General features: G+C 38.4%; 5 protein-coding genes across 5 annotated transcripts; 3 read left to right on the top strand and 2 right to left on the bottom strand.

Moving 5' to 3' along the window:
• The first annotated feature begins 34672 nt into the window (after window positions 1–34672).
• On the top strand, window positions 34673–40919 carry LOC110885769. The gene is made up of 14 exons (XM_022133477.2): window positions 34673–35098; window positions 35356–35758; window positions 36140–36317; window positions 36413–37339; window positions 37433–37533; window positions 37633–37777; window positions 37862–37930; window positions 38288–38333; window positions 38427–38851; window positions 39707–39786; window positions 39869–40004; window positions 40081–40267; window positions 40348–40430; window positions 40519–40919. The coding sequence occupies exons 1-14, from the start codon at window positions 34999–35001 to the stop codon at window positions 40639–40641; spliced, it is 3003 nt and encodes a 1000-aa protein (XP_021989169.1). The 5' UTR covers window positions 34673–34998; the 3' UTR covers window positions 40642–40919.
• Window positions 40920–41589: 670 nt separating this feature from the next.
• Window positions 41590–42993, top strand: LOC110882640 (leucine-rich repeat extensin-like protein 4). The gene has a single exon (XM_022130614.1). The coding sequence runs from the start codon at window positions 41590–41592 to the stop codon at window positions 42991–42993; it is 1404 nt and encodes a 467-aa protein (XP_021986306.1).
• Window positions 42994–43384: 391 nt separating this feature from the next.
• On the bottom strand, window positions 43385–44601 carry LOC110882641 (probable inactive receptor kinase RLK902). Its single transcript, XM_022130615.2, has 2 exons — window positions 44112–44601; window positions 43385–43988 (listed from the first exon to the last, which is right to left on the bottom strand). Exons 1-2 carry the CDS (start codon window positions 44599–44601, stop codon window positions 43432–43434), a joined length of 1047 nt encoding a protein of 348 aa, XP_021986307.1. The 3' UTR covers window positions 43385–43431.
• A 1591-nt stretch (window positions 44602–46192) lies between these two features.
• LOC110885770 lies at window positions 46193–51258 on the top strand. Its single transcript, XM_022133478.2, has 9 exons — window positions 46193–46520; window positions 47597–47791; window positions 48182–48279; window positions 48364–48418; window positions 48505–48708; window positions 49268–49500; window positions 49590–49680; window positions 49759–49987; window positions 50849–51258. The coding sequence occupies exons 1-9, from the start codon at window positions 46329–46331 to the stop codon at window positions 51058–51060; spliced, it is 1509 nt and encodes a 502-aa protein (XP_021989170.1). The 5' UTR covers window positions 46193–46328; the 3' UTR covers window positions 51061–51258.
• Window positions 51259–65196: 13938 nt separating this feature from the next.
• LOC110885771 (la-related protein 6C) lies at window positions 65197–68880 on the bottom strand. The gene is made up of 10 exons (XM_022133479.2): window positions 68260–68880; window positions 68044–68125; window positions 67859–67953; window positions 67714–67785; window positions 67562–67641; window positions 67392–67476; window positions 67252–67299; window positions 66485–66553; window positions 66077–66205; window positions 65197–65575 (listed from the first exon to the last, which is right to left on the bottom strand). The coding sequence occupies exons 1-10, from the start codon at window positions 68602–68604 to the stop codon at window positions 65351–65353; spliced, it is 1230 nt and encodes a 409-aa protein (XP_021989171.1). The 5' UTR covers window positions 68605–68880; the 3' UTR covers window positions 65197–65350.
• Window positions 68881–72089: the final 3209 nt, after the last annotated feature.

Genomic DNA, 72089 nt, shown 5'->3' with positions numbered 1-72089 from the left:
TTAAATTAAGTATTATCTTATTTAAATGCTTAAGTATATAATTACTAAATATTTACACAATAATAATACCAAAATATAATGAAGTATATAATTACTAAATATTTATAATAATAATAATAATAATAACCCAATTTTAAGCAGTGTTTAAGATAGATCGGGTTAGATTGCGTTTTCCAAAAGAGCCCCGGGAACATTGGTTGCATTGCGTTCACCAAAACCACTGGGCTATCCCCAAATGGATTAAATATGTACATACTTTAAGCCTTAAACTTTAAGGTAGGTATGGTTAGATTGGCTCACACGGGCTAACAAACCGGTTACTATTGATCACAATGAAATGGTATAAAGAGCAAGTGTTAATACTGAAGTGTTTTTGCATAATTTTATACTATTGTGAATTTGTGATGTATAGTTATAAGTAGTGTTAACAACGAAAACGATCTAAAATATAAAAGTAAAGTTGAATCATAAAATGTTTTGTTAAATGCCATGTTACTAACACATCAACAACACCAAATCCAATTCAGTAAGTCATTATGCCATGTCCATGTCATGTGTTTGCCATCTCACCCACACATGTTACATTTAAAATCATCTGACTTTTCCTATATGTATTATTATATTATAAAAATAAAAACAAAATTGTAAGTCGTAAAGATAAAAACGTTGGTACAACGAAAACATGAGGATGAAGGGGGTTCAAACTCTTCCTTGAATCATACATATACCGGTAAACAATGTTTGGCTTAATTTTAGGCTTTTACATGAATCGAATATGTAGTAAATTGTTCGTGAATACATGTTCATCTTCGTTTCTTTATGTTTGTTTAGGTTTTTTATTTACTTTGTTCGTTTATATTCATTTACATAATCTTTCAAATATATTTATTAGTTATTGGTAATATTAAATTGGCCCAACATACCCATTAGCCCATTCAAATTCAGAACCAAACAATGGTTAAGTACTAATGAATACATTCATTTTCTTTGTAAATTTATTTTCGTTAGTGTTTGGTATACAGGAATAAGAGATGAAATGGAATAGACCATTGTGAGGGAGTAAAGAAAAAAGTGTGTGGTTGATCGATGGAATGAAATCATTCATTCCAAAATACATTCCATTCATTCAAAATCATTTCATCCGTCCCCTCAGTTTTTTCCATTCCATTCCCTCTTCACACTTCATTATCAACACCACAACCCACCACCGTTGCTACCACCTACCACCACCGTCATCCGTCGCTGTCACCTACCTCCGATCACCGCCACCTGCCACCACCGCTGCCACCACCTACCGCCACCACTCACCTCCGTCTCCACCACCCACTGTCGTTGCTGCCACCTCCGATCACCGCCACCACCCACCTTCGATCATCGCCACCTCCGATCACCGCCACCACCCACCTTCGATCATCGCTGCCACCCACCTCCGCCACTGCAATCAACCGCCACCACCGCTACCACCTGCGACCACCGTCGCCACCGCTACCACCTCTTACCATTGCCGCCGTCAACCACCACTGTCACCACCCACCATCGCCACTGCTACAATTGCCACCAATCACCATGCACCATCACCGCCCATCACTGACCACTGCCATCAAATTTTATTCCTTCGTCTTTTCTCGCATACCAAACAACAAAAAGTAATGGTTCATTCCATTCTCACATGGTAACAAAAATAAGACATAGAATGGTAATGATCAATTATGTTACCTCGTCCATTCCATTACCTTGTCAATTACATTCCCCTGTTCATTCTATTACCTCATATCAAACAAACCCTAAGGAGCTGTTTGTTTACCTCTAAACGAGTCTCTTAATGGTTCAGACCTCTTACTGGTTCAACACTTAATGGTTCAGACTGTTTGTTTCACGAGCAGATATCTGAATGGTTCAGACATTTGCCTCTGAATGGTTAAGCATTATACAGAGTCTGAATGGTTAAGACCTCTAATCTTAATTGTTCAGACATTTGCCTCTGAATGGTTAAGCATTATACAGGCTCTTAATGGTTCAGACCTCTTACTGGTTCAACACTTAATGGTTCAGACCTCTTACTGGTTCAACACTTAACCATTCAGATGTTGACAAACAGCCCCTAAGTTGTAACAACCCGACTTTCCAGGTCATTACTTGTCACTGACATTTCTCGCTTAATTGCTTGTACTCCCGAGATTTCGATTATCGCAAAGGGTTTAAACTATGTTTTACAATGCACTATTAAACGCTTATTACTACGCTTATTCAAAACGTGGTTATTGCATTTAAACACTATTTATAACGCTTACTATTTAAACGCATTATAACGCATATTATCGCATCGTTGTTTAGACTAAACGTTATCTCAACGCAATCTCAACACAAACTTGAAACGCGGATTTACTTTTATGCATCTTAGTTATTATGTGATTACTTGTTTAATGATTATGTGGTTATCTCAACGCAACGCTTACACGCTCAAACGCTTACTCGCAACTCGATTAAACGCAACGCAACGCTTAACACACGAAACGAAATTGGAAAACTAACTCGCACAACTTGGCTGATCGAATGGACACCCGATCGAATGGACATCCGCTCGGATGACCATCCGACCGGATGACCATTCGACCGAAAGGCTATCCGATCGCAACACATCGCGCACCGCCTTAACCCTTCTTTCACCCTTTATAAATACCTTCGTACACCTCCCTTTCACTAATTTGACACCTCCATCCGACCACACGTACTCAAGTCGCTCTCAGTCACTTCTTATCAAGATTCAAGGCTATTTCATAAGTATTTCTCCTCAAATCTTGTACAATCATCATCACTAATCACTTCTACATCATCTTCTCCATAAAAATCACGCATAAACACTTACTTTTTCTCTGAAATCACTGGTTTGGACCTCTTGAAGGTGGTTTCCACTGTTTTGCTCCGGCGAACGGTTAAGGAACACCATTTGATCTAGAATGGTTCTAGATCTGAAAGATTTCACACGATTTAACTCGAATCTCAACAAGATCTCAACACTTTTCATCTATTTTTAACTTTTCTTCAAACTTTCTTCACAATACCGATGGATCTGGGTTTATAAAGACTCTCTACCGACGGACAAGATTGTCCAGATTCGAGACCGTCTCAAGGCTGCCCGAAATAGGCAGAAGAGTTACGCGGATCCAAAGCGTAAAGATTTTCACTTCGAAGTAGGTGAAAAAGTGTTACTTAAAGTATCACCCTGGAAAGGGGTGATGCGTTTCGGTAAGAAAGGCAAACTAAGCCCGAGATACATAGGACCTTTCGAGGTTATCGAACGTGTCGGGTCAGTTGCCTACAAGTTAAACTTACCGGAGGAGCTCAATGGAATTCACAATGTGTTCCACATCTGCAATCTAAAGAAGTGCTTCGCTGATGAATCATTGGTGATACCACATACAGATGTGCATATAGATGAGAGCTTGAAATTTGTGGAAAAACCTTTGTCGATTGAAGATCGACAGGTAAAGAAGCTTCGAAGGAAGCATGTACCTATAGTAAAGGTCAAATGGGACGCCCGTAGAGGTCCCGAATTCACGTGGGAGGTTGAATCCACGATGAAAGAAAAATACCCTTATTTATTTCAGTAAATCTCGGGTCGAGATTTATTTTAAGGGGGTGAAGATGTAACACCTCGAAATTTTGGGTCCAATAATGTGTTAACACGTGTCATGAGTTTACACGTGGCATTAAATATTAAATAAAAGACTAAAGTTGACAAACCTTGAAAGTATGTAAATTCGAGGGTTATAAATGTCAACGAAGGGTAAATATACTATATAGTAACCCTAAACGATGCTCGTACCTTTAAACGAATAAATCAAGGATCGTACGGAGCGAAACGCGGAAGAAAGTGAGAGATTACAAGCTACAAGGGTTAACTGTGTCAACATGTTTAATTATACCTCTGAGTGACCCTTTTACGAACCCGAGGATTTGTAACAATAAAATACGCTCACTAGAATATACGATATAAATTTCGCGAAGTTCCGTTTTAAAACGAGAAAGTTATGATCAAATTCGTATGAGAGGGGTTAAAAGCGTCAACAATAAAAGTTAAGGCTTTTCGGACAGTAATTAAACTAACAGAGGACTTAACAATACGGGTAAAAGGCACGAGGCCCTTCATTGTAAATAATCGAGGGCTAAATCGCAAAGTTACCCCTTCGAAACCGAAAGGTCAAGTTAATCATTACAAAAGATTTGAAAATCTTGAAATTCAGGCCTCAGGCGGCCCGCCTGAGTGAAACAAGCAATTGAAGCGGGCCGCGAGCCACCTGTGGATACGTTTCCTGACATGAAGATTCAGGCGGCCCGCGTGCATGTAGCCTGAATCTAATGCGGGCCGCGTACGAGTCCCAGATGCAGAATTCTTGGACAGACTTGCTGTTTGAGGTTGTGAACGATCATTTGAGCAATTAATGAAGCATGAGCGCCCTCTACATGACCCCTAGCACCCAGGGCCACCTGCTGAACATCCATGATGCCTTGTAGGTTGATGTGTAATGATCTTATGCATGAAATGTTACTATAAAAGGCCATGCATTGTGCACAAGTAAATCACACCTCAAACCTGCTCTCTTGGCCATCTCTGGAGCTCTCAAGCACTCTTCTAACATCCTAGGACGTGCACCAAGCTTCTGAAAGTATGCCAACCCTTTTATGGCTTAGTTTTTGCTTAGTTTAGCTTAAAAGTCAATCCGTCGTAATTAACGATTGACTTTGCGATAAATCACAAATGGTCCAGTGGTTTGTCGAATCAAAGATAGTTATATGTTGGTAATCATGTGGGCTTTAAACCCCTAAAAGGGCACCCTCTGATTCCCACTCTAACTAGTCCAAATGTCGAGTCAAACGTGCTTAGAAAAAGTCAACAGAAATGCTATTTTGCGATTTCTTGCATAATCAGTAATATGGATGATATGTAACCTGTTTAAACACTCATAAAATATGATAATAAGTATATTAACTAGTCTAAGCTTGTTTGATCCGACCATTTATTGTTTTGACCCGGTTCGGAGCCGAATGTCACAAAAGTTTGACTTTTGCTTTGACTTCAGTTCTGACCCGTTAAAGTAAGATTTAGATATGCCTTAGGACTCTCTTAGGACCAGGTTACATGATGGTATAACCCTCTGTGACCGGTTCGTTTGTTGTCCGAGTCTTTTACACATTTCCGTTAAATGCTTAAAAGTTGACCGTAACGCCCTTTTTGATTTAAAACGAGAGATTCGGACGTGTGAAAGAATCATAACCTTAGTTACTGATTTCTAAGCATGTCCCTAAAATTTCATGTCAATCCGAGGTCCAGAATAGGAGTTATGCTAAATAGCGTAAATTGCGAAACTTTAGTAATTTAATAGCGCAATTAGCATAACGCCTATCTAAACCCGGATTTCGACACCAAACCTTTTACTCACTGATGTAAAATAATATTTTGGGATTTTTAAGGATTTTTAATTATTTTTAACCTGCTCATAACCTGCGGTTATGGCAACGGTTCGGTAAATACCGAATATACCCTTTTCGGCCATAACTTGAGTTCTACAAGGTCTTTTGACCCGATTCCAGTTGCTACTGCTTTTAATTAATAAATAAAGTATTTTAGACCTTGTAAACTGTTCGGGAAACTCAGATTTCCTGTAGAACTCTGAAACCTCTTTTAAAATCTTTAAAAAGACCGAAATACCCCTACGGGGCATAACATGAACTTAAACTCGTTACGGGCATTATGGAAGGTATCCTACTGATACCACAACCTCTTTAAAGCATATTGACTTAGGAAAACAGTGTAGGACTCTTACGGTTACCCGTTGCGCCTTTTGCGCGCACGGTTCGGCTTATGTAACTAGTTTACATAAATTAGCCGAAACGGGTCAAACCATATTGTTTTGACCCCAAAATCCAGAGTATGATTATTATACCCATATAAAACAAGTCTTCAAACTTTTTGGGTCAAGATCACACTCCATTCACGGTTTTCGCCTTTCACGCGATTAAAGCGTAACTATCCATTGAAACTGACCGGTCTAAGCTACGGCTAAATTAAAGACCCGTTAGGATTCTAATAGGTTAATTTAAACCTTTGTTCCAGAATAGGGGACCAGTAAAAGCTATCTGCAATTTATTTCAATTAAGGAATTATACTTGCAAAGGTAAATACTTTTAACTTATTTTCTGTTATACGGGCTTGGGTTACGGTATTTAAAATACCGCTTGGTCGGGAAATTGACCCCAACTCATTAGTAGTTGGGTATTATCAATGTGACCCGTTTAAAAATTTGTTTTGTTGGCTTTACGCCTTTGGGGGCTTAATGACCATGTCCCGGATATCCTCGACAGCATTTTACGAAATGGCCACGACCTTGACATCCGGGTGTAGGCGTACACCCGGCATTATGTCCATAATTATAAAAGTATAGCCGTTGGTTACCCGCCACGGTTTTATGCTATGTGGCGTGTCTATTAAACTTTAACCCGGCACGACCCGGGCGACCGAACGCATAGTAAACATGTAATTCTTTACAAGATTTAATTATAAATTATCCCAAGTTATAAAGAGTTTGTGCCTTGTGCATTTAAACCAATTTAAGTGTCAGTTGAATGTATTTACCAGTGTAAACTGGCGTATTTTCCCAAAAAGACTAAATGCAGGTACTATGCGTAATTGGCTGGGATTTCTCCTTAGCATCATTAGAAGTCTCGCAAGCTTAAGATGCCTGAAGTCTGTTGAACAATACTTTTGTTATTATTATTGATCCCCTGTGGATTTTATTTCAACAATGGTGATACCTTGATATTACACTTAATGTTGAAATATATTTATCTTTATGTTTCCGCTGTGCATTCATTTATATTGTGTGGTTTGACTATATTGTTGCCAACTACGTCACGGTAATCCCCCACCGGGCCCACCGGAGACACGTGGAAATCGGGGTGTGACAGGTTGGTATCAGAGCCAACACTGAGTGAATTAAACACTAGCCTTTGTGTTTAATCTCAGTTACACAATTGCACATACTTGAGTCTAGACAAGAACATTGGACAAATTCGAATTGTTATTCCAGTTTGTCTTTTTATTGTTTATTGTTATTTAAAGTTTTGAAAGCAGGAAATATGCCGCCTGCAATCAGACGAGGAAGAGGAGGAAGAGGAAAAGGGAGGATCATTACTCACAATGATCACGAGGCTGGACCTTCGAACATGCGAGCTCCTTCCAGTACAAGGAGTGAAGAACCACAGAGACGAAGAAGAAACCTCTTTGAACCTGCGAGACATTCTACCTCGCATAGCTCGACACCCTCATACCGTCATTCGTTTGGACCAGATTCGGAAAACAATCCCAATAACCCTCAACCATCCTTTATACCTCTCCAGCGATCTGCTTCGCACCGTTCTTATGGCGATCCTTCACCTTTCTTCATAGGACAGTTTAACCCGGCGGATTATGTCCAAGAGCCAATAGGGTATAACCCTTTAGGACCAGAGGATCACTTTTCTGAAGATAATGCAGTGGATATGGACGAGGATACAGATCCCGTCGAGCCTGCACGGGGTACTCCCAATCATCCAATCGAGATCTCTGATGGGTCATCCTTTCATGGAACACCCTATCAAGGTCCCGACAGCTACCAGGCGAGGTTTGACCAATGTAATTGGTACTTTACACCTTCACATCATTTCTCGCCACATGACCAACAGCAACAACAGGATCCTTCTGAGGATTCGCGGTTTGTGGCCGTTACGCCACCGCCACCGCCACCGGTTCAACCAGTAATTCCAGATCCGCCAAGGCGTAGAAGATCAGGCGCACGGGTGTCCACCCGAGGAGGGGAATTCCATTTCAGCACCCCTCGCCACTCGAGTGCGAGTCACTTTCCGTCAGTGCCTGAAGAAGAACCACAATTAGGGGAACCTTCTGGTCACCCTGCAGAGGTGAATTCTGCACCAGTTGCACCACCTCCGCCACCTTTCGGATATGACAATCCGATACCAGCGTACGGCGCTTCCACGACGTACAATCCGTTTGAGCAGCCGACTCACACGCACTACAACTATAACTATGATGCCGATCCATATGTGGTAGCGGCTAATTATAATGCCCTCCATGGAACCTCTTGGAGACCAATTACTCAGCTCATGGGTATCCAATAACTCCTAGACCTCTGGTTCAGCAACCGTCGCAGCAGCCACGTTTTTCTCCACCGGAGCAAGAAGAAATACTCCACCGTTTAAACCGTGTGGAACGAGACTTCGAACAAGAACGCAAGAGTAATCGTGGATTTCTCAAGGGCCTAGCAAACCTACTAAAAGGGAGGAAGAAAAGAGATCATTAGTCTCCTTATGTATTGTTATATTTACAACTTAGTCCCTGCGTGGACATTTATCGTATTTCAGTCCCTACGTGGACTTATCTTTTTAGTCCCTGCACGGACATCTATCTTGTATTAGTCCCTGCGTGGACTTATTTCGGTAAACCTCTGCGTAGGTAATTATTTATTTAAAAGTCCCGTTTAGGGCAGCGTGTAATCATATTTGAAATTTAAGGAGTGTTATGTTATAAATTTCATTTTTGTTATCATTATATATGAAATAAATCAAAAATCATTCCTTTTAAATTTAAATCTGCCTAAATAAAGAATCTTAAGAGTGAAACCTAGCCAGGTGTCTTTATAAGATCCGGCCAAGATGGTAAGACCTGATTAAAAGATTCAGATTTCCTGTTAACCTCTGTAATCATGTTAACGTTCATGGCAGATGTGATTCGTTAAAATCGCACGCGTCATTCTTATATAAGAATCCTTCTATGGATTCCAAAGCCCAAATTAATGATTTATAAATCATGGGTTAAATCGTCAATGAAGATGATCAATTATTAAACATCCATTAGTGATGTAGTGCCTACGGGCCAAACTTATTAAACATCCATTAGTGATGTAGTGCCTACGGGCCAAACTTATTAAACATCCATTAGTGATGTAGTGCCTACGGGCCAAACTTATTTAAACATCCATTAGCGATGTAGTGCCTACGGGCCAAATTATAAAACATCCATTAGTGGTGTAGTGCCTACGGGCCATAATTATTGTCATATAAGACAAAAGACAGTGGTAGTCTATGACTCCCTGTCAGAAAGGGTAAAAGGACTACGGTTCAAACCTTCGTACCTCGATTCTCTGTAATCTCGGCTAAAATTATAAAAAACGTCCTTGTGACTAGGCTTTTATGCCACCAGTAATATTGTTTGTAATTAGGATAAGTATGTTCAAATCCTAAATAAAAGTGAGTAACAAATTAACCAGATATGGTCTCTGTTTACCATGGTTAATGAATTGCCATAAAAGACAATTCCATAATAAACTCCTAAATAAAATTTTTCGTTATCTTCTGTAGCAGATTCAAGTTACCATGGCTGATCCTAGTGGGGAGAACAGTCATACGAAGGAAGACGAATACGATAACGCCCAGGTTCATTTGACGGGCGCTGAATTAAAAGCTCTTGTCGACAATGCTGTTAAGGCAGCCCTGGATCGACAATACGAGGAATATACTGAATCCCGGAGCAGAACCATATCCAAACCACACTCAAAGCCGAAAACCCACTCAAAATCTCACAGCAAACCACCGTCTAAGCCCAAAAAGGACGATGATAATCACTCGTCCAATGAAAACAGTGTCCGTCCAGAAAAGGTATATACTGATGCATCTCGCGCCAGAGGCTGCACCTACAAGTACTTTGTATCATGCAAACCCTGAGACTTCACTGGGGAGAAAGGATCGGTTGATTGTATGACGTGGCTAGACGAGATGGACACCGCGGTGGACATCAGCGGCTGTGCAGAAAGAGACGTGGTAAAGTATGTGTCACAATCATTCAAGGGCAAGGCCCTGGCTTGGTGGAGGTCGTTGGTTCAGGCCTCGGGAAAGGCTGTTCTATACAGCATGACATGGGAGGAATTCATTTCTCTCATCAAGGAGAATTACTGCCCTCAACATGAGGTGGAAAAGATAGAATCCGATTTTCTATCATTGGTTATGACGAACCTTGACTGTCAAGCTTACCTAACGAGCTTCAACACGATGTCCCGGTTGGTTCCGTATCTGGTAACCCCGGAGCCAAAGAGAATAGCTCGTTTTATCGGTGGTTTAGCCCCCGAGATAAAGGCAAGCGTAAAGGCCTCTCGGCCAGCGACCTTTAGATCTGTGGCCGACATATCTTTGTCCCTTACTCTTGATGCGGTCCGACAAAGATCGCTGAGGAACAAAGAGGCCGAGAAGAGAAAGCGTGACGATGATACTTCACGGAGGTCGAACAAGAAACACCGTGGAAACGGTGACAACAAGAGAGGGTCGGAGTCAAGGAAGGATGGGCAACAGTCTGGTGAAAAGCCCAAGTGCAAGAATTGCAAGAGACATCACTTTGGAAAGTGTAGGCTCGAATCAAACTCGCAGACTCAATCGAAGTCATCTGCTTGCGGGCTGTGCAAGTCCAAGGACCACAAGACTGTGGATTGCAAAAAGATAAAAGATGAAACTTGCTATAACTGCAACGAGAAGGGGCACATTAAAACCAACTGCCCTAAATATGCCAAGAAGCCTGAAGAGGCCAAGAAGACCAATGCAAGAGTCTTCAGGATGGAGGCGAAAGAAGCAGTGCTAGATGATAACGTGAACACAGGTACTTTTCTCGTAAATGATATCTTTGCAAGAGTACTTTTTGATTCGGGCGCTGATAAGTCTTTCGTAGATCATAAATTTTGCAAATTGTTGAATATGCCTGTCAAAACCTTAAATGTGAATTACGAGGTAGAACTAGCAGATGGCACCATAGAAACCGTCTCCACTGTGTTAGATGGATGTGTGATATCCATTAAGAACCACTCTTTTCCTCTATCTCTACTTCCCTATAAATTGGCCGGTTTTGACCTAGTATTGGGTATGGACTGGTTATCTCACAACCAGGCCCAAATCGTCTGTAACAGAAAGCAAGTGGTGATAAAGACTCCATCTGGTGAATTGCTTACCATTCGGGGAGATACCCAGTACGGATTGCCTGAGCAAGTGACTATGCTCAAGGCTTCAAAATGTCTAAAGAAAGGTTGTGCCATCTACATGGCACAGGTGATTATTGAAGAGCCTAAACCGAAGATAGAAGACATTCCCGTTATTTCGGAATATCCAGAAGTTTTCCCTGAAGATCTACCTGGTTTGCCACCAGATAGGCAAGTGGAATTCAGGATCGATATCATCCTTGGAGCAGCACCTATTGCTAGAGCACCTTACAGGCTAGCACCAACCGAAATGAAAGAGTTGAGGACCCAGCTGGATGAACTGCTAGCTAAAGGTTTCATCAAACCTAGTTCGTCTCCCTGGGGAGCACCTGTCCTGTTTGTCAAGAAGAAGGACGGATCGATGCGTCTGTGCATCGATTATCGCGAGCTTAATAAGGTCACGATAAAGAATAGATATCCCTTGCTGAGGATCGACGATTTGTTCGATCAGTTACAAGGGGCAAGTTATTTCTCGAAGATTGACTTGAGGTCAGGCTACCATCAACTAAAAGTCAGAGATGAAGACGTACATAAAACCGCATTTAGGACTCGTTACGGTCACTACGAGTTCCTAGTGATGCCTTTCGGGCTCACTAATGCACCGGCTGCGTTCATGGATCTCATGAATCGCGTCTGCAAGACGTACTTAGATAAATTCGTCATCATTTTCATCGACAATATTCTTATCTACTCGAAGAACTGAGCTGACCATGAGAAACACCTTCGTTGTATTCTCAAACTCCTGCATCACGAGAAACTCTATGCCAAATTCTCCAAGTGCGAATTCTGGCTACGAGAAGTCCAATTTCTAGGACACGTTGTCAGCGAGCGTGGTATCCAGGTGGATCCCGCTAAAGTAGAAGCCGTAATGAATTGGCAAGAGCCAACGACGCTTACAGAGATTCGTAGTTTCCTGGGGTTAGCAGGATATTACAGGCGATTCATTGAAAACTTTTCAAGGATTGCTGCGCCCTTAACTTCCTTGACCAAGAAGAAAGTAAAGTTCATTTGGGGCCCTAAGCAGCAAGAGTCCTTTGATATTCTAAAGCAAAAGCTGAGCAACGCTCCTGTGTTGACATTACCTGAAGGTACCGAAGAGTTCGTAGTTTACTGCGACGCATCACACACTGGCATGGGATGTGTGCTCATGCAGAAAGGCAAAGTTATTGCCTATGCTTCGAGACAGTTAAAGGTGCACGAGAAGAATTACACCACCCATGACTTGGAGCTGGGTGCCGTTGTGTTCGCACTAAAACTGTGGAGGCATTATCTGTATGGTATCAAGTTTGTGATCTATTCAGATCATAAGAGCCTGCAACATCTGTTTAATCAGAAGGAGCTAAACATGAGGCAACGCCGATGGATGGAGACTTTAAATGATTATGATTGTGAAATCAGATATCATCCCGGCAAGGCGAATGTAGTCGCTGATGCCCTGAGTAGAAAGGAAAGGGTGAAACCCATCCGAGTCAATGCCAAGAGCATTGAAGTGAAGAATAATTTGATTGAAAGGTTGTTAGCTGCACAACGAGAAGCTGTGTTGGAAGCTAACTATCCTAAGGAAAAGTTAGGAGTAACTGAGGAGCAGTTAACTCTTAGCAAGGACAGAATTTTACGATTAAATGGACGAATATGGGTTCCGATTTATGGAGGACTACGAGATGTTATCCTCCAGGAAGCCCATAGTTCCAAATATTCTGTTCACCCGGGAGCTGATAAGATGTATCAGGATCTAAAGGCAAATTATTGGTGGATAGGCTTGAAAAAGTCTGTAGCCGCTTATGTAGCTAAATGCTTGACTTGTGCGCAAGTCAAAGCTGAGCATTAAAAGCCGTCTGGCTTGCTACAACAGCCTGAACTTCCCGAATGGAAGTGGGAATGTGTAACTATGGATTTTATTACCAAGTTACCCAAGACAAAGAAAGGAAATGACACAATATGGGTTATAGTCGATAGACTGACTAAGTCAACTCATTTCTTACCCATCAAGGAGACTTATAGCTCCGACATGTTAGCCCAGTTATACGTTGATAAGATTGTAGCCCTACATGGCATACCTGTGTCTATTATCTCCGACAGAGATACTAGATACACGTCTCATTTCTGGAAAAGCTTCCAGCAATCTTTGGGTACACGTTTGAATTTTAGTACGGCTTACCATCCTCAGACAGACGGTCAGAGTGAGCGTACTATTCAAACGTTGGAAGACATGCTACGTGCATATGCTATCGATTAGGGTGGTAGTTGGGATAAGAACCTACCACTAATCGAATTCTCCTACAACAATAGCTTCCATACCAGCAATAAGGCTGCGCCTTTCGAGGCATTATACGGTAGAAAGTGTAGATCGCCTGTTTGTTGGGCGGAAGTTGGAGATGTCCAATTATCAGGACCAGAGATAGTCTTCGAGACGACGGACAAGATTGTCCAGATTCGAGACCGTCTCAAGGCTTCCCGAGATAGGCAGAAGAGTTACGCGGATCCAAAGCGTAAAGATTTTCACTTCGAAGTAGGTGAAAAAGTGTTACTTAAAGTATCACCCTGGAAAGGGGTGATGCGTTTCGGTAAGAAAGGCAAACTAAGCCCGAGATACATAGGACCTTTCGAGGTTATCGAACGTGTCGGGTCAGTTGCCTACAAGTTAAACTTACCGGAGGAGCTCAATGGAATTCACAATGTGTTCCACATCTGCAATCTAAAGAAGTGCTTCGCTGATGAATCATTGGTGATACCACATACAGATGTGCATATAGATGAGAGCTTGAAATTTGTGGAAAAACCTTTGTCAATTGAAGATCGACAGGTAAAGAAGCTTCGAAGGAAGCATGTACCTATAGTAAAGGTCAAATGGGACGCCCGTAGAGGTCCCGAATTCACGTGGGAGGTTGAATCCACGATGAAAGAAAAATACCCTTATTTATTTTAGTAAATCTCGGGTCGAGATTTATTTTAAAGGGGTGAGGATGTAACACCTCGAAATTTTGGGTCCAATAATGTGTTAACACGTGTCATGAGTTTACACGTGGCATTAAATATTAAATAAAAGACTAAAGTTGACAAACCTTGAAAGTATGTAAATTCGAGGGTTATAAATGTCAACGAAGGGTAAATATACTATATAGTTGTCACACCCCAACCAATGGCGGAAACATCGGGATGAGACGAAGTGTGAAGATTGCTAGAGACATCATAACGCTATTTGTGACAATATTTAGAAAATCCAAATTTCATTTCATTTCATAACTTCCAATGGTCAACATTACAAGAAATTCAAATACAATAAGTTTGACAAAACAACATGATAACATAACAAAATTTGATACAACATATTAAACCCTAACGTCTATATGTGTATCTAGGCATCAACGCTATTTCTTTTCTTAGCATCGTCCTCATCAACCTGTAACATGTTTAAAATAATTCAATGCAAAAGCAAAGGCGAGTATACAAGTTTGGTGCATACATAGCATAAGATAAAAGTGTGAACAATTCCTCATAGCAAGCATGCGATTCAAGATAAACATTAAATATGGCATGTGTATAACATATCAAACCAAGAAAACGCAACTTGCTCATGACATAACCAAAGTTTCAGTGGAGGCGGGTCGTTAATCCTATAGCGCTACATATGTCAAGGTTTGGCTCGTACGAAGTTAATGATAAGTTCAACACATAAGAATCACCCAAATTTAAAGTATCAAGTCATCACATATACAAGCATGTTATAGGAATGTTCATGTGTTTAGACAAAAGTTCATGTGTAAGTTTCAATAGGTAAACATGTTACACCCCAAAAGTAGTAAAAGTAAAAAGGGGGAAAGTACGAGTATACTCACAAAGTTTGCATATGTTTTCCGATTATCCAATTGTTGACGAGTAGAGATTTAGAGTCCGAATGTATAAGGGTTAAAGTTCAAGTATGCTTAGAGTCGAGATTCGAAATAAAACAACATGAAAGTATTATATCAACATAATCATCTTCAACACATAACACTTGTATGACACTTGGTAACCACGAGGGTTATAATAATGTTTTCATGAGTTGAACACCCATAAGAATCATAACAAGGTTTAGGTCCTTAGATGATGTCCTACTACTTTGACAAATGAACATAAATTCAACATCAAAGGTTCGAATGTACATAGATATTATTTAGGTTATATAATATATATTATTTAGGTCCAATATTTCAAGTAGGAGGTAGGAGATTAAATCTCCATTTAGGTACCTCTAAGTTACAAGGACGTCATGGATGGGGTAGAAAGGCTAAGCTTCCATTTAGGCACCCCTTTGATGTTCACCACTACACTTGATGTAAAAACAACCAAGGAGGGTCATGAACTAAGGTTAGTACAAGTATGTAAGATAAACTAAACTAATATAAATCATCAAATCATGTGAGGATTGTATGTTTGGACAACCCAAGTTGTTCCATAATCACTCATGCATCAAAGACTAAGTTTGACATGACTTGTGGGTTAAAACCCTAAATAAAACACCAAGTTTATGATGTTTAATCCTCTGATTTTTAAGTGTCTCAACCTTGTTTTTAAGCCTAACCAACCACTAAAGTGTTGTAAGCATTAGGACATAGGTTTGAGATGAGATAGACTCAAGTTTGGTAAGAAATAACAAGGATTTCATGAAAACAAAAACAATCAGTGGACTTTGGAGCCTTTTTGCCGGAGTTCCAGGGACTTATTTACTGTGAAAAACCCTTAGAATCGAAGCCAAGGTCAAGCCAAGCGTTCTGGAAAAAGAATGGACCAAAACGGATAAGAAATGAAGAAGTTATGCCCATTTTCGTAAAGCTCAATGAATCTGTCCGAACTCTGATTTGCAGCAACGATTTTGAGTGATTTTGGAGAGATTAGAGAGTTGCAAAAGTGGAAAAGTGGCTGGGATTAGAGTGGTATTTATAGGGGAAGGATTAGGGTTAAAGTTGGTTGGCATTAAAGGGGTTAGTTGGTTGATAAAAAAAAATTAAAACAAATCAACTATTGCAGCCATAGTTGCGGCCGTAATGCTGCTGTCTTTCTTTGGTTTATATTTTTTTATTCGTTCAACCCAAGCATGCTATTAATATGTTACATTTGTTTGTCACAATACTAACCATTCAAATGAATGTTAGGTGATTTATACCTTTCACAAAAACAATTTAATATTGCAATATAATCAACCAAATTTTTTTTTCTTTTAAGTGTAATCGGCCATAAGGCCTTTACTAAACTTTTCATGTTGGCATTTTTTTCTTTTTTTTTTATAATAATAAGTTTATCATGTATGTATACTATGTACTAATAATAATAATATTACTAATTAATTTTTTTATCACATATATGTATATATATATATATGTATATATATATTAATGCTTAATTTATATAAAACATGAAGTTAAATAATTATAAAACAAAGTATAGGTTGTGTATTGTAAACGTATAATCAAGTGTTTGCACGTGTAGGATGTCTAGAATCACGTATTGATTGTAAGTTACACATGTGTTTACAAGGGTACGAGCACGTAACAAATGTATATAAGGATTAAATGTTTAGGCATGTAAAAAAAATAAATGGAGTATAATTTGTATGAAGTAATTAATTTTATTACGATCGAAGTCTCGGGTTACAATGGTTTGAAACGAAGTATGAAATACAAAAGGAACATGCTTCCAAAATTAGAAATCCAAGCACGCCCTTCTAAATATGGAAAGTACGAAAAAGCAGGGCGTTACAATAGTAACCCTAAACGATGCTCGTACCTTCAAACGAATAAATCATGGATCGTACGGAGCGAAACGCGGAAGAAAGTGAGAGATTACAAGCTACAGGGGTTAACTGTGTCAACATGTTTAATTATACCTCTGAGTGACCCTTTGATGAACCCGAGGCTTTGTAACAGTAAAATACGCTCACAAGAATAAACGATATAAATTTCGCGAAGTTCCGTTTTAAAACGAGAAAGTTATGATCAAATTCGTATGAGAGGGGTTAAAAGCGTCAACAATAAAAGTTAAGGCTTTTCGGACAGTAATTAAACTAACCGAGGACTTAACAATACGGGTAAAAGGCACGAGGCCCTTCATTGTAAATAATCGAGGGCCAAATCGCAAAGTTACCCCTTCGAAACCGAAAGGTCAAGTTAATCATTACAAAAGATTTGAAAAAAATCTTGAAATTCAGGCCTTAGGCGGCCCACCTGAGTGAAACAAGCAAGTTGAAGCGGGCCGCGAGCCACCTGTGGATACGTTTCCTGACATGAAGATTCAGGCGGCCCGCGTGCATGTAGCCTGAATCTAATGCGGGCTGCGTACGAGTCCCAGATGCAGAATTCTTGGACAGACTTGCTGTTTGAGGTTGTGAACGATCATTTGAGCAATTAATGAAGCATGGGCGCCCACTACATGACCCCTAGCACCCAGGGCCACCTGCTGAACATCCATGATGCCTTGTAGGTTGATGTGTAATGATCTTATGCATGAAATGTTACTATAAAAGGCCATGCATTGTGCACAAGTAAATCACACCTCAAACCTGCTCTCTTGGCCATCTCTGGAGCTCTCAAGCACTCTTCTAACATCCTAGGACGTGCACCAAGCTTCTGTAAGTATGCCAACCCTTTTATGGCTTAGTTTTTGCTTAGTTTAGCTTAAAAGTCAATCCGTCGTAATTAACGATTGACTTTGCGATAAATCACAAATGGTCCAGTGGTTTGTCGAATCAAAGATAGTTATATGTTGGTAATCATGTGGGCTTTAAACCCCTAAAAGGGCACCCTCTGATTCCCACTCTAACTAGTCCAAATGTCGAGTCAAATGTACTTAGAAAAAGTCAACAGAAATGCTATTTTGCGATTTCTTGCATAATCAGTAATATGGATGATATGTAACCTGTTTAAACACTCATAAAATATGATAATAAGTATATTAACTAGTCTAAGCTTGTTTGATCCGACCATTTATTGTTTTGACCCGGTTCGGAGCCGAATGTCGCAAAAGTTTGACTTTTGCTTTGACTTCAGTTCTGAACCGTTAAAGTAAGATTTAGATATGCCTTAGGACTCTCTTAGGACCAGGTTACGTGATGGTATAACCCTCTGTGACCGGTTCGTTTGTTGTCCGAGTCTTTTACACATTTCCGTTAAATGCTTAAAAGTTGACCGTAACGCCCTTTTTGATTTAAAACGAGAGATTCGGACGTGTGAAAGAATCATAACCTTAGTTACTGATTTCTAAGCATGTCCCTAAAATTTCATGTCAATCCGAGGTCCAGAATAGGAGTTATGCTAAATAGCGCAAATTGCGAAACATTAGTAATTTAATAGCGCAATTAGCATAACGCCTATCTAAACCCGGATTTCGACACCAAACCTTTTACTCACTGATGTAAAATAATATTTTGGGATTTTTAAGGATTTTTAATTATTTTTAACCTGCTCATAACCTGCGGTTATGGCAACGGTTCGGTAAATACCGAATATACCCTTTTCGGCCATAACTTGAGTTCCACAAGGTCTTTTGACCCGATTCCAGTTGCTACTGATTTTAATTAATAAATAAAGTATATTAGACCTTAAAAACTCGGGAAACTCAGATTTCCTGTAGAACTCTGAAACCTCTTTTAAAATCTTAAAAAGACCGAAATACCCCTACGGGGCATAACATGAACTTAAACTCGTTACGGGCATTATGGAAGGTATCCTAATGATACCACAACCTCTTTAAAGCATATTGACTTAGGAAAACAGTGTAGGACTCCTACGGTTACCCGTTGCGCCTTTTGCGCGCACGGTTCGGCTTATGTAACTAGTTTATATAAATTAGCCGAAACGGGTCAAACCATATTGTTTTGACCCCAAAATACAGAGTATGATTATTATACCCATATAAAACAAGTCTTCAAACTTGTTGGGTCAAGATCACACTCCATTCACGGTTTTCGCCTTTCACGCGATTAAACCGTAACTATCCATTGAAACTGACCGGTCTAAGCTACGGCTAAATTAAAGACCCGTTAGGATTCTAATAGGTTAATTTAAACCTTCGTTCCAGAATAGGGGACCAGTAAAAGCTATCTGCAATTTATTTCAATTAAGGAATTATACTTGCAAAGGTAAATACTTTTAACTTATTTTCCGTTATACGGGCTTGGGTTACGGTATTTAAAATACCGCTTGATCGGGCAATTGACCCCAACTCATTAGTAGTTGGGTATTATCAATGTGACCCGTTTAAAAATTTGTTTTGTTGGCTTTATGCCTTTGGGGGCTTAATGACCATGTCCCGGATATCCTCGACAGCATTTTACGAAATGGCCACGACCTTGACATTCGGGTGTAGGCGTACACCCGGCATTATGTCCATAATTATAAAAGTATAGCCGTTGGTTACCCGCCACGGTTTTATGCTATGTGGCGTGTCTATTAAACTTTAACCCGGCACGACCCGGGCGACCGAACTCATAGTAAACATGTAATTCTTTACAAGATTTAATTATAAATTATCCCAAGTTATAAAGAGTTTGTGCCTTGTGCATTTAAACCAATTTTATTAAACATTTTACAAAAGTGTCAGTTGAATGTATTTACCAGTGTAAACTGACGTATTTTCCCAAAAAGACTAAATGCAGGTACTATGCGTAATTGGCTGGGATTTCTCCTTAGCATCATTAGAAGTCTCGCAAGCTTAAGATGCCTGAAGTCTGTTGAACAATACTTTTGTTATTATTATTAATCCCCTGTGGATTTTATTTCAACAATGGTGATACCTTGATATTACACTTAATGTTGAAATATATTTATCTTTATGCTTCCGCTGTGCATTCATTTATATTGTGTGGTTTGAATATATTGTTGCCAACTACGTCACGGTAATCCCCCACCGGGCCCACCGGTGAGACACGTGGAAATCGGGGTGTGACACAAACATGATGCACAAAAGCACAGTAGCACAATAAACGGATAACCTATTGAACGTGCTGTCATAACTAGCACTAGGCAGATACTGCCTCTAAGGCCTGTATGAGCCCGAGATAGTTTACTACACTAATAGTGAGTGTGGAGATACAAGGGTTGTAGAACTGCGTCACTAGGAATAAGTTACAGTGACAGGATGTGCCAAAAACGTACTCTAAGTACAAAATTCAGCACATTAACTAAAAATTCAGCATTTGGTTAACTCATAAAGTGCCAAACATGAGAAAAATATTACTAGACACTTTCCAAAGTGTCGGGAATAAGTTGTGTCACTAAAATTGATAATAATGACACTTTAAAGCTTTGTTAAACGCTTTAACGGATTACTATCCAACCGAACAACCGGACTTTACCCGGAACATGAAAATATTGCCATTAACATTGTTTATCTTTTTCTGAGCCAGTTAGGGTCCCTGAATACCCTAACACCCACTGAAAAGCACAACACACTAGTAACTGGGTTAATCCCTAAACTAACTAAGCTTAACTAACTAATGCTTAATGTTTAGTTGAAATCTAACTAGATTACCCCCCCCCCCAACGATTTCGGTCACAATGTGACCACCATTTGTACCATGCATGATTAAAATAATCTCTCTTGTCTAAAATCAAGGGGACACATAAACCATTGGATAATGATCATATAATTTGCCTATAAGTTCTAACCATAACACACTAATCACTTCACTTAACATTTCACCACACACACACACCCTCTCCTCTCTCTTTGGCTCTCGACCGAACCACCACACAACCATCCATCCATCTTTTGGCTTTGATCACCTCATTTCAAGACCATACAAGTGTTAAGGATCACCTACAAGGAAGCTTGGTGCATTCGGAACTCGAAGGACCTCATCTCATTGCTTTTATCCACTCATCTTGCGTCTAGAATCTTCCCTAGCCTCGAGCTAGTAGTAAGTTACTATAATCACACTCTCGAACTATTTTAAGGTGGTTAAAATGATATGTAACGGTTAAAACTCGTAAACATGCAAGATGATACATAAAAGTCTACTAAAAATACTAAAAGTGATGGTTAAAAGCTAGATTGTTGTGTAAATCTTGTAGTATTTGATTTGTGTGGTTATTTAGGCCCGATCTATGTTGTGGTAGCTCGGATCATCGTTTAACCCGGATTGGTCATGATCATGGATCATGACATAAAGCTTGTTTTAGTGTAACAAGGGTTAAATGATGAAACTCTACCACACACGAAACTTGAACTTGTGTAAAATCAACTTTACTTATGAAATAGTGTTTAAAACTAGTAGATCTACGGATCTACAAGCGGTATTTTCAAAGGACCAAGTGTCCAAGAAATCATATTTTTCTAAAGCCGGATCTTACATGATCAAGAATGATTTTTAAACGCACAAGTGTGTAAACACTTGTGTAACACTAAGTTTCGACAAAGAACTAGTTTTGTCAAATTTTACAATAAGTTGTAAAGATGGAATTTCTTTAAAAGCGAGGCTTTTATGAAACCGGAATGATTTATATAAAGATCCACTCAAAGTGATGAGATTTACTTCATATTTTTGGAAAACTACAAGTTCATGTGATTCTTGCGATTTACATATTTATTGACTAGTTTGTTGCTTTGAACGTTGTTTTGATTGAATGAGAAAATTGTTGAATTGATTTTTAAAAGAAAATGATACGCTTGAAAGCGTGGCCACCTCCAGTTACAGAGGAAACTCTGGCGAAATTTGTGACAACTCGAGTTTCCAAGATTCTATTTTCGCATTAATTGCACGATGACTTTGACTGTCTAGTTGTTTGACTCGTTGGACTTGAAATTGTACGCGTTGTGTTATAACGAAATGTAATATGATTGTTGGATATGTTATGTGCTATATAATAAACGTATTGTCATTGTGCATATATGAGATTACTTGTGGTTATAAATATAATATTAGGATTATTACAAAACACTTAGACTAAATCACGTAATGCCGAAGAAACAGAATTTTATTCGCCATTTAACCGACTCGACGAAACATATGTGTTTCGCCGAGCCTTGATTAGCCAAAACCGCCAAAGCCCAATTACGGCCCAAATTTGTTTGCGTTAAATATATATTAGATCAAGGGGACGGTTACCAAGAGACTAAAAACCCTATTCCTCCTCTAGTGCGTGACGGCAATTACAAGATTCCAAACCCCTCCATTCGATCAGTCTAGTGACTCTCCCTTTCGGTTAGTGCACTGTTGTTGAATTAAAGCAATTGTTTAAGCGATTTGTTTATTATCATAATGATTTCTGTATGAACTTAAAATCGGATGATGCTATGCTTGCTCATGATTTGTCAGTTTATGTGCTATTAAAGTAGTGAATGAATGTCGGTTGAATTAATTAGGAATCATTGGTTCGATTGTCGGCCAACATATTATAAATTGCATGAGATGATATGGAATAATTCATGTAAAGTGGCGGCTATAGTGTCTGTGGTACATGTGCAAATTGTTCTTTGAATATTAGTGTTCATATATATGTGTGAGCATGTAATCGGACCTTTATATGGTCCAATTATCCTATTACATTCAATATTGGTGTGTCAATTTATTTGAGCATATTGGTTATTGTGATTATTTTGGTCCAATAGAAACATGAAGACACTATATATTTGTCGGCCAATTGTGGGTATTATTAATGTGCATCATCATTGACTTTGGTGGCAAGCATAAGCTGACAAACAAATATGCATGTGTTCATATGATTTGCTTTTATTTATTGGCTAGTGGGGATTAAGGGTATCTAGTCCAAATTCTTTAACAACCATGAGGGTCCGAGTTTCTTTGAATATGCACTTGAATCCGACTTTTATGAGGTGCAAGGGTCCGACCTTTAAACCTTACATGGTCCGAGTTTCTGTATTGATTTACCATGTCCGACCTTTTGAACCCCTACCTCTTTTGGTCCGAATTTTAACCCCAAACCCCCCCCCCCATGAATCTGTCCGAGTTTCATCTATGAAACTCTTGTCCGAGTTTTGTTGCTAGGCACACATAAGATCCGAGTTTTGTTAATAGTTATACGGTCCGAGTATGTTGACTTGTTAACGGAACCAAGTTAATATCGAATGAAATATGATGATCCCATCACCACTGTATGCATGATATTGAATGCTACTTATTGTATGATGTCTGTACATTACTGCATGTTACTGTAATTGCTGCATATAACTGTATGACTTCTTATGTGATTGTATAATACTGAAGGCAACTGCATGATCCTGCATGCGTGAACATCTTATGTGATATTTGCATGTACACGATAAACACACAAAAACACAGTTGCTTGATTTCTCATGACTTGCAAACCCTAATTTGATGCAAACACTTACATCGTATCATGTGCAACATATCCTAGGTCGTGTGTAACGGACTTAGACATTTGATAAACCCTAGAGCATAGCATACCGAGCAAACCAAGGTGAGTTCACACTCTTACTAAGGCATGGGATTCCCAGGGCACGGGAATTGGGATGGAAGGAATGAGATTGAATAGAATTGTACCTACACTATTACTAGACTACCATACCATCGTCCTCGGTTGTGCAGGATACATACGTAAAACCTACGTATACTTGTATTGCTCACTGTCCTCAGGTTGCGAAGGACACTCACGTAAAACCTACGTGAACTTATACTCATTACTGCCTCGGTTGTGTCAGGCACTTACGTAAAACCTACGTAAACCCCCGCGTACCCCTATCCTCGGTTGTGAAGGATACTTACGTAAAACCTACGTAAACTTGTACGTATTACTGTTCTCGGGATATGCAGAACACTTATGGTTACGAATAGTCTAGTGGATATACAACATGGGAAGCCCCCACCAATAGAACATACTATCGGCCCAGTAGAGCCACATGTTACAAACGCACTTACTATTACGCATTTACCTTCTGTGAACTCGCTCAACTAGTTGTTGATCCTCTGTTACATGCCTTGCAGGTCGTTAGAAACATGGAGCTTGCACAGGGAGGAGCTGGTCGTTGTGGGCTTGGATCGTGATTGTCTTGTTAAACACTTATGACATTTGATACTTTATCATGATGGGTTTTATTTATACGCTTCCGCTAAACAATGATAAGTTACTTATGTTTTTGGAACACCTTTCATATGGATTGGGTTTGGTTTAATAGCAATTACTTTTACTATATATATTGTTCTATATGATTGGTGGCTTGATCCTGGTCAGTCACGCTCCCAAGCGGTGATACTCCGCAGGTGGATTTTGGGGGTGTGACAAAATTTTTCCAAAAACCTAACACTTAGAAATATTTTCACTACAAGCGTTAGAAATACATTTTGACATGTTTTCAAATTATAGATTTCGCCACGACCTTATTTACAAAATATCGGAAGGATAAGCTCTGCAATGCGCCAATCTTAGCACTACCGGAAGGTACAGATGATTTTGTGGTATACTGCGACGCCTCACGACAAGGATTGGGTTGCGTGTTGATGCAACGCCAAAAGGTTATTGCTTACGCATCGCGTCAATTGAAAGTGCACGAGAAGAACTATACCACACATGATTTGGAACTTGGCGCAGTGGTTTTTGCATTAAAGATCTGGAGACACTACCTATATGGTACGAAATGTACAATCTTTACAGATCACAAGAGCCTACAACACATATTCAACCAGAAGGAGTTGAATATGAGACAGAGACGATGGGTTGCGTTGTTGAACGATTACGACTGCGAGATAAAGTATCATCCAGGGAAGGCGAATGTGGTCGCCGATGCCCTAAGTCGAAAAGAAAGGATAAAGCCCATAAGGGTTAGGGCTTTAGAAATGATCATTCAAACCAATCTTTCCTTGCGCATTCGTGCCGCGCAGAGAGAAGCTTTCAAGGAAGGGAACCTTGAAGAAGAATATCTCCATGGGATGGAGAAGCTATTGGTACCAAACGAGGAAGGAACGTTATGTTTTGAGAAAAGGATTTGGGTTCCTCTGTTTGGAGGTTTGAGGAAAGTTATTTTTGATGAGGCACACAAATCACGGTACTCTATACATCCAGGAGCGGATAAGATGTACCAAGACCTTAAAGATTATTATTGGTGGCCTAGGTTGAAGGGCGATGTCGCTGTTTATGTGAGCAAATGTTTAACGTGCGCTAAAGTGAAGGCGGAATACCAGAAGCCTTCAGGACTTCTGCAACAACCCGAGATTCCCAAGTGGAAGTGGGAACAAATCTCCATGGATTTTATTACCAAGTTGCCAAGAACGCCAAGAGGCCATGACACTATTTGGGTGATAGTGGACCGATTAACGAAGTCAGCGCACTTCTTACCTATCAGAGAGAAGGATAATACGAGCAAGTTGGCTGAAATTTACATGAGAGAAATCGTTACGCGCCATGGAGTACCTCTCTCAATCATTTCTGATAGAGACGGAAGGTTCGTATCAAGGATTTGGCAATCCTTCCAAGAAGCTTTTGGCTCACAACTGAATCTGAGCACCGCATTTCACCCGCAGACCGATGGGCAAAGCGAACGGACGATACAGACTTTGGAAGACATGCTGAGAGCGTGTGTTATGGATTTGGGCGGTAGCTGGGATAAGCATTTGCCATTGGTCGAATTTTCATACAACAACAGCTACCACACCAGTATTGGTGCCGCGCCATTCGAAGCTCTATATGGCCGCAAGTGCAGATCACCGCTTTGTTGGTTTGACGCAGGTGATAAACAATTGGTTGGTCCTGATATGGTCCAGGAAACCACGGATAAGATCGCACAAATCCGAGATCGCATCAAGGCGGCTCGTGATCGTCAAAAGTGTTATGCGGATCGAAGAAGAAAACCTCTAGAGTTTGAGGTAGGTGATATGGTTTTGTTGAAGGTATCACCCTGGAAGGGTGTGGCACGCTTCGGGAAGCGTGGAAAGTTGAATCCGCGGTATATAGGTCCGTTCAGAATTTTGGAAAGAATTGGGCTAGTAGCATACAAGCTGGACTTACCTGCTGAACTGAATGGAGTTCACGATACATTTCATGTATCCAATTTGAAGAAAAGTCCAACTCAAGATACCGTTGTCATTCCTACCAACGAAATTCATGTTGACGACACGCTCCACTTCGTTGAAGAACCTGTTGAGGTTACGGATTGGAAAGTAAACAAAACCCGCCGGAGCAGTGTCAAACTCGTCAAAGTCAAATGGAATGCCAGGCATGGTCCTGAATACACCTGGGAGCGTGAGGACCGGATGAAAGAAAAGTACCCCCACTTATTTCCCAAGAACCCTGCTTCTAGAAGCAGAACTTAAAATTTCGGGACGAAAATTTTCTAACGGGGGGAGAATGTGACAACCCTCACTAAACCAGGTATCCGTACGACTTAATTAATAATTAATTACTACTAAATTACTGTGCTTACTTGAACTTGTGGATAAACTGCTACTTGATTGCTGATACATGCACATACCTGCATCATACTTTATTTACTGTCACTACATTATTTACATGCTGAACCTTAGTGACAAACATGATGCACAAAAGCACAGTAGCACAATGAACGGATAACCTATTGAACGTGTTGTCATAACTAGCACTAAGCAGATACTGCCTCTAAGGCCTGTATGAGCCCGAGATAGTTTACTACACTAATAGTGAGTGTGGAGATACAAGGGTTGTAGAACTGCGTCTCTAGGAATAAGTTACAGTGACAGGATGTGCCAAAAACGTACTCTAAGTACAAAATTCAGCACATTAACTAAAAATTCAGCATTTGGTTAACTCATAAAGTGCCAAAACATGAGAAAAATATTACTAGACACTTTCCAAAGTGTCGGGAATAAGTTGTGTCACTAAAATTGATAATAACGACACTTTAAAGCTTTGTTAAACGCTTTAACGGATTACTATCCAATCGAACAACCGGACTTTACCCGGAACATGAAAATATTGCCATTAACATTGTTTATCTTTTTCTGAGCCAGTTAGGGTCCCTGAATACCCTAACACCCACTGAAAAGCACAACACACTAGTAACCGGGTTAATCCCTAAACTAACTAAGCTTAACTAACTAATGCTTAATGTTTAGTTGAAATCTAACTAGATTACCCCCCCCCCCCTCCAACGATTTCGGTCACAATGTGACCACCATTTGTACCATGCATGATTAAAATAATCTCTCTTGTCTAAAATCAAGGGACACATAAACCATTGGATAATGATCATATAATTTGCCTATAAGTTCTAACCATAACACACTAATCACTTCACTTAACATTTCACCACACACACACACCCTCTCCTCTCTTTTTGGCTCTCGGCCGAACCACCACACAACCATCCATCCATCTTTCGGCTTTGATCACCTCATTTCAAGACCATACAAGTGTTAAGGATCACCTACAAGGAAGCTTGGTGCATTCGGAACTCGAAGGACCTCATCTCATTGCTTTTATCCACTCATCTTGCGTCTAGAATCTTCCCTAGCCTCGAGCTAGTAGTAAGTTACTATAATCACACTCTCGAACTATTTTAAGGTGGTTAAAATGATATGTAACGGTTAAAACTCGTAAACATGCAAGATGATACATAAAAGTCTACTAAAAATACTAAAAGTGATGGTTAAAAGCTAGATTGTTGTGTAAATCTTGTAGTATTTGATTTGTGTGGTTATTTAGGCCCGATCTATGTTGTGGTAGCTCGGATCATCGTTTAACCCGGATTGGTCATGATCATGGATCATGACATAAAGCTTGTTTTAGTGTAACAAGGGTTAAATGATGAAACTCTACCACACACGAAACTTGAACTTGTGTAAAATCAACTTTACTTATGAAATAGTGTTTAAAACTAGTAGATCTACGGATCTACAAGCGGTATTTTCAAAGGACCAAGTGTCCAAGAAATCATATTTTTCTAAAGCCGGATCTTACATGATCAAGAATGATTTTTAAACGCACAAGTGTGTAAACACTTGTGTAACACTAAGTTTCGACAAAGAACTAGTTTTGTCAAATTTTACAATAAGTTGTAAAGATGGAATTTCTTTAAAAGCGAGGCTTTTATGAAACCGGAATGATTTATATAAAGATCCACTCAAAGTGATGAGATTTACTTCATATTTTTGGAAAACTACAAGTTCATGTGATTCTTGCGATATACATATTTATTGACTAGTTTGTTGCTTTGAACGTTGTTTTGATTGAATGAGAAAATTGTTGAATTGATTTTTAAAAGAAAATGATACGATTGAAAGCGTAGCCACCTCCAGTTACAGATGAAACTCTGGCGAAATTTTTCCAAAAACCTAACCCTTAGAAATATTTTCACTACAAGTGTTAGAAATACATTTTGACATGTTTTCAAATTATAGATTTCGCCACGACCTTATTTACAAAATATCGGAGGTAGGATTTCACAAAATAAAACTTGGTAAATATATATTTAGTATATATTTTTCATAACGTCACTTGTTATCTGTTTATGATTACTTTGTGAAATATACAAATATTATTTTTAGGGTAAAAATAATATTATCATGTTAACGGCTCCAAAATAATACGAACGCTTTCACGATAAATATTTAAGTTACAACGGTATAGCAATACCACCCGATCTTTAAAACGTAACTTACGCATTTTAAGAAAATATTTATGAACGCGTATTTTTTGTCAAAGTATTATTTTGGGAAAATCATATGTGTTAAAATATAATATTTTTGAGAAAAATAATTATATTTTGGAGTTAGAAATAAAATATATATTAAGTGAGACTTAATAATATATTTCGAAGTTATACGAACGCACATGTATTAAATCCCCCATCCTTGGGAAGGAAAATGATTACCAAGTATTTACAAAATGTAAACACGAAATAGTTGTCTAACTATTTCCCCAAAAACCTAAACCTTAAGCTAAGGCACGGCCGTCCGTCTAATAGAGTTAGTACGTGTAGGTCGTCACACCGCTGCTTGATCAGGAGATATACTTTGTAGAGACGCACCACTGTGAGTTCATGTCCCCCTTTTCTCTTAACTGTTTTCAGTTTTCTAAACTGCGGGGGTGAAATACATGTTACAATGTTTACGAATACTTTATACATGGTATGGTTAGCGTAAGGAGGTTTACTACTTAGATCATGTGAGTGGGTAGGCGGAAACTTGAGGCCATTAATCCTCAAGGTAGGACCGAGGGACAGGAGCGGTAGATCTACTTGGGTGTAGCGAGCCCAGGCCCCAACCCAACAGTACGGACCTCGGGGTGACTTTGTGCCCAACGCATAAATCCGCTAGGTTTGAGTCTCCCTACTTGCACTTCACACACAAACCATTGGTGATCTCTTTTTCCTTATTTGCTACATACCAGGATTATTTATACACACAAAGGTTTATTTACTCACTTACACATGAACTCGCTCAACATTATTGTTGATTTTTCCAACTTACATGTATTTCAGGAAATTAAAGGATCTGGCGCGGTATGTTGTGTTTTCCCGCTGCACATGGGTTCCGAGGTCATCCCGGTTTAGGAAATGTGACTTTTTCCTGGACGAGTCACAAATCTTAAACTGCGTTTTATTCATGTTGTTGTTTATGTCTTTCAAACAATATTTTATGTAATGTTGTTGTAGTTTCCAAGACAATGTTGTGTTACGCTTGTTTTAAAACTTAATCTACGGATGATCTTGCATGGTTTTTATTTCATATAGCTTTGTTATGATTAAGCTATGGTATTAAGAAGTCACACCAAAATTAACCACGCTTCCGCAAAGCCAGGGTGTGACACCGTTAAACTTCAAACTTTTTTACTTAGAAAATTTTACAAATAACAGTTTGCTCACTTGAGTGGCCATCCGATCGAATGACCATTTGATCGAATGACCATCCGACCGAATGACCATTCGACCAGGTGACCTGTTTCTCATACTAATCCTTATTCAAAATGATTTGATTAAACTTCAAACTTTAACAACTTTTACAAACAAACACAACTCATTCGAATGGCCATCCGTTCGAATGGTCATCCACTCGGATGACCATCCGTCCGGATGACCATCCGCTTGAATGGATACCCATCCGTTTGGATCACCACTCGACACTCAACCATTTTACATTATGTTTACGCATTGTTCAACGCTTACGCTACTGTTCTATGCTCAGGATAACTCCAACGCGCTCCCTTCAATCCAATCAAGTTGTGTTTACTTGTTTAAACACAAACTGTGAGTATACTCGAACCCATTTTCTTTTAACGCACTTTTGGGTGTTACATACGTTCACTATCAACACACAACAACACACAACGCAAACACTTTATGAATGCTAACCGCTCCCACGTGTCATATGTGATCTATGAATGCTTGTTACTATGCTTAGATAGTGTTACACTATATCGCCTCTAGCAACGATAGTACTATAGTTTGGACTCAGCACCTATCGTGGACAGGGGTTGCTAGGGATCACATCACTTTACTTCACGTGTTCGTTGAACATGTGTCGCGCATACTGTACAACGCAGTCTCGTGGTTAAGTTGTAATCATTGTGTGATAGTTACTTGCATTCGCCCGTTACGGGATACATGCTGGTTATGCGTAAACGCTTTCTCTACTATATGTTATGCAAACTTGTGTACTCACCTTTACATTTTATGTGTTGACTTTATTTTAACGTATGTGACAGGTTGATGGATTTGTTTGCTGGAATCAAGATAGGCAGTCTAGAAACTTCACTAATAGAAATCTAGGTTGTCGGACTTGTTTTGCTTTTGAGAACACGCTGTCTGTAATAATTGTTTGTGGAATGTTTGTTGATTGGTATGGGACAATTAACCTTTTAAATATTGCCATTTAATAGTTATTATGGATTCTCTTGAGCAATCTGGTTCGCCTAGTGACGCGCCCCGATGATTCCGCCATCGGTTGGGGTGTGACATAAGTATTACCGCCTCTACTCACATGATCATTAAAAAGAGCGTTAAACACCCCCTTAAAAGGCGTTATTAAAACTTAAAAGGGGTCATGAGGGCTTTGGGTGTCACACCCCAATTGATGGCGGAAACATCGGGATGAGACGAACAAATTGCTCAAAACATTATAACACTATGTGACAATATAATTTAAATTAAATTTCATAAATTGCTAAAAATGTCATACAAGAATCAAACATAAACAACATTGTTTCAAACATACATTGACAAAATAAATTAATCTAAGTGTGTTTCTAAGTCCACCTAAATCTTGTTTCTTCACTTAGCATCATCTTGTCTATCAACCTGCAACGTGTATTAAAATACGATCAACAAAAAGTTGGCAAGTATACATGTTTTCATACATAGCATAATATAGAATAAAATTGTTTAACGGCTCATATCCAACATGAATAACAATACACAAGTTACTAATATGCTGAAACGGTGTACTATATGTTAAAACCCAAGTATCCAACACGTTAATTTTGCCTATCCCAAGAGAGTAGCGGGATGTTAACATGTTTAACTTAACAATACCCCAAGACTAATGAGCGGTGCGTTAATCCTATAGCGCTATAATTGTTAAGGTAGGCTTGTGCAAAGTTAATGAGCATATCGACACGAAAAGTTTACATAGCATACGAGATTAACAAGCATCATATAGTTTCATATTTAAATGAAGATAGGGTGTGATCAAAAATAGTTTCAAGTGTTGTGTTTTGTATAAGATACATGTTACATCCAAAGTGTTTAAAAGTAAAATGGGATCGAGTATACTCACAAAATTGTATATGCCTTCCGATTATCCAATTATGACGAAGTTGACGAGACTAGAAGGGTGAATGTGCTCTATTTGGAGTTTAAGGGTGTTTGTATTTGGGTTTAAGGATTCGTAGTTTAAAGTGCATGAAAATAGACGTATAAGAAAAGTAATCACCTAGCACACATAATACTTGTTCTTGACACTATGAAACTCAAAAGAGTTAGAATGTTTTCATGGGTCAAAATGCCCATTAGAATCGTAACAAGTACTATGGTCTTTTAGATGATGTAACCTAATACTTTGACAAGTAACCAATAGGTTATCATCAAGGGTTTGGTTATTTAGATATTAAATATGTATTATATAGTTTATTTCATAGTTTTAAGTCCAATCATATAATACAAGAACATCATACAAGTCATGTAGGAGGTAGGGAGATGAATCTTCCATTTAGGTACCTCTTTGGTATTCACCACTACACATGTTGTCATAGACAACAAGGAGGGTCAAGAATATACATAATAAAGAATGAAATACTACAACTAATCTAAGAAAACATCAAGTGATGTGTGGATTTTCAAGTAGGATACCCCAAGCTAACCTTATAATCACACAATCTTCAAGCTTTAAGCTTATTCATCACTTGTAAGTTAAAACCCTAACAAAACAGGATGTTTATGAGGTTTAAACCTCTGATTTTACATGTCACAACCTTGTTTTTAAGCCCAACTAACCATAGACTTGATTATGAGCATAAGGACATAGGAATGTGTATGAGAAACCTCAAGTTTAAGTGGTTTAACAAGTGTTTAAATCAAAACAGAAAGTTTACTTCACTTTGAAGCCTGTTTTGGTGATGTTCCAAGCCTTGGTTTTCTATGGAAAACCTGTGGAAACATACCTAAGGTTGTCCCAAGTGTTTAGAAAGAAGAATCAATGAAAAAGGTTGAGAAATGAAGAAGTTATGCACACTTTAGTAACTTGTAACGAATCTGTCTTAGGCTCCTGTTTTCAGCTGATTTGAGAGTGGTTTAGAGATAGTTTAGTGAGTTTGAAAAGTGGAAAAAGTGTGTAGAATGCTTTGGTTTTATAGGGGATGGATTAGGGTTGATTACGTGAGTAATAAATGTAAGAAACACAAGTTGTAATACAACAAAATACAAATATTTGGCCAATCCCGTCGCTGATCAAGAGTTTCTGCGGATCTACCCTTGTCGCGGGGCGCGACTCAGCCAGCAGATAGGGTCGCGGGCCGCGAGCCCTTGTGCTCGTTAATTTTGTTTGATTAATGACATATATGGCCCTTGTTCTTTCATAACTTGATGTTTTAAGTGTGTTATATGGTGTTTTAGGCACAAAGAGCCATGTGTTAAGGTATGATATGTAATTAAATCATAGAAACAATTATAAACAAGCATAAATGGGTATATTTGTCGAGTTGAAGTATCGAATTCGCATAAATCAAGCATATGAGTCACGTGTTTGCATGATTAACGTGTTTTGCATAATTAGTGATTAAGTATCATAAGTTTAATAAATTCGAACGTATGAACTTGTATAAAAGGTGTATAACGTGAATGTATGGAAATACAAATGACTCAAATCTCGGGTTTTACAACGATTAAAGTCTTGAATTTGCGATGATACAACGAGTTACGATTTCGAAAGAGACAAACTTCCAAAAATAGATTTACAAGACATGATTTCTATATTAGGAAAGTTACGAAAAAGCGAAGCGTTACATTGGGCTTGAGCCCCTTCACACTGCAGTGGTGCAAAAGATGATGCAAGGTCATGAAATTAATTCTAGTAGCCAATGATGAAAAAAGATGTGTCCGACTTTACCAATATATTTTTTAACTTTTTTTTTCTATTTTTTTATTTAAATGTTATTTTAATAGATAGTAGGTAGTGAAACATTGTGAAACCATTATAGCATTACACATAAATGTGAAAATAAGTGAATGATAACTCATGTCTACGAGACAGGGTGACGTAGAGTAAAAATGTGAAACAATCTTTATTTACGTTTAGTTCTGTTTGTTCATTTAGAATATTAACGTATACAAACACATTATTTTTAACAAACGAATATGAACACAAATTTCTGTCCGTTTAGTGTTCATGTTCATTTGTTTGTTGGTACAGTTAAAGTTGAACAAACGAACATGAGTAAACCACGTTCATGTTTGTTCAGTTTATTTCCGGTCGTACTTAACATCCTTGAAATACTTAGTCATAAATAAACATTAATAATTTAGAAGTGTAAAATAATGCCTAAGCAAATATACAACAATTGTTTCTTTGACCATGAGTAATAAGCATTATAGGGGCATGAAGTGGCTTGATAATGCCCGAAACACCACCCCGTGGACTTTATACAGAGTGAAGATATATGGACATTTCTAGTATAATCTACAATGAGAAAAACAAAATTGGAAAGTAATGATATAGTTAAGGTATTGAGGGGCATTAACCATAACACAACTTTTTAAGGGGCATTATGATATTGATGTGGCGACAAATGTCCATTAAATTGAACTCCTAGAACCAGAATTTACAGGTGAAGAGCGAATAGGTGTTCCTTGTGACCCAGGTTCGATTCTCACTCTCATTATTTTCTGCGGTATCCAGGTGAAGAGCAAATACAGGTGGCGCCGGTTCGACTTGGATGGGAGGCGAGGTTTTATCGATTAATACTGTCGTGCCTTCGGGCGGGTGGAGATCGGGTTTACGCGCATCTGGGGAGAGTCAAGGGGCTGACGGTGGTCGAGTAGTCGATCCTGACCACAACACCCGGTGTCACAGTGATTGACACGTCGTTCCTTACCCTTCAGGAAAAAAAATTTACATTCTTGAGTTTTATGTTGAAGATGAAGAAAATGAAGAACTTAAAAACCCCATTTCAGCTTACTCACAAGATAACGCAGCCGATCAAACAAGACAACCAGGCCGATCTTTTCTAATTATTATTCGCACAGCTTTTCTCCCCGTATCACGTTCTTCTCATCTAACCTTTCACACCCCTCTTCACGTTCTCTTAACTCTTCTTCACCCAAAACCAACACACCAAAGTTCCTATTTTCATCCCAAATTTCACATCTTTATTAGCAATTAACTCTTCAATCACACCCACAATCGAATCAACCCTTGTTCAATCTCAAAAAAGATTCCGATTTCATCATACCCACTTCGAATTTCGATTGTTAAATGCTCAATTTTGTTGATTAAGAATTAGGGTTTACAGTCATGAAGGCCATGGAGACTTTGCAGGATCTGATCGAAGAAGCAAAACTTCGAACTGTTTGGTGGGCTCTTTGTATCTTTGCTGTTTCTTACTTCTTGGCTCGTAAGTTCCCAACCTTATGATGATTTTGTTTACACATATTGCTTGATTATATAACCCTTTATTTGTAATTTTGTATAATAATAATAATAATAATATTGATAAGTTCTTTTTGCCCCCTTTTGATTTAAGATAGTTTGACTTTGTTAGACTGGTTTCGGAATTAGTGATTTAGTGGTGGGTTAGTACAAATCTTGAAAAAATCAAATGTTTTCAAGAAAAATTATAATTGTGTTAATTGTTGTGTTGTGTGGTTACAGACACCAGCAAATCAATGTGGATGAATGTCCCTATAGCGATACTTTTGGTATGCGCATCGAGAATTTTGTTAAACGAAGTTGAATTTCGAAGGAAGGTTAAGAAAACCGAGCCGCTAACGTATTTATCGCATTTAGAAAAGAAGCAGTTATCTGTGAACGATTCTCGGCTTTCCACTTTGCCGCCTCCGCCTAGATGGAAGAGGAAAATTGAATCTCCAATAGTCGAGGCTGCAATGGAGGATTTTATTAACAAGCTTTTGCAGGATTTTGTTGTTGATTTATGGTATTCGGATATTACGCCGGATAAGGAGTTTCCTGAGCTTATACGGGGGATTATTATGGATGTTCTTGCGGAAGTATCTGCAAGGGTTAAGAATATAAATCTTGTTGACTTGTTAACGAGGTCAGTATGTCTCTACAACTCATTCTTTTTAGGTATTTAGGGGTGTTTGGATGTGCATTATAACCGCGTATTAGCATTCCAAGTCATGATATCGGATGTTCGGATAAATAGATTCTACTTTTGGTTATCTGATTATATGACGTTACACATTCTCCGTTTAGAATACTTTTACTCTCATTTCATAAGACGGATCCCTTTTTGTTATCTTTCGCTAAAGTATCTTTTTTCGTTATTTTTATTTAGAAATATAATAAAATAACATGTGTATATGATTGTTGCAACGTTAAGAAAGCACATTCAAACAAACACCGTGTAGAAAACTTACAAGAATTTAGACTCGTGATTCTTTTTGTTCCAAAATAATAACTTTCCTTGTCTCAGAGACGTCGTCGATCTTGTCGGAGTCCACCTAGAGCTTTTTAGAAAAAACCAAGCAGCAATCGGTGTTGAAGTTATGGTAACATTATCTTCAGAAGAAAGAGACGAAAGATTAAAACACCATCTCATGGTTTCTAACGAGCTTCATCCCGCTCTATTATCTCCCGAGAGTGAGTACAAGGTGTGAGTGGAGCGTTTTAATCAATAAAATAACAATAACTTGTTTCACAATCTTCATCACATGAATACTATCTAACACTTGTTATTATTTTATAGTTTCTTAAACGTATTATGGGGGCGGTCGTGGCTGTAGTACTAAAACAACGAGAAGCCCAATCTGCGTTGGTTAGATGCATTTCGCGTGAGCTTTTAACATGTTTGGTTATGGAACCCGTTATGAGATTCGCAAGCCCTGCCTACATTAACGAGTTGCTCGAGGTTATTTTTCTTGCGTCTGCTAACGATGGATGCAAAGAGGCCGGTGAAGGTCAATCCGGCAGTTTTAGCGGCCAGAAACAGGATCAATCCGCTGCTACGACGAGCAAAACCGATCATTCCGTTAGTCCGAAAAGTGACGTGGGACAAGAGCTTGCGTTATATAAGCCACGTACGATCTTTCAAGACGAAACAAAGCATTTACCGGCTGCTGACTGGGCTCGGGGTCTCGAAGCAGCGACACAAAGACGGACAGAGGTTCTTCAGCCGGAAAATCTTGAAAACATGTGGACTAAAGGACGAAATTATAAAAAGAAAGCTCAGAAAAACGCTGAGAAGAACGCTGCACGAGAATCGAAAACTGGTAATAATAAAGATACCGTAAACGAAACGTTACCTAAAAAGCTCGAGACGTCAACCAGTATCGGTAGGACTTTAGGACAGATCCCACCGAAACCTCGTCTAGATGGTCAACGAAGCGACCAGTATTTTGATGGTGGTCAAAGTAGCATGTTGACTTTTGATGCAGGAGTCGAAGAGAGTTTAGTTGGTAACAGTGGAAGTAAAACTACCTTAAGAAAATCAAACAGCACTTCTGATTTGAACAACGACCCTGTGATTGAAACTGCGTATGCAGAGCAAGTTAGCGGGTCGATAATATCGGAGTTTTATAGCGCAAATGCTGGCAGACATGATACACATAATATAAATACGATTTCAGATAAAGTATTACGTATCGAAGGGTATAGTCCCAAGCTTAAGTGTCGGGTAAGCGCATTCTCTCAAACGTGTATATTTTTATCTCTTTATGCAATTGTTTATAGTGAATTAGTGATATGATATTATTAACTTTTTATACAGGTTATGGGAGCGTATTTCGAGAAACTCGGGTCAAAATCTTTTGCGGTCTATTCAATTGCGGTCACAGATGCCGAAAACAACACGTGGTTTGTGAAAAGAAGGTTTTGTTCTTTAACTCGTTCTCAAGTGACAAATGTTATTTATTTATTTATAAACATGGTTTTAAACTTTTAATTATATTTTTACTTTTTTGTAAGCAGATACCGGAACTTTGAGAGATTGCATCGTCAACTTAAGGACATTCCGAACTATACGTTACATTTGCCTCCCAAAAGGATATTTTCTTCAAATACAGAAGATGCATTTGTTCATCAACGTTGCATTCAGCTTGATAAATATTTGCAAGTACGGTCCCATCACTCTTTTTAAAGTTTTTAGAAAAATATGAGTTTTAAATATTAAATGGATTTTATTCTCTATACTCTATAGGATCTGTTGTCGATAGCCAATGTCGCAGAACAACATGAAGTTTGGGACTTTTTAAGTCTTTCTTCAAAGGTACCCTTTCTTTATATTTTGCTATCATTTAAGATATATTTTTGAGTAAAGTACACGGATGGTCCCTGTGGTTTGCACTTTGTAACGCATTTAGTCCCCAGCCAACAAATCTAAAGGTTTTAGCATGTCCAAGTTAGGGACTAAATGTGTTCCAAAGTGCAAACAACAGGGACCATCTATGTACTTTTGGAAAAAGCTGGGTACTAAATGTGTTACAAAGTGCAAACCATAGGGACCCGTCTGTGTACTTTTGAAAAGCTAGGGGCCAAATTCATTTTTTTTGTAAACAACAGGGACCATCTGTGTACTTTACTCTATATTGTTTGCCATAGTCTAATTTTTTTGTCGTTATCGTAGAATTACTCTTTTGGGAAATCCTCTTCCGTTATGAGAACATTAGCAGGTGTGTTCTCTAATCGTTTTTTAACTTTTGGATAAATTATTTTGCTTGTGGTTATCGGATTATTTAGAGGCCAAATATACTTTGATACAACAGTTAATGTGGATGATGCGGTGGATGATATCGTGCGTCAATTCAAAGGCGTTTCAGATGGTCTAATGAGGAAAGTTGTGGGCCCGACCTTCACTTCCGAATCCGTGTCTTCAGCTGCAACCCGAACTTTAACATGGAAACCTGATGAACTCAGTAACTCCTTCCCGAGGCCGACTACTTCTGAATCCGCTAACAGTCTTTCCGATAGTGAGATGGGTTCTAGTTCAAAAGCTAACGGGTGGCATTCGGATAACGAGTTAAATTCAAAAGGATTCCCACCTCGGGTTGTCAAACATGATGAACTTTTAAGAAGCTTAGATTCTGAAAAACGAGCTAGTTCGGAAGTGCGATCGGAGATACTTAATCTGGCAGCTAATTTTCCTTCTACGTCAGATCGCATGGAAGACCCGCTTGACATGCCAGCTGAGGTTATTTTTTCTTCTTTTTCCTATTTAATTGCTCTTCGTTAAGTTTATTTTCACCATGTATGATTGATTACGTGAGGTCAATTAAGTCGTTTTTTAACATGTTAGTTAATACACGACTGAATAAAATGATTCCTAAGTATTTAGCAGCTCTAGTTTGCACCCATCATTACATGCGCGCGTGTGTATACATACAACATATGCATATGTGTGTGTATATATATTACAAGGTTATGTCTGGACTTTATTATATTTAGGACTGCAAACGAACTGAACGAACACGAACAAGACCTTGTTCATGTTCATTTCTTAAGAAATATGTGTGTTCATGAACGCTTACCGAACGAGATTTTATGTTCATGTTCGTTTGTTAAGGAAATGAACGTGTCCATGTTCGTTTGTTAATTTTAGGCAACGAACGAAAACTAATGTTGATTAACACAAATGAACACAAATGGAAACAAACGAACACAAATAAGCGTTCATGAACAAAATATATAATACATCGACACTTATTGAATATTTTTTTGTTCGAATTTTGAAGTATATAAATAAAATATAAAAGCTAAAAACACTAATGAACTATCGAACATAAACAAACACGTTACCGAACCTTCACGATCATAAATGAACGAACGTGGCATCTGTTCATGTTCGTTCAATTAACTAAATGAACGAAATTTCTTGTTCGTGTTTGTTTGCTTAATAAACGAACGAACACAAACAAACTTCCCACTGAATGATTCACGAACTGTTCGCTGAGCGTTTGGTTCGTTTGCAGCCCTAATTATATTGATGCTTTGTATCTCTTGTTTTGTTTTTTTATTTAAATATGTTTGTTTTTGTGTTTCGTTGCAGTGGACGCCACCTAATGTCAGTGTTCCCTTGCTAAATTTGGTAGACAAGATATTTCAGCTCAACCGAAGAGGGTGGTTAAGGTTGGTTTTTTTGTTTCGGTCACATGTATTTCTTCCGTCATTATTCTGATTTGATGATTGATAATAACCGTTGTATATGCAGACGACAGGTGTTTTGGATATCAAAGCAAATATTGCAGTTAATGATGGAAGATGCTATTGATGACTGGCTCTTACGGCAAATACATTGGCTCAGGAGAGATGACATTGTGGCTCACGGGATACGTTGGATACAAGATGTAAGTTGCTAATAAAAGCGTTATATTTCCTAAAGTCTATATATCCAATTATACATCCAACTTTTTCTTGTGCTAGGTATTGTGGCCCGACGGCGTATTTTTTACAAGAGTGAATACTCAAAACCGAAACGGTTCGCAATCCGATCAAGATTCACCACCAGCTATGAGTCAATCGTCTGGCAGTAAGGTCAACAAACAAGGGTTGTTTGAGGAGCAGCTCGAGGCTGCTCGAAGGGCTAGTGACGTCAAAAAGATGATCTTTAGTATGCATTCACTTTTTCCCTTTTATAGTTTTTAACGTTTTAATTGTGAAATGTCTAAAATACCCCTCTTGTGTTTTTAGACGGAGCCCCCACCACATTGGTCAGTTTGATCGGTCATAACCAATACAAGCGTTGTGCAAAAGACGTATACTATTTTCTCCAGGTAACTATGCAATGCAACGTTGATCGACATATGACAAATGTCTAAAATACCCTTGCTTATAATCTTACTTTAATATATTTGTTTGCAGTCTGATGTATGTTTGAAACAACTTGCATATGGGTTACTTGAACAAGTAATCATAACAGTATTCCCTGAGCTGCATGATATCGTTACAGATGTTAACGCAAAGAAGCAAACCTCTCAAATGTAGATTCCACGATTTTGGTGTTTGTAAGTTCAGGATCTTTTGCTTAGATCCCGAAACTTTGGTGTTTACGTGGCATTGGTTTTTGTCGTGGTTTTTATACGTTCAATTGGTTTCTCGGATCTTGTTCTAAATGTACAGAAAGCGCGTAGTTAGACTGTGCATAGCTTGTAAGAGTACAAATGATACCGTTTCAACGTACCATCTTGACCATATAGTTTTGTAATTATGTTTGTTGGTTGACTAGCTTTCTGACTATTATCTTTCTAAATTTAGAATTGAGTTAACTGCCATTTTGGTCCCTGAGGTTTGGTCACTTTTGCCATTTTAGTTCAAAACTCAAACCTTTTAAATCTGGGTCCCTGTGGTTTCACTTTTATTGCCATTTTGGTTCAAAAATGAAATCAGCTGATATTTGGCTAATAAAATTTTGTTATTTTGTCCTTTTTCTCAAGGGCAAAACGGTCAATATAACTTTATTATAACACATTATTAATTAAATTAATGAAATCAATTGATAATTGGCCATTTTGCCCCTGAGAAAAAGGACAAAATAACAGGATTTTATTAGCCAAATATTAGTTGATTTCATTTTTGGACCAAAATGGCAATAAAAGTGAAACCACAGGGACCCAGATTTAAAAGGTTTGAGTTTTGGACTAAAGTGGCAAAAGTGACCAAACCTCAGGGACCAAAATGGCAGTTTACTCTTTAGAATTATATATCTTGTAAAAAAATACATTAGGAGAGATTATTTGGATAAATTAACTAACTAGATTATAGGTAAAATGGGCATAACAATATGTGAGGTGAAGAGACATTTTTGGATGAAGATTACAACCACCATCCAACAACATCTAACACCATCCTCCCAATTATAACATCCTTCTTATGCAATTCCTATAGCAAACCTTTGGTCCAGCCAAAGGTGGTTTTTTTCTAAACCCTCTCAAGATGCAAACCTTAGCTTTCTTTCTTTACATTGGCTTGCTTTTCATATTTTCTGTTTCCTCATTTTCCATTGCCGTAACGAAGATCCAGTATCCCGTTAGCCGTCGTGGGCTAATCGCGTTGAGACAATCAGACACGGACCAAGACCAGGACTTGGACCCGGATAAGTTAGTTGATCCAAGTTTGAAGTTTGAGAATCCAAGGATCAAGAAGGCTTATTGTGCTTTACAAGAATGGAAAAAGGCTATGATTTCGGACCCGTTAAACATGACTGGAAATTGGGTTGGACCGAACGTTTGTTCTTATTATGGGGTGGGTTGTGTCCCAGCTCTCGATGATGAACAAATAAGAACCGTTGCGGCTGTTGATCTTAACTTCGGAGACATTTCTGGACAACTTGTTCCTCATCTTGGCTTGCTAGCCGATCTCGGCATTTTACATCTTCATTCCAATAGATTTTGTGGAATCGTCCCGAAAACGTTTTCCAACCTTGAACTCTTGTTTGAACTTGATCTTAGTAATAACCGCTTTTCGGGCCTGTTTCCGACCCCTGTGTTGACATTGCCATCTTTGAGGTTTCTTGATATCAGATTTAATGAATTCGAAGGCCCATTGCCACCCGCACTCTTCGATAAGGATGTTGACGCCATTGTAGTCAACAATAACCGATTCTCTTCGCACATTCCAAAAAACATGGGGAATTCACCAGCTTCGACAATAGTTTTATCTAATAACAAGTTTAGCGGGTGCATACCGCGAAGTATTGGACGGATGCCAAATATAGAACAAGTTTCTTTTTCGAATAACCGTCTCACTGGTTGCCTTCCGGAGGAACTAGGCATGCCAAAGTTCTTGAATGTTTTAGATGTGAGTAAGAACTACTTTTTGGGTCCGCTTCCGAAAAGTTTGGAGAGAATGGAGATGATCGAGAGGCTAGACGTTTCGAGCAACCATTTAACTGGGAAGGTGCATGATAGCGTTTGCGGTTTATCTGCACTGTGGAATTTTACCATCTTCGACAATTATTTCAATGAGATTGGCGGCGAATGTGAAAAGCGTAGTAGGGATAATCTTATTATGCAGGATAGAGAGAACTGCTTCTCTGGGAAACCAAACCAAAGATCCCAACAAGATTGTTCATCGGTGTTGACCCGACCAGTTGATTGCAAAACCATAGGTTGTCAACCGCGAGATCCTCTTATCCTCGAACTTAACAAAAGGAAACCACCACTGGTTCATTCACCCTCACCACCTGATCCACAAACACCAAAGGTTACTCCTACACACAAAACAACGCAACTCGCATCTCCAACACCACCCGTTGTATCTCCACTACCCGCACGAGCCGTCAAAAATTTTCCACCCAAGATTGGTTCACAACATTCGTCACCACCGCGAGGACATTAGATGTTAAACCATTTAGAACACTTTTCTTATGTTAGTAAAGATTTTTTGGTAGAAAACAACCCTCTTGTAGACTAGATTGTATTGAAATGTTAATTAAAAAAATATTCACAATTAGTTCATCTCTTGTTATTGTGGATTATTGCCTGCCTAAATGAACTTGTGAGATAAGAATGTATTTATTTCAAATGATTAATTTCGATATAAGATGAAAATAACACTAAACTGTAATTTATAAAAAAAAAACAGAAAATGTTGAATTCAGAGCCTACAATGAAGGATCTTGGGCCGACAGTCGGGCCAAACCGCCATGGAGAGTTTACCCGAACGTCCAGCCTAACACGAGCATTTCGTGGATAACTCATGATGGTTATGGGCTTAAACACAAATAATCTTGATAACTTTACTAGATTTATGCATATTTGCTAGAATAACAATCAATCAAGAGCTGATTGAATCATGAATCGTCTCAACCACAGCTGCCATCGAAGGGCGTTGTTTAGGATCAGATGAAAGGCACATTCGCGCAAGCATTATTATATCTGAAATGTTATCGGTGACACCAGCCATTCGTTTGTCAGGAACCCCCTTCGGCCCTTCTCTCTTTCGTTTCTCGGCTTCATATTGACCCAAATTAGTGACTGAAGGTTTCTTCCCGGTAATAAGTTCCAACATCAAGATCCCGAAACTGTATACGTCTGATGACTGTGTGAAAGTTTTGTAGACACTTCTTGTTTGTGTTAGTTCTGGGGCCATTCGGCCACAGTTTCTTTTGATGATGTTGGAAGGGGAGATGAGGTATGGTGTTTCATAGCCAGAAAGACGAGGGGTGAAGTCGGTTTGTATAAGGAAGTTTGAAGACTTGATCACACCGCAAACTAGAGGCTTGCCTGCTTTAGTTACTCGACTGTGAATCCATGCTACTGCTTTTGCTGCTCCTAGTGCTATTTGTTGTCTGATTTTCCAGTTTAATGGTGCAAATTGCACACCTTCGCTACCTGCATTCTTGACATCATCAATCAATAGTTATGGAACCCGCATGGTACTGGCGGGCCCCATGAGTTTTCCAGTAACGAGTTCTCACAGTTAAAAAAAAAAAAAAAACTTAAAAAATGACTTACCATGTAAGAGCTCCTCTAAACTACCTAAACACATGTACTCATGAATAACAAAAGCCTCTCCGCCATACCAAAACGCAAACAACATGGGCAACAGCCAACGATCATCACGAATGCCACCAAAAAACCTGACCCAATACTCAAAATCACTCACACAACCAACCCTCTTATATATCTTTCTTATAGTGATCATGGAGCCACAGTCAAGAACCACCTTATAAAGCGTCCCTAACGAGCCTTCCCCGAGCCTGTTCTTGGGCAGCTGAACGAGTTCAGACGAATCAAACCTTGCAACGGTTTCAGGATCACCGAAGATGATTCGTGTGGGTAGTGTGATCTTGACCTCTAACGATAGCGGGGTTTGGTTGGTGATTCGGGTGGTGTTGGATTGAGCAACTTTGGTTGAAATGTATGTTATGGCTTTGTATAAAGCAAATAGGATGAGCATTATGAGGAGTGAGAAGTATGGCCAAAACTGACCAAGGGCGTTCATTGTTTGTGACTGAAATCTTGATGGATGGAAATTTATTGGTTGGAGTCATAGGTGTTTCCAATTGAATCTTTGGAATCATCTTAGTCCTCTACTATGCCTGCTAATTGAATCTATACGAAAATTTTAATGTCTTCAAATATTAATATATATATTCATTGTTTATATAAACAGGAATATAAATAGGTTGGCCATCGATTATATAAGAGAGGGGGGGGGGGGTGGATTAAGGTTTTTTTTTCATTTTTTTAAACGAGACACACGTTGATAGTTAGGGTTGTAAACGAACTGAACGTTCAATGAACCGTTCGATGGGAAGTTCGTTTAATAAATGAACGAACATGAACAGGAAATTTCATTCATTAAGTTAAACGAACGTACGTGAACAAAGGTTGCGTTCGTTCGTTTACGTTCGGTAATGTCTTTATTTATGCTCGTTCAATTAAAGGTTTTATATGTTGTATTTTCGTTTTATTGTTTTTAGTTTTAAAAAATTTGAAACCTCACCATTTCAATTTTAGTTTATGTTACAAGTTGACAAACTTCTTAATTTTGTGTTAATCATGTTTTTAAAATTAACTTATTATGTTCGGATAATTATGTTAAATGCTTATTTTCGTAATCTTTGTGGGTATTTATTTGTGTTCGTAAACGATGTTTGTGTTCATTGATGTTCAAGAACATTTGTTTGAGTTCATTTGCGTTTGGTAAGTGTTCGTAAACAGTTCATGAACACGTTCATTTCCTTAATGAACGAACACGAATAAGAAATCTCGTTCGGTAAACGTTCATGAACAAACTTATTTTGATTGTTTAGATTGGTTTGCTTGGTTACGTATAATGTAAATATCACACGTCGTGAATACGTCAACATAAAAAAATACGATACGACACGATACGGTACAAGGATGATATGATATCATACGACACGTCACGATGAAATATTAAAAAGTTAAAAATGTGATACGATACGCCACGATACGTAACGATAAAAAAATAAATATTTTAAATTCAATAAAACAAAAATAACCAAACCCAAAACACCAAAAACCAAACACAAAACACCAAAAAATCAAACCTAAAAAAATTAGGGCCTTAATACGCATCGTATAGGCCTATACGATACTTATAGGCCAGCCGCCAGACAACCACTGCACCTGCCAGTCTACCATGTCTTAACTTTATCGAATACGGACCGTATAGTCCTATACGATCCGTATTAGACTTTCAAAGTGTGTGGATAGGCCAGCCGGTGTGCCAATAGAATCTCCCTATTTTTATCTAAGTTTCGATAAAAGATTTATTAAGGCGAGTCATAAGCTATAGTTTATGTCAGTATAGTAACGGTATCGTAACAAATCAAACCGATACCGGTCAAACAACATTGGTACCGACACCGACATTCGTTATTATGATTTTCAGTTGAAGTAAAACATGTGTCGAATCCTTTTGAGTATACTTTTCCGGTTGATGAGTGCCAGTATCATACCAGTACGGTAAAAAAACCAAAGCGATAACAACCAAACACCCATCGCGAATCACGGAAAAATAACAAAACCATAAAAATCATAGACGCGTGGTTATGAAGTGGACCGAAACGACGGCGTAAAGTTGAAGTCATGCTTAAGATCCGAAGTGGCTTTCGTTTAAGTTGAGTGAGAGAGACCCAACCCAACAAACACGCGATTGAAAACCATCACTTTTGCAGATCCCCAAATCACCTTCTAAAAATGGAACCAAACTCCACCGTAAACAACGACGAGATACAGCCACTCAAAGATAAACCTTCGGCAGAGCAGCCAAAACAAGACACCAACGCCACCGCGGCCGCTGCCGGTGGCGGTGGAGGATGGGGCTGGGGTTTCTCTCCGTTATCTGTTCTTTCAGATCTTCAGAAAGCTGCTGAAGAGATCTCTCGCAATGTAATGATTTGTTTATGTTAAAACTGTATTAGGTTAACTTCCTGTTGAATTGCATTTTCATATTATTATTTGATGCAAATCGTGTTGATGACATGAGAGTGAAATTAGGGCTTTAGTTTCACTCACTCACGATCTAGGGTTTCGTATTGGTCAATTAGCGTAAATTGATGAACTATAAGCTGAAGCATAGTAGTTAATATTAATAAATAACGATCAAGTTTGAACATGAATTTTGCTGCATATTTACTCATAGTTCATCTTGTAATATCTAATGTAAGTGAAGATATTGAATAGTTCCATAGTTGTCAATAGCAAATAGCGGTCAATAGCGACGAACGGCCTATATTCTACGCAGCATTAGCGACGAAACAGCGCCCACTATTTTATGTTTAGCGATTAAGTAGAGAAACAGAAAAATACATGTTATCGAGCAGTGGAGATGAGGAAAATACAGAAAGATACATGTTATAAGACCAAACCTGAGGTATCGAGCAGTGGAGATGAGAAAAAAATGAAAAAAATAATGAAAGGAATATCACTATTTATCGCTATATACTGTATAGCGATATATGACCTATACGCTACGTTGCACCGCTATGGCCGCTATTGACAACTATGCTGAATATCGTAACAAAATTTTTATATAAGATAGCATCCTATTTGACATCCAAATTAATGTTGAAGCTGAACGATAAACATGTTGCCATACAATCTGAAAGTAGGATTCCTTTTGGTAGAAGGGGAGTGATGTAGTTTAGGAAGCAATCAAATGGCTCAAGAACGATTAGCTAATCAAACACTCAAATATGAACCAAAGGTTCCAAGAACAATGTTCTTTTTAATACAATTCAATCAAAAACTAAACAACAATGAAAACCTAGAGATCCTATTTATATGATAGGAATCATTATTCAAAAGGAAAGTAAATAACAAAATATTAGGAAATTCAAATTCAAATAAGTGATGAAATAATATTCATAGATATCCCTGCATCAGGGTGTTAATGATTCATGAGACCGTCATTGATGGAATTGTGCATTGGATGTGAACTGAATAAAAGTTATTTGTGTTTACAGGCCGCTGAGGTTGCTAAGACGGCTGCAAATAGCATCTCTGACTTGCAAAAGGATTTTGAAGATTCTGAATCTTCTAAGGAGAGTCATCCAGAAGCTTCTGATAAAGATCAAGAAAGTGAAGATGAAGATGATAAGAAGCGGAAGGCTGCTCTCGAAAGACTCGAGAAAGCTAGCGAGGACACATTTCTTGGCCAGGCAAGTTTTAAATAGTGGTTTGTTATATCAATCTCTTAGGGGGTGGGGGTGATCACTAGTGATAGAATTCTATCACTCACAAGCATCCAATCAACTCCTGCCATGTCATCAGCCACTATTCTATCACTCACATCCTTTTTTAGTGGCAATGGTCTTCACTCACAACACCTAACAATAAACCCCCACACCCCCTCACATCCATTAATTTTCACGTGTTATAAAAATAACGGTTAGAGTCAGAAACGGAAGTTTAACGCGTTGTTTGTATGACTGGCGGTGGGAATCATAATTTTTCCACGCGTGATAGCCTCTATCACGGAAGTTTAACGCTTCCACCCTGCCTGGCCTTATGTAATATAATTTATAAAAATAATAATGTTTTTGGTACAGGGTATAAAGGCTATTGACACTTCTGTGGAGAGTTTTGCTACTGGAGCTTGGCAAGCATTGGGTAATGCATGGAAAGGGGGTTCCAGTTTTGTTCAGAAGTAAGTCAATAATATATTCGCATCGTTTTATAAACTATTTTACATTGTGGTGATTTCAATCTACATACTTATATTCGTTTCCAGGCTAGAAGATTCTATACAGCAAGGTGGTTTACCTGCAGCGGGTTCTGTTCTAGAGGTTAGCACAGACCCTTTCTTGTTTGTATCTCTTTAAAAAATTATATATTTTTATCTATTTATTTATTTTATGGATTGATTCAATAGACCGGAAGAGCTATTACTGCTAAGGGCATCGAAGTGCTTGAGTATGTTGGAAAAGAAACTGTGGATCTATTAATCACAGAATCAGGCATGGAAGTTGACAAAAATGCTGGAGAAGGTGGAAACGGAACTGAAGTGGATCAGTTGATGGAGGAGGTCACTTTTGACAGATGCTTTTATATCTATGGAGGTCCAGAGCAGCTGGAGGTGTGTATATATATATATTTTATAAATTTGATTACTTTTTCATATTTTGTATTATTATTATTATTATTATCAGGAGTAAAATGGCATTTTCGTCCCTGAGGTTTGGCTAGTTTTCCGACTTTCGTCCAAAGGTTTGTTTTTCCGCATATGGATCCAAAAGGTTTTCTTGCTATTTTCATCCGGATCATTAACTCCATCCATTTTTCTCCGTTAAGTCAGGGGTATTTCTGTCTTTTTGTTAACTTAAGGAGTTAAAGGCTAATTCGGTCTTTTTTTACTTTGTACAAGCATTTAGCATAATGTACAAGTTTTCAAAAGACCAAATTGCTTTTTAAGTTGACAAAAAAAGCCGAAAATACCCCTGACTTAACGGAGAAAAGTGGATGGAGTTAACGGGCCGGATGAAATGGCAAGATTTCAAACCTTTTGGAACCAAATGCGAAAACACAAACCTTTGGACGAAAGTCGCAAAACTGGCCAAACCTCAGGGACGAAAATGACATTTTACTCAATTATTATTATTCCAAAATGAATTGTATGTCATTATATTGACTTCTAGGAACTTGAAGCATTATCAAACCATTATGCACTGCTATTTAATCGAAGAAAAGCCAAACTGTCAACGGAAGATAAAGCTGCATACGATGTAAAACTTAAAGAGGTTCAGCAAATGCTGATTTTAGACAACAAAGTAGAAGCAGAAAAGGGAAAGAATGTACCTGATAGCACTCATGATGAGATCAAGAGTTTTCACAGTTCAAGCGTGAGCAAGGCTGCAGAAATGGCTGCAGGGTAATATCTTTTTTTAATCTGGCTGAAATCCATCTTTTATCATGCTAAAGATACATCAAGGGTTTAAAACTTTCAATGATATTTTGCAGCTTTGCAAATGCCTTAGCAGGACTGTCCCCAAGTGACATTGTTCAAAGAACTGGAGGCAGACTAGATTCTCTTCACTCCGAGGGCATTCATGTATGAATCTACTTTAAAAAAAATATTTCGCATTGCAAAATCACGAAAAGTGAATAGTATCGTATTATCTGTATGCAGAGACTTTCGGAAATGTGCTGCATCGCAGTCTCCCAACTTCTGAATCTTGGGAAATCAGTTATACACAATGCAAACAAAGCCCAAGATGCTGCTGCTGCTGCTGCTGATGATGAGGATATTTTAAATATCGATTGGCCCGAGGATTCTATTGAAAAAGCTAAAACAATGAGAATGAAAACACAATCAATGACTGGATATCTCGAGGCAGTTGCCATCAGTTTTGTGACTGGTATGTGTAGTTAGCATTTCAAGATTTGCCAATATGACTCTTTGGTTATTAGTAGGGGCTGTAAACGAACCGAACGTTCAGGGAACAGTTTGTGAACCGTTCGACGGGATGTTCGTTAGTTTAATACATGAACAAACACAAACAAAAAATTTTGTTGGATGAGTTAAACAAACGAACATGAATAGAGGCTGCATTCATTCGTTTATGTTCGTGAACGTTCGGTAATGTATTCCTTTATGTTTGCTCGTTAATGTTAATTTGTGTTCGCTCATTGAAAGGATTTTTATGTTATATTTTTATTTTATTGTTTTTAGTTTTTTAAAAATTTGAAACCATAGTTGCACTATATGCCTTTGCCAACATCTCTTATTTAACCATTTCAATTTCAGCTTGTGCTAAAGCTTGACAAACTTCTTAATTTTTGTGTTAATTATGTTTATAATAATTGAGTTAATTATGTTTTTTTTTTTATTTTTGGTGGATTCTTCGTAATCTTTCGATGAAAAATGTTGATATTATTTTAAAATGAATATATAATGTTTGTTTGTGTTGATTTATGTTCATGAAGATTTGTTTGTGTTAGTCATTCAGTAAGTGTTCATGAACATGTTCATTTCCTTTACGAACGAACATGAGGAAGAAATCCCGTTCGATAAGCGTTTGTGAATGTTCATGAACATGTCCATTCTTTAATGAACGAACACAAACAAGGCCTTGTCCGTGACTCCGTGTTTGTTTGGTTCGTTTACAGCCCTAGTTATTAGACAATATCACAATTTGAAACGTGACTTTTTTTTTTTTTTTGTTTTTTTTATCATTATTGCATAATATCGATTATCCTAATCTTAATCGACTAAACAGGCATATCAGATGTAGCAGAAGCTTATGCAGCAGCAATCAAATCTGCTACTGCCGATTCTCCTGAAGTTGTACCTGAGAAGTCAATTCAAGATAAAGTCAACTCATTTTCGGAGGATCTACATGTTAATCGGACGACTGCTGTGGGTAAAATTCAGGATGGCTTACATTTCTTGGCGTATGTCATTCTAACTACTTCAATGCCAGCTGTTTAGGTAATAAAAAATTCTTGTGCTGTATATAGTTGTTGCTTTTAGCGTGGGATTGCAAGTCTGATTTTATGATCTACACATGCCAGTTGTCCTTTAAAAGACGATACCTTTTTAAATCGTACTTCTCATTTGATTTGTAAGTTGTATACAATTTCAAATCGTTGAACCAATAGTTGCTAGTTGCTCGCAGTTTTTTGTTTATGTTACTTTACTTTGTTGTTTATGTGGTCAGTGGAAAATAAGCATCCTTTTGCAGTTTTTTTGCCTTTTCCATAGTAAAGTTAGGCGGAGGTGGGTGGTAAAATGGGGAGTTAAGATTTGTAATGAGTTGGGTTACAGTTTTGGTCTAGCTTTTTGAAAATTACACTTAGCTTAAAGTTAAGCTGTCTATTTTACTTACTCTTGATATTTATTAATAAAAATCCCAAAACTTTCATCTCTCTTCTTCATCACAACGCGGTATCCCATCCGCTTTACATCGAATTCTGCTGCCCCTTCCCCCTTGACATGAAACAGCCCGCCTGAAATCCACCTTAAACCAGTTCTTCATTTATTTAGTGTCGACTGGACCCATTTTTCTTCAGTATTTGTTGTCAAGGGAATGGTCAAGGACATCCATGGCTCCTCTTTCGACTTGTTCAATCGGTGACAATTTAGGGCTTCAAGAAGTTGCCATGTCGACGAACTGTCTGGTCTTGGCTCTTGATCCAAAAGGAAGCTTGATATGCCCTCAAATGATCAGCCAGTTGAGCTAATGAACCCGCCAACCCGGTTTTCAATACCTTTCATAAGATCATTATATGTTATAAATTATTAGTATTCATTTAATTTAATTATATCTTAATGCCTTTAATTTTATCCTTCACTTTAAATTCATCCCGATCTCAATTCATCAAACTCAGCCATGAAAGAAGTTGATCCAACCTTCATCCGAGAGCTACACCATAATATATTAATATATACCTTAACTAACTTGTGAATGTTATTTAAAAGATGTGCAACAACTATCATTAACAATTGCGGATCTAGAAGAAAAAAGTGAGGGTAGCGCAGGCAAAAAAATCTTGTTTAGTAGCAGTCGATACATAAAAACGAAGAAGAAATAACAATTTGCACTAACAATGTATTTCGCCAAGAAAGTTGAGGGGTAGCGGGGGCTACCCCTCTTACTATGCTAGCTATCAGCACTTATCTCACTGAGCTTGCACCTTCCTTGCTAACCAGCTTGAGCCCTTTTCGTCCAAGGACCAGACCAGTTTCACTCGGTTCTCAACTATTACCCACACTACTCTCGTAGATCTGTTTAAGGTTCTACGCTTCATTACCATTTTTAACTTTTGAAGCTTGATTTTAAGAGAGACATTGGAGGCATAGAGAATTAGACTTGTATTTGGGACATGGGGTTGCCTTGTGAGACAAGAAAGTAAAAGTCATGAAAGAATAATGAAATGTAATGAAAATAGGCTGCAAAAACCTTAGGTTATCTTAGATGAAAAGCAACATGATATCAAACTACTTTAGATAAGTATTATCTAACGATTAAAGATAACGATTATCAATTAATAAAGATGAATATTATCCTTGTAATACGTCTCTTTCGGCTAAATAGAAATAGAAAGAGAAGTTGACAGCGATTTAATTAGTAAACATATGCATCTAAAAACTCATGATGTTGTTTAACTGTAGACAGACAGATGATTATATAAATTGATAAGTTTTTTAACTACAAAAGTGATATCATGGAAATAAAATGTGACATTATGAAATGCATCCACAACCTGAAGCTATTTTATTGACCCGAGAAAGGGACACTGTCATGTTATGCAAGAGAAACAATTGTCGTGATTGGGGATGGAGCTGGTTTAGAAGCGCAAATACCTGCTTTCGACAAATCTTGTGAGATTATTTGCGTTAAGGAGGTAAAATAATATCAAAGACAACAAAATTTCTATGCCAGGATAATAGTTAAAGGGTCAAGATGATTGAGCGCAAAAGCAACACCTAAACAAGAGAAAACCGGATGAATAGTTGCTAGATTGTTACCGGTAACAATGATGTCATCAACATTAGCCAACATGTACAATAGATTGTCAATATTATTATTATATATATAAAAGAACAACTTCTTAGCTACTGTAAACACTAAAGTCACATGTTGTTGAGTCACAATCCAACTATAGACTCCCACATGGCTTTTGGCTTTTTCATTTGATTGGGACATGTGTATTTGTATGGTAAAAAAGAAAAGCGTTTTTGATTTTAAGTTTATTTTATTGTTGTTTTCTTTTAATTTAATAAATTAGGATAGTGAAGTCTACCTCTACTAATGTACATGGTAAAGATCCTCAATCCAAGGTTGAAAAACAAATTTTTCATTAAATTATTAAAGTGAACCGATGAACTTAATATCATTATGATCTATTAAATTAACTAATATCATTATGATCTAATTTTTAAGAACTTGTTTATGGCAATTAAAATATTTAATTCTGAAATTTAATTCTAAAGCTTCTTAATTTTTGATCTAAAATAAATAAATATATATAAATATAATACAAATCCGATTGTTAGGTTTATTTGTGTAATGATAAATCGATGTTGATATTAATTATTACAAAATTTCTAAAAAAGTTATAATTGAGGTTCATTTATATAAATTTGTGCTATGATGTATTCTATTAGTTTGTTGATTGTTAGCCATGAGGTCTAATAGACATGTCCGATTCAAACGACTTAGTCGCGTAACAGGTTAAAAAAACAGATTTTATACGGGTATTAGTTGTGTTGTAGGTTGATATTCGCTAATTTACACATATTTTAGTCCCCCATTTTATCCCCATTTTATGCGTTTTCGGCCGTAAAACCGTCATGCGGATACTTAATCATGTATACTTTTGTTTACAGGCCTAAAACAACATACCAGACAAGATGATAGTGAAAACGAGGATTTTCCGGGCGAAACGAATGAACTGCGAACATTCTGTGGAAAATTCTGACCTGGGCAAGTTGCACCCCCGTGCGACTGGTGGCACCCCCGTGCGGATGCGACAATAAGGCTCAGCTTGGCGTTGCACCCCCGTGCAACTGGTGGCACCCCCGTGCGGATGCGACAACAAGGCTCAGCTCGGCGTTGCACACCCAGTGCGATCAGGAGTGCAACGAAATCCCGGCAACGCACCCCCGTGCGACTGGTTGCACCCCCGTGCGACTGGTTGCACCCCCATGCGGATTCGATGACCAGCCCCGATCCCGGATATGCACGCCCGTGCCAATTGAAGAACGGCCGTGCGTGTCCGAAGACCAGTCAACGATCTGTGACGTCACGCAGTATGGTGGACCACCACCAATAATTGCTTAAAGTGCACGGTCGTGCAATCGGAGAACGGCCGTGCGACACCGAAAAAGCATATAAACAGAACAGCACCATTTTAGACGTAACTCTGGACATTTTGGGAGCTCTGCAGGCGATTTTGAGGCTCCGAAGGCTGCTGCTTTCACTCGGATTCAAGCCACATTGCCTGGTTTTGCTCATTTACTATCCAGATTCTCATTCTTATGCTTGTTTATGGTTTGGTTTCTCAAATCTCTCCATACTTTTGTTATATTTCAAGCATTTAGACTGATTATTATGTATTAATGTAAGCCTTTGGGCAAAAACACAACAATCCCTTGCTTGATTAGTATGTTAATCTATGTTTGTAATGACATTTTGAAGTGTTTTCTATGATTATCTTTGATGATTAGTTTGCAACCTTGTTATTGATATTGATTTCTTGATTATAAGTAATTGTGTTGGATGATTGGTGCTTGGTTAGGTAAGATAGTTGCAAAATGAAGCTTATTTAATCATGTATTAGTAAACTTTTAATTTGGTTAACTAGTTTAACTTGGTTAAAATGTAGGCACCATGATACTCTAACGGGTTAGTGGTTTAATAAAATGCAATTATTATTAATCAAGAGAGCTTGCCCTCACGGAAGGACTCTAACGGGTTAGATGGTGTTGTTACGAATTCTTGCCATGATTTGTTAGCTTAGTTAGTAGTTTCGGCCAAAATTGCTATCTTGGTGAATTTATGTGTAAGATTTGTAAAATGAACTCGGTTGTGATTTAATCTAGTTTATGCTTGTTTCGGTGGCTGCATTGTGTTTATCGGTGTTGCTTTCCTTGATTAAGTGAGGTTAGAAAACTCCTAACGGATGACTAACTTATTTTTAGGAGATTTTTGTAGACATTTATCAAATCGCACGTTAAAGAACAATTTTAGGTGGTTAAAGTGTGTTTATCGTTTTAACTTTCCGAATGATTGTCATGTTAGGATTCCCGAAAGGGATACTAATTGTCTCGAAATGGAAAATTGACCGAATGCTTCTAAATGCCAAAACTGATTTAGTTGACATGCTGTGGTTGTGTATTAAGCAAGGCTATTTATATATAATGTACTATGTTTTATAAGTTTTTATTTATGCTTACTTTAGTTTAATTAAAACCAATACAACTTATGCTTTTACCGGTAATTTAGTGACAAAGGTCTAGTATTATTTCTCCGCCCATTTCCGTGGATCGATACTTGGTTCTTACCGATACTTTACTACATATATGACGGGGTACACTTGCCCTTTCGTGTGTGTTTTGATGTAAAAGTAATAATCACTTTTATAAATTTAAAACCAATTCGTGTGTAATTTCATTGTAAAAATATGTATAGTCGCGCACGTACCAAGTTTTTGGCGCCGCTGCCGGGGAGTGGCGAGTTTTAGGAACGACCCGAGTCATTGTGTTATCGGTGTATATACTTGTTAATATTTGTGTATACTTTCGTGATTATTTATTCGTTGATTTATTTGTTAATATTTCTTGTTTTTAATTTAATTTATTCGTTTTCATGATTCTTTTGTACACTTGTAAATTTTTATTCTATTTATTTGTTCTAATCCGGATTTATTTATTCATTTATTCGTTGAATTTTCGGCTCTTAAAACTCGTTTTTGCACTAGCCGATTCGATTATTTTCATTGCTTTAATTTTTATAAAAATTTCGGCCCATTTTCGGATTTTTATAAATTTTTCAGCCCATTTAAAATAATATTCTGTTTCTTTTCAGCAAAAAAAAAAAAAAAAAAAAACAGCCTTATTATAATAATATAATATTCTTGTCGAGCAATTTTTCGTGTCCTCAACCCCTGCTCCTGACGCTGCTGAGCCTTCAGACGAACCCGAGCGTGATCTGAGGAGACGTCTTCATTAGAGATCCCGTGCGGTTGCGCTGCAACTCGCAGCAGCTGTGGACGAGCAGGTGGTATCCGCTGAGACAGAGGGCCCAGCCGACGAAGGACACATCATCATGGCTGACGGCAAGAAGTGTGTTTACGAAAAAGCTTCATTCACATTGGACAGGACCATACACAGTAAAAGAGGTATTTCCTTATGGGACTGTTGCAATAGAGAACGCGGACGGTGTTATTTTCAAGGTAAATGGGCATCGGTTGAAGGTTTACGTTGGAGGGCCGATCGAGTCGGCGGTGGAGGTTATCGAGCTCCACACCCCGCATACAGCTTAAGTGTGGGGACATGAGTCTTGCTATCGACTCGCCGACAAAAATTTAGCATGAGTCTTGCTATCGACTCGCCGACAAAAATTTAGCATGAGTCTTGCTATCGACTCGCCGACAAAAATTTAGTTTGGAGTCTTGCTATCGACTCGTCGACAAAAATTTAGCATGAGTCTACGCTACCGACTCGCCGACAAAAATGTAGCAAGAGCGTCAAAAGCGCTTTAGGGGTAGTATCGTCTTTTTATGTGTTTTTCTAGTTTTAGCGTAATTTAGAAGTGTTTGGTAGTTTCCGTTTGTTTGTACAGTTTTTATACGTGCCGAGTGAAGGGTCTACGTGGGAATATTGTTAAAACATGTTGCGGATGGTAAAAATGGCGAAAAATGGCCAAAAAGAGTGCTGAAACTGGTTTCTGCAGCAAACAGACACATCTGCAGATTTGGCATGGCCATGCCATGGGTCGCACGCCCGTGCGATTTCGGGCTGGCCTGCACCTCGAGTCGCACCCCCGTGCATTACCGAGGTCAACGTGCAAGAATGGGTCAACATCGGATCCGCACCCCCGTGCGAAAATCCGCATGACCGTGCGCATGGTCAGGGGCATTTTGTCATTGTTCCATATAAAAGCCCTCATCTGCATCCACTTCTCACATTCGCGAAACCCTACTGCACTCTCGTTCCTGGCCGATTTTTTTTCCCCAAAATCGCACCATTTTTCGCACGGTTTCTCAGATCTTCTCGCACGGTTTGTTTTTTTTCTTGTCGATTTCCTGTTTTTATCGCTTTCTAGGGTTAGATTCTCCGATTTCTTCAAGGCTTTTTAGGGTTCCCTTCATAAACAAATCGAAACCCTAGCCCTTGCAAGAACTTCACAAATCATGAACACCCGGCTGATTTCCTAACCCCCTGTCACTAGAAACTTGAAAAATTTCGAAAAAAAAAATTGACTGTTCTGATTCGGGGTTAAGAATCTGCAGAAAACGGGATCGCACGGTCGTTCTGTACATGGAACGGTCGTGCGTACGCGGGTCGTTCATGATTTTTAACTGTGGTGCCGGATATGCATGGTGATGCGACCAGTCGCACGTCCGTGCAATCCCGTCATGTTCCGATAATCAAGACCGCACCACCACTGATCTTGGTGACGCATTACCATGCGTCCATTCGCACGCCCGTGCGAAACACCCAGATCAGTTTGATAGAATCTTCATAACTGTGTGTTCGGCTGAGCATGAAGCACGAGCAGCTCCAACCACACACACCACCACATTCACCACAGCACCATGATTACCACCAGCATCAGGAGTGGCCAGAGTTTTACCAGCAGTTCCAACAGATGCGAGTTACGCAGGAGCAGCATGGGACTTATATCGACCAGATTAGGACTAGTCAGGACCAGATCAGGGCTAGTCAGGATCAGCTCAGGGCCACTCAGGATCAGCTTAGGCATAACCAGGAGAGTTTGTACCAGGGAGTGAGTGCTGGATTTTCATACTTATTCGGGGAGATGCATCATGCATATCCCGACTACTTTCAGCACCCCCCACAGTTCCCACCGTGGAACCCACCTGGTTAAGGTGATGCGGGCCCGTCCTTCACAAGAGATGATGATGGTGATGACGAGTAGGAGATGGTGGTGTTGTTCGTTGATGGTTTTTATTATTTCAGTACTTTATATTTCGGGTGTTCATTTTGCATAGTATTTCAAACACCCCCGGATTGTATTTTATTTTCAAACATTTTACTTTATGTCTTGTCTTTGTTGGGATTTCTAGTATTTCTATTTATGTACATTATGGTTTTTATGTTTATTCTGTTACTGCTCTGTTTTGGTGTACATGTGACATACTTGCAGATCCGACATATCTTGGACCGGAGCATATGACAGACACAGCTTTGGAAGTCTCGTTTCATCAGATATCATCTTGAGGGGAGTACTATTATCCTTTTTCTCTATATTTCGGTTTCGCATTGGGGACAATGCGAAGTTCAAGTGTGGGGAGATTTGATATTCGCTAATTTACACATATTTTAGTCCCCCATTTTATCCCCATTTTATGCGTTTTCGGCCGTAAAACCGTCATGCGGATACTTAATCATGTATACTTTTGTTTACAGGCCTAAAACAACATACCAGACAAGATGATAGTGAAAACGAGGATTTTCCGGGCGAAACGAATGAACTGCGAACATTCTGTGGAAAATTCTGACCTGGGCAAGTTGCACCCCCGTGCAACTGGTGGCACCCCCGTGCGGATGCAACAATAAGGCTCAGCTTGGCGTTGCACCCCCGTGCAACTGGTGGCACCCCCGTGCGGATGCGACAATAAGGCTCAGCTTGGCGTTGCACTCCCGTGCAACTGTTGGCACCCCCGTGCGGATGCGACAACAAGGCTCAGCTCGGCGTTGCACACCCAGTGCGATCAGGAGTGCAACGAAATCCCGGCAACGCACCCCCGTGCGACTGGTTGCACCCCCGTGCGAATGGTTGCACCCCCATGCGGATTCGATGACCAGCCCCGATCCCGGATATGCACGCCCGTGCACCCCATGGCACGCCCGTGCGAGACCGAAGACCAGTCAACTCTGCTGATGTCATGCAGTATGGTGGACCACCACCAATAATTGCTTAAAGTGCACGGTCGTGCGATCGGAGAACGACCGTGCGACACCGAAAAAGCATAAAAACAGAACAGAACCATTCTATTAGTAACTCTGGACATTTTGGGAGCTCTTCAGGCGATTTTGAGGCTCCGAAGGCTGCTGCTTTCACTCGGATTCAAGCCACATTGCCCGGTTTTGCTCATTTATTATCCAGATTCTCATTCTTATGCTTGTTTATGGTTTGGTTTCTCAAATCTTTCCATTATTTTGTTATGTTTCAAGCATTTAGACTGATTATTATGTATTATTGTAGCCTTTGGGCAAAAACACAACAATCCCTTGCTTGATTTATAGCTATTAGTATGTCAATCTATGTTTGTAATGACATTTTGAAGTGTTTTCTATGATTATCTTTGATGATTAGTTTGCAACCTTGTTATTGATATTGATTTCTTGATTATAAGTAATTGTGTTGGATGATTGGTGCTTGGTTAGGTAAGATAGTTGCAAAATGAAGCTTATTTAATCATGTATTAGTAAACTTTTAATTTGGTTAACTAGTTTAACTCGGTTAAAATGTGGGCACCATGATACTCTAACGGGTTAGTGGTTTAATAAAATGTAATTATTATTAATCAAGAGAGCTTGCCCTCACGGAAGGACTCTAACGGGTTAGATGGTGTTGTTATGAATTCTTGCCATGATTTGTTAGCTTAGTTAGTAGTTTCGGCCAAAATTGCTATCTTGGTGAATTTATGTGCAAGATTTGTAAAATGAACTCGGTTGTGATTTAATCTAGTTTATGCTTGTCTCGGTGGTTGCATTGTGTTTATCGGTGTTGCTTTCCTTGATTAAGTGAGGTTAGAAAACTCCTAACGGATGACTAACTTATTTTTAGGAGATTTTCATAGACATTTATCAATTGCACGTTAAAGAACAATTTTAGGTGGTTAAAGTGTGTTTATCGCTTTAACTTTCCGAATGATTGTCATGTTAGGATTCCCGAAAGGGATACTAATTGTCTCGAAATGGAAAATTGACCGAATGCTTCTAGTGCCAAAACTGACTTAGTTGACATGCTGTGGTTGTGTATTAAGCAAGGCTATTTATATATAATTTATTATGTTTTATAATTATTTATTTATGCTTACTTTAGTTTAATTAAAAACCAAAACAAATTATGTTTTTACCGGTAATTTAGTGACAAAGGTCTAGTATTATTTCTCCGCCCATTTCCGTGGATCGATACTTGGTTCTTACCGATACTTTACTACATATATGACGAGGTACACTTGCCTCTTTCGTGTGTGTTTTGATGTAAAAGTAATAATCACTTTTATAAATTTAAAACCAATTCGTGTGTAATTTCATTGTAAAAATATGTATAGTCGCGCACGTACCAAGTTTTTGGCGCCGCTGCCGGGGAGTACTATTATTATTTTTTTTTCTCTATATTTCGGGTTTCGCATTGGGGACAATGCGAAGTTCAAGTGTAGGGAGGGGGTTAACTTTGTTAACTTTGTTTGTCCTCCAAAAAAAAAAAAAAAAAAAATTCAGAAAATTCAGAAAAATCATTCAAAAATACCTGTATTTTTGTATATATATTAGTAAATAAACCGGTTGGTTGTGTTTTAGAAAGCCTCGGACTTGATAAAAACTCGACAAGAAAAATATTTTTGAAAAAGAAAACCGGAAAGCGTGACAAACAAAGAAAGACTTACATGATAGTTTTCACACTTTTACCCATTCCATCCGTTACGTGAGCATATTTGAGCCTTGATATTGTTATATATTTGTTCATTTCGGATATAGGAGTGAGCCGGATGTTATGTGTAATTTAGAATTTGTCACTAGTATGCTTGTTAAGACCATGAACTTGTGAATTCGTGTAAAAGTGATAGAGGCACTTAGATTACCCCTTTGTTGTAAGCCTTATTCTTTGTGTTGTGCTTCCCGTTCACCTTATATTACCCTTTAGGATTAACCATGTCGAGCCTTCCCGTTTACCTTTGTTTACCCACATTATCGCCCACTTAGCCAAATTTAGCCTTTTTATGTTTTTAAACCCTTTTTAGTGTTGAAACTCGGACAAAATAATCGTTTAACTAGCATTTGTTTCGGTTTATTGTATAGTTATTTATTAAAAAAAAAAAAAAAAAAAAAACACAACCCAGAAAATAAAACACCCTAAAATAGGGTGAAATTGATAGAAATCGAGCAACTTTGAATGCTTAAATGTTAAAATTTCGTTGATAAGCTCGATTGCGCTTTAGTCGCCTTTTTAAGGCGTTTGTATGTATAATTGTATTATGTTCTTGCTAGTTAAACGCTAAAACCGAGTTTTAACCATTTTCGCCACTTTAAATGTCTACATCCATACCCTTCGCCCAAGCCTAACGTTACAACCCGTAAAGACCTCTTGATTTACACTTTTTCACATGTTAGTTGGTGGAGACGAGATCTTATGACAAGCTTATGATATTGCACATTTCATTGACAAGGCATTGAGTGTTTACACGTACACATTTTATGTATGTTTCACAAAGAAAACCGAGTGTGTGTGAACATTGTGAGTTGTGTGAAGATTAGCATGTTAAGTCAATTGAAAGTGAGTCACGACTTTTTGGTTATCTACATATATTTGCATACGCTTGTTTGGTTTGATTCATTTGATGTTGTCTTTCGAAAAACCGGCTAACCATTTGTAGTTCTTTTAATAAATAGTGTGTAAATTATCGTTCTTGTTTGATTCTATCTTTTATTGCATTTTAGTTTAGCTTGCTTGAGGACAAGCAAGGTTCAAGTGTGGGGAGATTTGATATTCGCTAATTTACACATATTTTAGTCCCCCATTTTATCCCCATTTTATGCGTTTTCGGCCGTAAAACCGTCATGCGGATACTTAATCATGTATACTTTTGTTTACAGGCCTAAAACAACATACCAGACAAGATGATAGTGAAAACGAGGATTTTCCGGGCGAAACGAATGAACTGCGAACATTCTGTGGAAAATTCTGACCTGGGCAAGTTGCACCCCCGTGCGACTGGTGGCACCCCCGTGCGGATGCGACAATAAGGCTCAGCTTGGCGTTGCACCCCCGTGCAACTGGTGGCACCCCCGTGCGGATGCGACAACAAGGCTCAGCTCGGCGTTGCACACCCAGTGCGATCAGGAGTGCAACGAAATCCCGGCAACGCACCCCCGTGCGACTGGTTGCACCCCCGTGCGACTGGTTGCACCCCCATGCGGATTCGATGACCAGCCCCGATCCCGGATATGCACGCCCGTGCCAATTGAAGAACGGCCGTGCGTGTCCGAAGACCAGTCAACGATCTGTGACGTCACGCAGTATGGTGGACCACCACCAATAATTGCTTAAAGTGCACGGTCGTGCAATCGGAGAACGGCCGTGCGACACCGAAAAAGCATATAAACAGAACAGCACCATTTTAGACGTAACTCTGGACATTTTGGGAGCTCTGCAGGCGATTTTGAGGCTCCGAAGGCTGCTGCTTTCACTCGGATTCAAGCCACATTGCCTGGTTTTGCTCATTTACTATCCAGATTCTCATTCTTATGCTTGTTTATGGTTTGGTTTCTCAAATCTCTCCATACTTTTGTTATATTTCAAGCATTTAGACTGATTATTATGTATTAATGTAAGCCTTTGGGCAAAAACACAACAATCCCTTGCTTGATTAGTATGTTAATCTATGTTTGTAATGACATTTTGAAGTGTTTTCTATGATTATCTTTGATGATTAGTTTGCAACCTTGTTATTGATATTGATTTCTTGATTATAAGTAATTGTGTTGGATGATTGGTGCTTGGTTAGGTAAGATAGTTGCAAAATGAAGCTTATTTAATCATGTATTAGTAAACTTTTAATTTGGTTAACTAGTTTAACTTGGTTAAAATGTAGGCACCATGATACTCTAACGGGTTAGTGGTTTAATAAAATGCAATTATTATTAATCAAGAGAGCTTGCCCTCACGGAAGGACTCTAACGGGTTAGATGGTGTTGTTACGAATTCTTGCCATGATTTGTTAGCTTAGTTAGTAGTTTCGGCCAAAATTGCTATCTTGGTGAATTTATGTGTAAGATTTGTAAAATGAACTCGGTTGTGATTTAATCTAGTTTATGCTTGTTTCGGTGGCTGCATTGTGTTTATCGGTGTTGCTTTCCTTGATTAAGTGAGGTTAGAAAACTCCTAACGGATGACTAACTTATTTTTAGGAGATTTTTGTAGACATTTATCAAATCGCACGTTAAAGAACAATTTTAGGTGGTTAAAGTGTGTTTATCGTTTTAACTTTCCGAATGATTGTCATGTTAGGATTCCCGAAAGGGATACTAATTGTCTCGAAATGGAAAATTGACCGAATGCTTCTAAATGCCAAAACTGATTTAGTTGACATGCTGTGGTTGTGTATTAAGCAAGGCTATTTATATATAATGTACTATGTTTTATAAGTTTTTATTTATGCTTACTTTAGTTTAATTAAAACCAATACAACTTATGCTTTTACCGGTAATTTAGTGACAAAGGTCTAGTATTATTTCTCCGCCCATTTCCGTGGATCGATACTTGGTTCTTACCGATACTTTACTACATATATGACGGGGTACACTTGCCCTTTCGTGTGTGTTTTGATGTAAAAGTAATAATCACTTTTATAAATTTAAAACCAATTCGTGTGTAATTTCATTGTAAAAATATGTATAGTCGCGCACGTACCATAGGTTGCCAACATGTAAATGCACTACACGCGCTTCTTTGAATGTTGACTTTGACCACCAAACTTTGTAATACGTATTGGTATATAAGTTCAACTTCGTCTACATTTTACATCGCGAGAGTCACTTGGTGTTATAAATTCTGTGTTATGGTTTTACACTTTTTCCTGGTTTTGGTTCAGCCGCTGCAAGACTACAAAATGGTTTTAGCATTCCAGATCATATGATCAGCAACCCATAAGATCTGCAGCAGTATAAAAATCATTCTTGACCAAAACACCCTTTGAAGACTTTGCAGCCCATCCAGACAATCAGCATATAACCTACATGGTCCTATGTAATTTTTTTTATTCTTTCCAATGAACTTTTAATTTTGACATTTAAATAATTTTCTGTTTAATAAATATATAAGCAAAAAAAAAAAAAATAACTTGTATAATCTCATATAATAACTTTATAAGCAAAGTAAGTTTATAATGGAAATAGCTGGTGGATATCCTTTTGTCTGTTTCTCACAAATAATATCATAAGATTTTGATTTTGATTTTGAATGCCCAAGTTTATCCATATATTGATTAATACAGGTGTCAAGTTAGATATAGATAAATATATATCTAAGTGCCCATTCATGAGTTCCAAAAGCCACATAAAGTATATCATCCCTTTAGTTTGATATATATATATGAAGCATGGTTAGTTTTGGACATTCACAGGTATTTTTGGATGATGAAGATGTTACGAAAGTATTGAGTATGCTTCGGAAATTAGAAATATGTTTGCAGTTAGTGAGGTTTGCATATGAGTTTGTAATGGTTTTTATTGCAGAAGCAGTAGATTATGCTCTTCAACAAGCCAACCGATCACAATCGATATATTTCTCTTCAAACCCTTATCCCAACTATTAGACCGTTACCATCATGCGTTTCAGTTTCTATTGAGACTCCATTTGTATTATTAGTTTATGCATTGTGCACAATGTTGAGAATATAATGAATAATTAGTATACAAGTTTTTCTCTTTCTATTACATTTTATCATGAGTTCCATTTTTTCTCTAAACTCAAGTTTAAGGTTCAATGAAGTAAAGAGATGAAGTTGAGGGGCCGATTGTGATTAATCGGAAGTTACTTGCTGGAAAAAAATTACTTTTAAGATTACATTTTTAGCAGACTATGTTTAGCTGTTTACTTGTGCCTCTATTTTTTGTAATTGTGTGTGTGTGTGTGTTTGCAGCGGGATCTTAAGTAACGACACATTCTCAACAAAATATTATTCACCGAATTAAATTTTAACATCCCATGTTGGCAAAAGAACCTTCATGTTAAATTATTACAAACGAAAATGAACATTAGTGTATACTAGAACTAAAACTGGCAAAATCCGAGCATCAAACCTTACGGTATTCCCGTTAGAATAGGCTTCCCTCTTCCCATTGTAAAACCCCTTGTCCCATCTGGCATTCTTGGGCCTTTAGGACTCTTCGTTGGTGATGCTTCCAAATGGGCCGAGCTGCTTGTATGTAGTGACGGTGCAAGAAGCCCACAAGTGCCGTGCGTCGGGGTGCGTGACTTTGATTTACCGCAGCCACGTGCCCATCCTTTCTTTGAATTCTCCTGAATCTGCCAAAATTTAGTAACTCAAGTCCTTATTTTTTTTAGAGTAAAATGCCATTTCCGTCCCTGAGGTTTGGCTAGTTTTGCGTTTGTTTTTTCGCATCTGGATCCAAGAGGTTTGAAATCTTGTCATTTTCATCCAGCTCGTTAATTCCATCCATTTTTCTCCGTTAAGTCAGGGGTATATCCATCTTTTTTGTTAACTTAAAGGGCAGTTTAGTCTTTTTCAGGGTATTTGGTCTTTCTATATCAAGTGAAAAAGACCGAATTGCCCTTTAGGTTAACAAAAAAGACAAAAATACCCCTGAATTAACGGAAAAAATGGATGGAGTTAACGAGTTGGATGAAAATGATAAGATTTCAAACCTTTTGGATCCAAATGCGGAAAAACAAACCTTTGGACGAAAGTCGCAAAACTGGCCAAACCCTAGGGACAAAAATGGCATTTTACTCTTTTTTTTAATCCAAAGTTTCTAGCATTTGAGATGTGGGATATTATTCACTCACATTATTGTCAATAGCTGGTTCTGAAGTTGCACTATTCGGCTGAGAAGACTCTTCTGACCAGTCAAAGTCGTCATCCTCGTCAAGCAGGCCGTCAAAGTCCGATTTCCTAGTCTTTAGAACAGACTTTGGCTGGATGTTTGAATCACAAAAGTTGCATAAACGTTAAAAAATCGATTATAATAATTTTTACAGATGACAGACTCAACGGTTTGGGTTGAAACGGGCCCTTTTTAGTAGAGTATGGGTTGTCCTTTTTGTCCTTTGTATCGGTAATTAGTGTGATGATGATAAAACAGGAAGTTATATACTTATACGCGTTAGAATAATACTTGGTGCGAACCCATTAGACCCGTTACGTTTTCTTTATTCGACTTGTTTGGAGTATAAATGTACACAATAGTTACATACTGAACGTCGAATCAGCAACCTAACACGGAAACCTTTTCTCCAATTCCTTTCATCATTTAATTTGTCAACCTGTATGATGTCATCAAGATGTTGAAGAAGATTCATGAAACAAAACCAATACTTCAACTCAAAAATTTAGGGCTGGCATAACGGGTCAACCCGATCTATTAAGACACGAACACGATACGACACGAACCCGAAACATGTAAACACGACACGAAATCTTATCGTGTCAGATTTTCTAAACACGAACACGAACCTGTTAATAAACAGGTTACACGAAACGACCTGTTAAGACACGAAAAAAAATTACCAACGTATCATACGACCTGTTTAAGACACGAACACGACCTGTTTAAGACACGAACACGACCTCTTTAAGACGTGAACACGACCTGTTTAAGACGTGAACACGACCGAATTGGGGAAGCTGTGAACTGAATTGGGAATGGTGGTGTTTGTGAGAGAGATTTAAAAATTAAGGTTTGGATTGTGGAAAAAGAATCGCGTGTGTTTGTGTATAATTCATCCTAGGTCCCACGACTGGTGACCCATGTCCACACCCACATATAATATATTTTTAATTTTTAATTATTAACACGTACTTAACGAGTCTTAACAGGTTAACGGGTTTTAACCTATTTAGACACAAAACCTGTTAAGGTCAAACACGAAACATGATAACTTCGTGTAGGTTCGTGTCGTGTTATCGTGTTCGTGTAAGAATTGCCAGCCCTACAAAAATTTCGAAAACCATAAAATCATACCGCTTTCTCTGCTACTTCAGCAGTTTCATACTCCACAAGAGCATGTAGCTACAAAACAAAACAATAAAACCATAAAAACATAAAACGCAACATTAAATAACATAACTCGCGAACCAAAGAACAAAACATCGAGTTCATACCTTATTACTAAAAACATAACCCCCTTTCGCGTGCGATGAATTCGGCTCTTGGGGTTGTGGATGGCATATACGAATGGCTTTAACACTGGTCAACAATTTTATACATAATCAATCACTGTGTGAATCGATCAGTTCAAGTTTTCAAAAATGTAAAAAGTTTTAAACTTTACCTTCCGACAACACTAAAGATCTTCTCAAGATTTTGATGCGAATGATCTTCCGGAAGATTCTCACCAACAACAGTGCGTGACTACATCACGAAATTAAACGAAACAAATTACGGTTCTGGAAACTACCAAACATCCAACAAGTATACATCTACCTGCAGCTCTTCTTTATCTTTCTCTGTGAACGGGTGTTTACGCCTGACCTTTTTCCCGTCATTGCTAACAACCTACATATGCATAGTTAGACCTTGGGACCATGAAAAACAAGTTCTTGGAAACCTAACGGGTCAAAAAACGAACCAACTTTGAAGAGGATCGGAGAGCTTGGGCAAGCAGATTGTTGTTAGTGATGCAGGATTTGATTTTCTTCATCGATGCAATAACAGATATAGGAACTGTAACATTATGCAATCTATAAGATAATTCATATTGAAATTAAAAAAAAAAAAAAAACTGTAAATTGTAACGATCTAATGTGATATAACCATAGCCTTCTGGATCCTTGCTGATGTGTTTCACCAGTGACTCGTTCGCAAGCAAGCTCAAGCCACTGAACTGATATTCCACCTGCTCGTTCATCATCATAAACAAAAACCATATCATAATTTAAAAAAAAATTATAATTGAAAAACAAAAAAAAAAATAACATTCACAACATTAGATAAATCAAACTCACTCAAACCAAAACAAACCAAAGGGACCTGTTTGATAATTTTCTGCTGAAGATCTTGAGTGAGGACATTCTTCGAACAGTTGGTGAGCATAACATTCGGGCTGGCAAAAACATGCATTTGCTGATCTTGATCACCAGCAGCAGCATAAATCCAATCACCTGACCCACTTCCATCGTTCCCACCCATACCCATGTAACCAAAACACGGGTAAAAGTAACCCGAAACCGGAGACTGGGGTGTACGCGAACTGGGCACAAATTCGGGTGCTTGTGCATTGAATTTAAAAGATGAAATTTCCCTCTTTTCATCCCTCTTTGTGGTCTCCTTGTTGGGTTTTTCCTGCAAATGATCATCTGGGTGTGCCTGTGCCATTGTTGGTTTATTATTTTTTTTTTAATTTTTTTGGATTTTTGAAGGGTTTTTTTTTCTTTATGAAGGGGAAAACTAATCTAATGAATGAGTACTCCCTGTTATGAAATTATGAATCTTGATTGTTGGAGGGGGAACAAGAAATGTGAAAATGTTTTGGAGGGTGAAGATGTGTTGGCGCGAAAAAGTTGGCATGGATTTCTGAAATTGGGTAACGGTAATTTGACATACGATCCACATTTGGCGCCTAAAAAGAGATTCTGTTATAACATCCACCACCTGTTTCTTGATTGTGCATTTTAAGTTATGTGTTTAGGCTTGAGGTTTTAATTTTATAAATACAAAGGCTCAAAAAATGTATAAAGACTTCTAAAAAAACCTATTACAAAAAAAAAAAAAAAAAAAAAACATAAACACCCATCACCACTCAAAAACCTAAACCTCACCCCCTCCCCATCACCCACCATTTTTTTTTTGTCGAGAGGGGGGGGGGTTATGTTTTTTGGTGAGGTATAGTTTTTTTTTTTTTTTTGTGCGGGGGGGGGGGGGGGTGTTAGGCTTTTGGGTGGTGGTGGGGTGGGGTGGGTGTTTAGGTTTTGGGTGGTGGTCTAGTGGGTTTAGGTTTTAGGTTATTGGACACTTGTCACTCTATAAATCCTTCTTACACTTTTTACAATTAGGAGTCTTTGTAAAATAACTTAACCCTTATTTTTAGAGTAAGAGTAAATTACAAGTTTTGTCCTTTATGTTGACACCAAATTGTAGGCGTTGTCCTTTAGTGCAAAAGTTTACGAGTTTTGTCCTTAACGTTTCAAAATCCCGCACGTTATGTCCTCTAGGCTAAACACAGTTAGTTTTTTTTGTTAAATCTGATCATGTGCCTTACACATGAGGGTATTGTTGTCATTTCACCTTCTCAAGGGCTATTGTGTAATGAACTTTTATATAATCCCTATCTCATCTGAAATCTCTCTCTATCTCTCTCAGGTGGTTGTAGGAGCTCCGGCCACCCACCCAACCTGCGGTGCCTTCGAAATTATCAAGCCATAAACATAACCTGCTTTGTTGGACCGTTCTATGACCCTAAAAGTCAGTCAAGGTAGTTCATCTTCATGTATGAAGGCGGAATCAACATATATGAAGCTACAACAGCATATCCTTTCAATTCCGATCGTTTCTATTGCTTTCTGATAAAAATTTGGCAGAGTTTCAGCACCGTAGCACACACATACACCGTTACAACTAATGAACCGCTCCACCTATTTATAGAGTTCCAGGGTCGCTTATATGACATGCCAAATAAGCGATCCAGATCCTTTTCCCTCTAAGCGATCCAGACTAAATGACATAAAAGCGGTCCAAATCAATACAATGACTAATAAGCGATCCTAAGCCTATTTCTCACAATATTCACATTTTGACTCCCTGTTGACTAATCTTGACTTCAGACTCTTTGTAGACGCAGTCAACAGACATTCCGTGCATCAACAGACTCCCCCTTGGATGTTGACGTAGTCTTTATCAGTCTTCAGTTCCATAGTCTTCAGTCTTTGTCTTTTCACAAACTCTGTCTTCTCCTCATAAGCATTCTTCACAGGTTCCAGGAATATCTCCTAGCTTTATCTACAAGCTTCCCATTAGCTGTTGATCCAGACACCCCCTTTCACAGACCCCCCCTCTCAGTATGCTGGAATCTTGAAATATCTGGTTCAAGCTTTTACAATTTGCCTCAATTGGGAAATAATGTCCAAACCTGTTACTCAACCAATATCATTACAATCTATCTTTTCAATCAATAAACACTAACTCAATCAGCTTTAGAAATCCACTCAAGTTTTCAAGTTCAAGTTAATGACCCTGGATACTTGATTAATCTACCAAGTTCAATTTAATGACCCTGGTTGACCTGTTGACGAATCCAACTGATTTTTAGTAAAATCATTTTCAACTTTTTCTAAAAATAACAAGTATCAACTTAATGAACTTGTTTTGACTTTGAAAACAAACACATTTTCAACAATGTAAGCTCTCCTTAATCTCCAGCTCAGAATCTCCTGCATCTGCTTCATCTTGCTAGAATCCGACAATCAACTTTCCACTCTGGTTTGTCTAAAATAAAGCAGAAATAAAATCTTTTTGGATTTTAAGATGATCTAAACTAAAAAAAATGAAATAACAGAAAACTTAAATTGCAGAAAATAAACTATTTACAAAAATTATTTTTGGTGAGCGTGTCAGGGAATCATATCAGCTTTTCAGACAGATTACAAGTACCGTTAAGCTACAATACATACTCAGACTTAAACAATTCACCTCGATTGTCGATATACTGATCCATCTTAAATTCTCACACAAACTTCAATCTATTCAGGATACCGTTTAAGTATTTTAAGAACTTAGATCAATTCATGTGTCCCACCTCTTGAATATACTCCCGTATCCAGAATCCCAATATTCAATCTTACAGGCAAGAATACTACAATGATGTATGTACATAAATTAGGGGTTAAATGCAAGAACTGAGGGATCTCAGGTCAGAACTACCGTTCAGCAGAGAGATATCAGCTTCGACTTTACAGTGTGTCCCCTTTAGAGGATCTTTTCAGCTACAACAACTGATTATCAATTTTATTGTCTAATCAGCTGAGGGCTACATGCTATATTTCAAGCATTTTGGATAAAGTATTAGTCAAGGACTAGGTCAGAACTACCGTTCAGCAGAAGTCCCGGAATAATTACCCCAGACATCTTAGAGTACAAACGCCTAGTATATCAGAATACGAGACCTTTCAAACGAGATTTCAGGGGTTACCTATATATCCAAGTAGTGTTCCCCACGAATTTCACAAGTTTGAAATTTTAGGTTTATATCCTGAATAAATCTACTAAATGTACGAAAACCTATCGACACATCGTTAGTGAGACTGTTTAACTCATTTTGTCTTTCCAAATCTTTAGCATACTGTAATTGTCTAGCTGATGTACTATCATTTTCCCTATATACACAAGCTCTTTTTCAATTTTATCATGTTTTTGGATTTTTGCATTTTTTACTGTTTTTGTATTTTTCTTGAAAATAAACTATGTACAACTATCTATCTCCCCCTAAATACCAAAACACGTAAAAAACCGACAAACCATCGCAGATTGTTTCTCATCTTCATCCGCAACAGTACTCTCATCAACGCTCACAACCCCATCCGACACCGAAAGCAATTTCATACCATTAAGTTTTAACAAATATTGAAACCGATTTTTATCAAAAGCTTTGGTATGCAAATCAGCTTTTTGTTCGTCAGTGTGGATTTTCTCAATTCGTATCAACTTTTTCTCGAAGCAATCGCGAATAAAGTGATGACGAATCTCGATATGTTTAGTTTTAGCGTGATGTACTGGATTTTTAGTAATGTTAATTGCGGCCTCATTATCAACAAACAGAGGTGTATTAAGAAACTGCAAACCATAGTCGCGCATCTGTTGCTGTATCC

Source organism: Helianthus annuus, chromosome 10 (assembly GCF_002127325.2).
Source record: "Helianthus annuus cultivar XRQ/B chromosome 10, HanXRQr2.0-SUNRISE, whole genome shotgun sequence".
NCBI lineage: Eukaryota > Viridiplantae > Streptophyta > Magnoliopsida > Asterales > Asteraceae > Helianthus > Helianthus annuus.
Note: the sequence above shows the minus strand (reverse complement) of the source record. Positions and strands in the feature narration are given on the sequence as shown.

Excerpts from the sequence above, each read along its gene's own strand:
- LOC110882640 (XM_022130614.1), top strand. The coding sequence starts at position 41,590 with ATGCAAACCTTAGCTTTCTTTCTTTACATTGGCTTGCTTTTCATATTT.
- LOC110885769 (XM_022133477.2), top strand. The coding sequence starts at position 34,999 with ATGAAGGCCATGGAGACTTTGCAGGATCTGATCGAAGAAGCAAAACTT. Across the intron at positions 35,099-35,355 it reads TGTTTCTTACTTCTTGGCTC|ACACCAGCAAATCAATGTGG; the intron begins GTAAGTTCCCAA and ends GTGTGGTTACAG. Across the intron at positions 36,318-36,412 it reads CTCCCGAGAGTGAGTACAAG|TTTCTTAAACGTATTATGGG; the intron begins GTGTGAGTGGAG and ends ATTATTTTATAG.
- LOC110882641 (XM_022130615.2), bottom strand. The coding sequence starts at position 44,601 with ATGAACGCCCTTGGTCAGTTTTGGCCATACTTCTCACTCCTCATAATG. Across the intron at positions 43,989-44,111 it reads TTTAGAGGAGCTCTTACATG|GTAGCGAAGGTGTGCAATTT; the intron begins GTAAGTCATTTT and ends TCAAGAATGCAG.
- LOC110885771 (XM_022133479.2), bottom strand. The coding sequence starts at position 68,604 with ATGGCACAGGCACACCCAGATGATCATTTGCAGGAAAAACCCAACAAG. Across the intron at positions 67,300-67,391 it reads GTTATGTTTTTAGTAATAAG|CTACATGCTCTTGTGGAGTA; the intron begins GTATGAACTCGA and ends TTTGTTTTGTAG. Across the intron at positions 65,576-66,076 it reads AACCAGCTATTGACAATAAT|ATTCAGGAGAATTCAAAGAA; the intron begins GTGAGTGAATAA and ends AAATTTTGGCAG.
- LOC110885770 (XM_022133478.2), top strand. The coding sequence starts at position 46,329 with ATGGAACCAAACTCCACCGTAAACAACGACGAGATACAGCCACTCAAA. Across the intron at positions 48,419-48,504 it reads CAGCGGGTTCTGTTCTAGAG|ACCGGAAGAGCTATTACTGC; the intron begins GTTAGCACAGAC and ends TTGATTCAATAG. Across the intron at positions 49,988-50,848 it reads TGCCATCAGTTTTGTGACTG|GCATATCAGATGTAGCAGAA; the intron begins GTATGTGTAGTT and ends TCGACTAAACAG.